Below are 62205 nucleotides of genomic sequence, written 5' to 3'. Positions count from 1 at the left end.
CGTAAACCGTAAATCATAAATCGTAAGCCAAAAACCCTAATCCCTAAACTCTAAACCGCAAACACTAAACAATAAATCCTAAACCTTAATCCCTTAACCCAAAACCTTTAATCCTAGACTATAAACCTTAAAGCAGAAACCATAAACCCTAATCCGTAATCCTTTAACCCTTAACCCTAAACCCAAAACCCTAATCCCTAAACACTAATTCCTAATCCCTAAACACTAATCCCTAAACCCTAAACCCTTAACCCTAAACCCTAAACCCTAAACCATAAACCCTAAACCCTAAACCCCAAACCCTACACCCTACACCCTACACCCTACACCCTACACCCTACACCCTAAACCCTAAACCTTAAACCCTAAACCATAAACTCTAAACCCTAAATCCTAAACCCTAAACCCTAAACTGTAATCCCTAATCCCTAAACCCTAAACCCTAAACCCTAAACCCTTAACCCTTAACCCTAAACCCTAATCCATAATCCCTAAACCCTAAACCTTAATCCCTAAACCCTAATCCCTAAACCCTAATATGTAAACCCTAAACCCTAACCTCTAAATCCTAAACCGTAAAGCCGAAACCCTAAACCCTAATCCTTATTCCCTAAACCCTTAACCCTAAACCCTTAACCCTAAACTCTTAACCCTTAACCCTAAACCCTAAACCCTTAACCTTAAACCGTAAACCGTAAATCATAAATCCTAAGCCAAAAACCCTGATCCCTAAACTCTAAACCGCAAACACTAAACCATAAATCCTAAACCCTAATCCCTTAACGCAAAACCTTTAACCCTAAACCGTAAACCTTAAACCAGAAACCATAAACCCTAATCCGTAATCCTTTAATCCTAACCCAAAACCCTAAACCATAAACTTAAACTCTAAACCCTAAACCATAAACCATAAACCTCAAACCCTAAACCCTAAACCCTAACACAAACCCTAAACCGTAAACCCTAAACCCTAATCCCTTAACCCAAAACCCTTAACCCAAAACCATAAATCCTAAACCCTAAACCATAAACCATAAACCCTAAACCCTAAACCCTAAATCGTATACCCTAAACCGTATACCCTAAACCACAAACTGTAAACCCTTAACCCAAAACCCTAAACCCAAAACCCTAAACCCTAAACCATAAAGCCTAAACCCTAAACTCTAATACCATATCCTTAATCCCTAAACCTTTAACCCTTAACCTTAAACCCTAAACCCTAAACCATAAACCATAAACCATCAATCATAAACCATAAACCCTAAACCGTAAACGCTAAACCTTAATCCCTTAACCTAAAACCCTAAACCCTAAACCGTAAACCATAAACCATAAACCATAAACCCTAATCACTAATCCGTTAACCCTAAACCCTTAACCCAAAACCCTAAACCACAAACCCTAAACCTTAAACCATAAACCTTAAACTCTAAACCCCAAAACATAAACCCTAAACCTTAAACTCTAAACCCTAAACTACAAACCCTAAACCGTAAACCCTAAACCCTAATCCCTTAACGCAAAACCCTTAACCCAAAACCATAAACCCAAAAGCCTAAACCACAAACCATAAACCCTAAACCCTAAACTCTAAACCCTAACCTATACTCTAACCTAAACCCTAAACCCCAAACCCTAACCCTAAACCCTAACCCTAAACTCTAAACCCTAAACCCTAACCCTAACCCTAACCTAAACACTGTACCCTAAATCTTAAACATTAAACCATAAACCCTGAACCCTAGCCTTAAACTCTAACCCCTAACCCATAACCCATAACCCCAAACCCCAAACCCCTAACCCTAAACCCTAATTCTAAAAACTAAACCCTAAACCCTAACCTTAAAACTAACTTCAACCCTAATCCATAAACCCTTAATCCTAAACCATAAACCCTAAATCCAAACTCTAAACACCCTAAACTCTAAACCCTAATCCCTAAACCCTAAAATACTAACCCTAAACCCTAATCCTCAACCCTAAAATACTAACCCTAAACCCTAAAATACTAACCCTAAACCCTAAAATAGAAACACTAACCCTAAACCTTAACACGAAACCCTAACCCTAAACCCTAACCCTAATCCTAACCCCAAACCATAGAACACTTACCCTAAACCCTAACCCTAACCTTAACCCTAAACCTTAAACCCTAACCCTAAACTCTAAACCCTAACCCTGAACTCTAAACCCTAACCCTACACTTTAAACCCTAAACCCTAAACCCCAAACCCTAAACCCCAAATCATAAACCCTAAACCCTAACCCCAACTCTAGCCCTAAACCCTAAACCATACACCCTTACCCAAACCATAAACCCTAATTGTAACCCTAAACACTAAACCCTAACATAAACCTCAACCCTAAACCCCAAACACTAACCCTAAACCCTAAACCCTACATTCTAACCCTAACCCTAACTTTAACCCTAAACCTTAAACATTATACCCTTAACTCTAACCTTAACCATAACCCTTTATAATTCTAACCCTAATTTTAAACTCTAACCTTAAACCTTAAACCCAAAAACCCTAAACTCTAACCCTAAACCCTAATCCTAAATCCTAATCATAAACCTTAAACCCTAAACTCTAAACCCTAAACCCTTAACCCTAAATCTTAAACTCTAAAACCTAAACCCTAACCTAAACTCTAACTCTAACCCTAAATCCTAAACCCTAAAATCTAAACCCTAACCCTAAACCCTAACTCTAACCATAAATCCTAAATCCTAACCCTAAACCATAAATCCTAAACTCTAAACCCCTCTATGATTATACCAAAAAATTCAATTGTTGATTGTGTGAAACTATATCACTTTTGATGACTAAGGTTGCCATACAGTATACCTTTTTCTATATAAGTGTTGACATTGCACAACGCTAGCTCCCTGATAACATGGAATAAAGGGTGGTTAAAAGTTTTGTTTCTATTATGTGGTGCTAGGAACTTACTGTGTTTCATTACTTACCTTGCAGGCACTGATATACTTAATTTAACAGCTGTTGCACAACCAGCCAAGTTTCATGCATTGTCTGGTTTCTTTTTTTTCTACAATAGGCTAAATTTGAGCCCAAGAACCAACTTAACAATGGTTTGGGAGTCAGCCAAACAAATATGTTTACATGTATGGTCTGGTTTTAGCATTGATTCTAATAATCCAGATTATGCTGGACAATTTTGTTTCCAAGTGGCTTATATGGCATCATTGATTGACTATGGTCTCTGTTTTGGGATGTTGAAATGGTATTTGGCCCAGGTGACATTTCGTGGACTTTAGGAGCTACATTAATTGAAGAGAAATTTTTGTGGTTAAACAGTACAAGCTACGAAGCCCATGTTATTATTTCAACTTTAAGGAATTTCAAGGTAACGTCTTCTCTTACTGTACTATTACTCGTATTACTTTCATTGATTGTTTATTGTAGTCAAATTAAGCTACCAATGCCAAGCAGACGGGATTCTGCTCCTGGCTCACCTTTGCCATCCTATACTCCCTGTAAGACGTCGATCTAACTAATAATATTTCGGCATTTTTTGTCAGTCTTTGCATAATTCAGTTTTAAAGAATGACATGACGTTGAAAAATGTATCAGTAATAAATAATGCATCTGATTTAGCAATTGATACTGGCATAGTTAATTAACCATTAACTAACTATAATTAACTAACCATAACTAACCAACCATAATTAACTAATCATAATTAACTAATCTAGTTAACTAATAGTAGGTGAGTGTGAAAGGTTTGGACATTCTCCTTCTATATAATATCAGACATTCTCCTTCTATATAATATCAGACCTTCTCCTGCTTCTTGTTCTTCTTTTTTTACCTTTTCTGTAAACAAATATCAGCCTTCATTTGTGTTATCTCTTTTCATGTTATCTGCATCTTTGGACGTGTGAAAGGTTAGTCATCTGTATGTACTTTTCCTTCTTTGTCCATTTTTTCGCTTTCTATGTTCATCTTTTTCTCCTTTTTGGAGCTCATCTCTCAACCTTTGGCTTTCTTCGTCTATTTTGACTTATTCCTTCCATTTACATGTATAGAACTGAGAAACTTGACTTCTCCTACTTTGTTTAATCCAATTCTGTTTTTGTTTATACAGATATCAATGGTTAAAGATTTGGTGAACATTGAGTTTATCAAGTTACGCATTTTATATAACCCAACTTAAGATTTTATTTCGTGTGTGTATCTTGTGTATCTTTGTGGGTTTGGCTTCAAGTTTGTATTTTTATCTCATTAAACTGATTCTTCAACTATTTCCATCATGTATTAGACGACAAAGAATTTTGACAAGATCAAGGATATTGATGGAACAAGAGAAACGTTGACTCTAGTGAGAATTATTGATTTATGGTTTTTTGAATCATGGGATTCCAAACTACATATGGAGATGATTCTTACATATCAAAATGTAATCTAAAGTATCAAATGACTTAAATTTTGGTTAATGTATATCAAATCTTCATTATATATATACATAACATGATAAATGTTATGATGGACAGGATGATGATACCTGCAATGATTGAGAAGGAAGATATGGGTTTGGGAGGACAAGAGGCTCAAATAAAGGATATCATTGATGGAAAGTACTCTGTTGATTTGTTTGATTGATAAAAAAGTATATTGTTGATTTCTTCAAAAGCATATATGTTCTCTTGATAGATATATTTGTTTATAATTATTTGCTGATGTAATTTATAATTTTCTACTTTTTAGATGTCATTGGTGTGATGGACAATAGGTTGGTAATATTATGTAAGTTGTTTATATTTTACATTGCACCTTTAAGAAATTATGTTTATTATGTAATTAAGTTTTTTTTTGTCATTTCCTTCATTAAGTTGTGTTGTAATCTGCTGCACTTTGAGGAATTTGTGTCGTGTAAAATTCATGACTTCTTAAAATTATTTTTGAAATTGTAATAAGTATTTCTTGACCAGGTTAAATGTATGTAACCGTTATATAATATATATTGATTTTTGTATCTAAATGTTCCACGCACTGGTAATTGAATAATTACTTAAGGAAATTTACAAATTAAAGAAACAGAGTTTTAGTAATTTTAATTTTATTTCAGTTAAAGGCTGAAATAAATAATATTTTATTTAGTTTCGTAGATTATCAAATATTAATTTTTTATAGACAATATTTATAGAATTTATAATTATCTAATTCGTCAGTGTAAATATTTGTACATTTTTGAGCAAAAAATATTATTGTGATTAAGATTTTTAACACGGTTATTATCCGATGGAATGAATTATCATATAAAAAAGTTAATGTTTGTATAACCTTATATTTTCATTAATAATTAATCGATCATAGTTATCTAATATTTATATAAAATAAATAATAATTAATGTGGTTTTATTTTTTTTATGGGATATTCTCTCTTGATAGCTGGTACTACTAGTAAGAAGCATCTTTCTTAAAATACGGTTCATGTTAAAGTATATATGTTTTTAGGAATAACTACTTTGAATTGGAATCTTAATATTTAAACAACGAATAAAACTATTCGAGCCATACTTGACTACTACAAATAATAAAATTATTCTTATCTACTTTTAACATCTTTTCACTCCCGAGGACTCTTCTAGTTTTTTGTCCACTCATTTTTTGTCAACACCTGCGAAATCCCCTAACCTATCGTATATTCGTATCCTTTTATCTTTCCTTTTCTTCGCAGCTTTCTGCAATTGCTTCTTAGGGTTTGTCCGAGGCAACGTATTTTCAACTGTATGCGGTACATTTTCGTTTCCACTTCCAATTCTAATTGATCCGCGATTGATCACGGGAAAAGAAGGAAACAACACGTATTTTGCTGTGGGATTTGATATGCATTGTTTTTTATTAAATGGGGCGGTGTAAAATATGTTTTTATTGCGAAAGTCTATTTTGTACAATAGTTTGTTTGTATATATTTTTTATTAGATAATAAACATAAACATTGAGTAATTTTTGACCGAGACAGATAGTATCATTATTTTTTTATTTTGAGAAATATAATGATCAAATGCCTTTTTATGGTGATTGTGCCTGTGAACCTCGTTTGGACCGTTTTCTCAGTTTTTGAAGATGTTGCGCATGTGTGATTTTTGGGAGTAACTTGTCTGTGATAGCATTGTTGAGGAGCGCTCGTTATTGAAAGTCTGTGTTGCTCTTGTTACCTCTGCTTTTGGATCTCTCGTTTGCTGATAAGATAACTACTATGGAATTCGATAATAATATATGAAAGGAGAAGGTGTGGTATAGCCGTGGAGCAACCTAAAGCTTCACCCACCCTTAACGTGATAGTAAGGAACAGCACGGAATTGATAGACATGCGTACTCTATACCCAACCGTCGCTGCTCCTCTTTCTCTTTCAAACTTTTCCCTTAGGACCAATTTCCTTGTTCGATGCAGTAACCTTCACTCGCAAGCGCAACTCGACACGCGCAAGGTGACCACTTCTTTCTCAATCTTCCATTTACAGCATTCCACACTTTCTTCTCTTTAAGGGCACAATAACAGTTTAATGCTCGGTCAATTTCAAATGCATAATTTTTAGTTTAGCGCATATCTTTTCATGTTCATTACTATCTTAATTAAAAAAGAAAATTGCAGTTAGTTCTTTCAGTGAAGGAAAAGCTTGAAAAAGAACACCATAGCCTCCCTGTTGGAAGAAATGGAAGGGATGACGAAGATATGATACTGTGGTTTCTCAAAGATCGCAAGTTTTCTGTTGAAGATGCTATTTCCAAGTTGACTAAAGCGATTGTATCCTTCTCATGATTGTATCAATGTCCAATTTTATTCATAAGGCATCACCACCGTTGTTTGAGGAGTGGGGAGATAAGCGAATTTGACAAATTTTATTTTCTACTTGCATGTGTAATTTGATCTGTCCGAAAATGAACCTTGTTGACGTGTTCAATGTGGACTGTAAACTTGGGTTTTGCTCTGATGTCTTTTGACCATGGTGTGCTTTCAGCAATTAAGGTCCAAGTTCTTGAGTTTGGCTAACGCTCCAGCCAGGTTGACACGCCATGGCGATGGATGTATACCTGTAAAAGACGCTCATACTTTCCGGTCATTAAGGAACCTACTGTGTCAATAAGCAATCCTTTGTCAACACCCACCAGGGTGAAATCCAAGTCAAAAGGTCACCTCGAACATGTCAATTAGATCCATTTTCGATATATCTGAACTAATCTTGTTCGTATTAATGGGATTAATTTTCTTTCAAATTTATGCCTACTACTCATCTTGTTGCTTTGCTTTCTACTCTATAAGAAATGGCGTCAAGATTTTGAGGTGTCTAAATTGACCGATGAAACTGTTAAAGATGCTGCTCAAACTGGAAAAGGATATGTACACGACTTTCTAGATATTAATGATAGACCTGTGCTTGTGGTGGTTGGATCAAAGCATATTCCTATGGTAAGAGTACAAGTGGTAGTTGTTAGTATTTTATTGTGCTTATTGCTTTATATTTCTTTTTATTTTTATATTCCATGAAATGAAACCGATTCGAGAAAATGTTAATACTGGCATGAAGCGAAAATTTGATTTGCGGTGAAAGATATGTTTCAATTTTCTGAGGATAATAATTAAGAGTTTGACTTTGGTACTCTGATTTGCATTTGAACACCTATTTAGTTTAGAACGCTAATGACCATAGAGACAGGGACTGATTTTGCAAATTCTCTGGAATGTGGGAAATGAGTAAAACAAACACACTCCCTAACCTCAACAACTTCCCCGCCATGCTTCCCCTCTTTCTGCTTCTAGCACCTCATCACTTGCAATTGATACTTCTACTCTGTATCATAGATGTTAAATTTGGGGAATTAATGTGATTGCCTAATTTGGTACAAATTTCTGGTTGTAAGTATATGCAGCTTGATGTCACTGGAATAACTGAGGTCAACTTTTGTCAATTATCTCACTTTCTGCATTACATATTACATACTGTACTTTATTTTTTTATATATACCTCAGATATAACCTGCAGCCTCGTGACCTTTGGATAACTATTTGTTACAATGTGGACAAATAATTATGTCACAGGCACTGGACCCTGCAGATGATGAAAGGCTGTGCGTTTTCTTAATTGAGAAGGCATTGAGTAAGCTTCCAACTGGGAAAGAAAAACTACTTGGAATAGTTGATCTCAGAGGCTTCAGAACAGAAAATGCTGATCTTAAATTCTTGACTTTCTTGGTAATAGTTTTTAATATCTGCCAAACATAATTCAGTTAAGAAGTCTGAATCATCATCAACTAATGTAGTTTGAACTGTAGGGCCTCACTAGAAAGAAATTGTGCAAAGAGCAGCACAACAGCTAATATATTTCTTTATTTTTTGCAGTTTGATGTATTTTATTATTACTATCCGAAGCGGTTGGATCAAGTACTATTTGTGGATGCACCTTTTGTTTTTAAGCCAATTTGGCAGCTAGCCAAGCCCTTGTTAAAATCATATGCTTCCCTGGTAAGTGTTTCTTGTCTTGTATGCCTGTTTTTAATATGAAAAGAGTTGTTTTTCCCTTTATGTTTAAGGGTTGAGTGCTTGAGATGCCTTGAATTTTCTGAAGGGTTACCCCGTAGTATAACCTGACCCTATGTGTTACTCAAAATTTGAGGGGGAAAAAAACGAGTTATCTGGTGGAAACTGTGGGCTTGGACCAATAGGGTTTGTGGTGGACCTTACTCATTTTTTTGAATTTCTTTGGAATGTGAACTGATTTACTGGGTCCTAAGATAACATAAAAATTAATGTTGTTCATTGTAATTTGATCTAGTGGTTGTAGCTGACCATGCATTTCACCTTCTGAACGAGGTTGAGGGCTCGTGTCTTAGACCCTTCCCTTTAGGTTCAGTCAGTTCCGTGTGATTTTCGCCAGGGGTGTAGTGACAAAGTGGTAGGTGATTGGATAGAGTTGCTGGATTAGCGACCAGGAACATTGCCTCCCGAGAATAATGAGAGAAAAGAGATGAATGATACTTTCTGTTCATTCGTCATAATTCATTACGGCGGGTTATATATAAGGGAAAATAACCAAAAGCATAACAAAAAGTAAAGCAATGCAATAGCAAATGCGTAACAGAAAATAGAGGAATGTAATAACAAACATAACAATAGCCCATAGCGGATTGACACCACAGCACTAAATATCTTGGCCAGATTTGAGGAATCTTCAGTGCATATAGGTATCCCAATCTAAGGGATGTTTATTGCTGTGTTGAGGCTTGATATCCTCCTCAGTAATAGGTACTGGGCTGCTGCGGTTCATAGCACATCCAGGAGTTCCCTCGTTTCTTTGGGATTACGATCGTGTAATTGACTTTAGGTTGTGATTAAGTCAACTAGCTGAATGTAATTGGGCTTACGTGATATGGGATGTAAGATTCTTGGCTCATATTTTTAAGTTGAACAAACCATAATGATTAATTTCAGCACTATTTGGCGTTAGATATCAACTCTTTGTGCTGCTCCATCTTCATTTTCATCTAATTCTTCTGCTGTCTCCCCCCCCCCCCCCCTTTTATTTTACAGGTAAGATTTTGCTCTGCAGAAACTGTTAGGAAGGAATATTTTACAGAAGAAACTTTGCCACCAAACTTCAGAGATTGAAAATTGGATGGAATAAAAAATTGCAGCAAAAGTTGCAAACACATTCGTATTAAGCGCGTTTATCTTGGGACTTAGAAGGAGCAACAGCAACACAACATTTATTTCGTCAAAAACTTAGAAGAGCTAAAGGAAGGAATTTGATAAAAGCAGTGCTGATATAGGCACCCTTAATGTTAAAAGCTTAAAGGAGCTAAAGAAAGGAATGTAAGGAAAACAGTGCTGATATAGGCACCATATCCTATTTCGCTTCCGTGATATGTAGGAATGAGACCCCAAAAAAAAAAAAAATCGTTTTCAGTTAATTACTTCCGTTTTGGAATTTTGTCATATGTTCTGACTAATTTCTGTTGTACAAGCGGTACAAACGTGTGTTTTAAATGCATATCAATTTTTTTTTGGGTCATTTCAATACTTCTAAATATTGGACGTAACCCGTCATCCGATGGTATAATTGTGTAGTATAATATTGAGTCCGAAAGAAATAAAAGAGAGGGGAAAGACATCTAATTTAAAAGTCTCTCTTTTCCATTTTCCTGTCAATAATTTATAGATTTTTTAGAGGAATTACTCGCAAAACTTCTAAAATTGGCCAATTAAGAAAATATCTCACTTAAATAAAATTACATTTATGCTTTACTGATCAGACATTATAAACAACGATACTAGCAATGCATTTAAATAGTATTGGATATAAAATTGTCCAAATCATACAATATCGAGGATTGAGAAGAGGAATTACCTTAATATTAAAAGGCAGATAAAGAAGCTCTTGATCACAATAAGATCAATAATAAAGGGAGGAAATCTTGACAATACTCACTACTGTGTGCTAGGAAAACAATCTCGAAGTGCCTTCCCTACGCGCCTAATGCTTTGAGTTTGAGGAAAGTGGTCCACTGAACTGGTTTATGATTTGTTTCTCCAAAGACAAGATGCCGAGGTAACTTTTTCCCGTAGGTGAGGAAGGTTCCACCAATAGCTACAGCTTTCAGCTTTAGATGAGATTGTTAGTAGATAATGATAGTTATTTTCCTGATTTTTAGGAGTTAGTTCACATTTTTTTATTTTCCATTACTGCGTGAGTTTTTATCATGGTTGTTAATATATGTCTATTTAAGGGCTTATTTACTAATCAATAAACAAGCAAGAGAGTTCCTCTCAATTATTCTCTATTTTTCATCAAATTCATATCACTTTTACTGTAATACCAGAGCTCGATTATTCATAAGAGAGAGTGACATAGAGAATAAAACTGTAGCTTTATCCCGAGTTGCAGCAGCAAACTTGGAAGGGAACTGCAGTAGCACATGTCAATGAGTTTAGATAATTTTGTGCAACCAGTTATTCCTCGTTTTATATTCTCTATTTTTCATAAAGTTAATGTCACTTTTACATTCACTACCGCTGTTGCTTGTCATCACTGAAATTCAAACCTGCTGAAGAACTAAATTCTCCATCTAGACGCTGCATATTGGTAGAAGCCAGTGAAAAAACAAAGGTTTTAGCTGAATTGTTGAACTAAGCTAAACATACGTGGTTCCCAACTACCAAAACTAACAAACTAAATCATAGTTCGAATGTTCCAAAAATTTAGTACAAATAAAGAAACCAAATATGGAAGAAATATTTTAAAAATTAGAATTACTTAAAGTACAAACGAACACTAATTTTATTATATAAAATTCTATCACGTATAACAATTGACAAAGAGACTACTTTTGTAACTGTTTTTCTGAATAGAAATCATTCTTATATCTTACTTTAGAGTATACTTTAGAATCATAACACATTAATTCTAATATATAACTCTTTATATATTTCACTGTTCAATTCCACTATCATCAGAAAATCCATATGTAACAAAATAAACTATTTTTCAATAACCAACTTCTTAAGTATACTCGCTAAAACACGAAACGTATACACTTAATATTGTATAATAGTACATCTTTTCAGCTAGTTTTCTTTACAAGCTGTGTAGCTGTTTCTTGTCTTTTATTTGCCTAGTTTTTCACCCTTTCTTATCCAAACCCTGGCGCTGAAGACAAATAATTCTGATTGATATTGAAATCTGCAACTCGGTATACAATCACTAGAAATCAGAATCAGAAGAAGAACAAAACAATTGTCACAAAAGTCAACGGCTAAGAGCCTTGATAAAATGACAGAAGAGTTATATTGAGAAAAGGAGGAAGGAAATAGCAAGAGAGAAGGGGAAAGGAAAGGAGAATGAAGAAGGGAATAACACTACTAACCATAACAGTGATCGCGATATGTTTGGCTACGGTTAGCAGTGCGCCGGAGTCCCCACCGTACACTGTGGTACACTCGCAGTCCGATTTCGAGATCAGGCTCTATGGAACCTCCGTTTGGATGTCTGCTCCCGCTCTCGACATTTCCTTCGAGAAAGCCTCCTGGGACGGTTTTCACAGGTAATTCTTCTTATCCCTCACAATAACTAACTAACTAACTAATTAACCCGATTATACCATCTCCTAGGTTGTTCCAGTTTACTGAAGGCGCCAATCTCAATTTCTCACGAATCCCAATGACCGTTCCCGTCTTGACCACCACCGTCCCCGGAGCCGGTCCCCTCCAGTCCCAAGGCTACTACGTTAGTTTATACTTACCCGTTAAGTTCCAAGGAAACCCACCACTGCCGCTTCCAGAACTCAATATCAGGCCCTATGAATTCACCACCCACTGCGTTGCGGTTAGAAAGTTCTCTGGATTCGCCAATGATGAGAGGATTGTCAAGGAGGCGGAAAAGCTTGCCACCAGCCTCAGTCGCTCTCCCTGGGCGCAGTCCAAGACTCGCCGTGGTTACTCGATCGCGCAGTACAATACTCCCATCCGAATTGTGAATCGCAAAAATGAGGTCTGGGTGGACATTGATGCTCCTCAATTAGGCTGTGAATCGGTTGGGATTTCCACGTATTGATAGAAGGAGTATGGAAGAATGGTTCGGTACTTGTGAAAGTGTTCTTGCCTGCTTCTTGTACAGGTCTGTCTATGTTCATATTGTTTAACTGTCATGAAATATAGACTTGTGTTGTTTCTTGAAATAATAGGATCGCGTGAGATTTTTCACACTATCATGTCTATGGAAAACAGATAGACTTCCTTGCACTGTGTCAGTTATGTTATGATGGGATCTGTAGAAGAAAAATGTCACTTTCTTTTCTCTTTCAACTAATCAATTGTTAAACTTAGTGACAGTGATTATTGGAGGAGTGTCGGAAAAGATGAGAAATTGGGGTAATAGCTTATGAGCACTAGCTACCTATTAAATGATTGGTGGTTATCATATCCCATCAGTATAAGGAATAGATTCTTTAAAGATAAGAATTAGTTAGAGTAGTCCTTTGAGAAATAGGAAGATCGTGGACCAAAGGTAAGAAGCAAGAGATAACATGCAAACACTTCACCTTTTAAGTATAAGACCATAACCGAGTCTGACATTATAAACAGACAACAAGCTAAAGGGAACAATGACTCAACATTAATGCTTTTACTTAGATCTTGCAAATATAAGAGACTTTGATCAGAACACAAGTGATTGTTTGTTCTAGATGCATTATTTTTGTCTTGCTAGCAAATTGAATGTTTTAAGTTGTGGTTGTGATTGTTTTGGCAATTCAGTTTGCAATCATGCAATGTGTTTCACAGTTTTAAACCTTGTCTGTTGTCAAGCAAAGTTATGTGAGAACCACAAATGAAAGGAGATACTCTGTAATTATTAGAACATAAAGGGACAATCTTGGTTGAGTTTGTTTAGGATTTTAGCTTAGAGAACATTGGAAATTCATAACGTTTTTATTTTTACACTTTATAAACTAACTTGAATCAAGACTTGCTATATAACTAATTCTAGTCATTGAAAACAAGTTAGGTTGCATGGATTGATTTTTCTACTTGTTTTTTTATCTTCCACACTGTCACTTTTAGCTTAGAAATTCAATGCTGTCAAACTGGTGCTATCTAAAGAAATTAATTTAGACCAAGAAGTTGGTTTGGGTTGAGGCATTAAGATTAACATATCGAGTCACAACTTTTCATGATCCATTTTAAGGACTTTTTCCTAAACTTCAGCCCAGGGTCTGCAACCAGCCATTGTGGAGGCACTTTCTGTATCATATGCATTTGTCAAGTTGTCTAAAATAAGTATAGCAGTGTCTGCAAGGTTACTAGCAGACATTACATAAACAGAACCTGTAACAACCATTCCTTCTTCATGTTTTAGACTGATACACCTCTACCATAAAAAAAGTGCACTCTGTATCTTAATCTTAATCATCAGAGGTAATATAGTCACACTTACAGATACCAACATTTCAGAGATTTACATTTGTTTGGTATCGAATTTTCAAAGATAGAGGATTCAAGTATTCATTCTGATGACTTTAGAAGGAACAGTTTTGGGCCACGGATTAGAAGATGAAAGTAACATAAAGCCACCAAACCAAACTGCTCATTTCTTTGTTCAGTGATTGCTTGCTTCATCTAACATTTTCTGTGCTGAAATTGCTATTGTATTTTTCAATTAAAACGTAAGAAATTATTAAAAGCACAATGGAAACAAAAATGAACTAACTGGGCAAATTAAAACTTAAACTTAAGAGAAAAGTCAAATTTAAAATATTAGTTCATTAGGTCAAAACTTAAATAATACGTCAAGTGATTAATCTTACTCAATGTAAAATTCTTAATAGGGACAGTTTATTGCTCAAAAACCAGAACAAGTACTTATTTCCAGTGTTGTTAGAAGGCTCCAGAACCTCTTTTACTCCAGTTTTATTGCAATATGAATGCGACAATGTTTGTAAGTTCGCTTTTTTACGCTACCTACGTATGACACTCGGAGTGCAATATGACATTTTCATTTTATTTTAAACTGAGATTGTTACGACAAAAAAAAAAAAAAACAGGTTATAAATGGTTCATAGACTAAATACGCAAGATTTTATTTCAAAATAAATCACACTTTTAAATGTGTTCAAATTTTCCAGTCTTTTTTTTTTTTTTGGAAAATCAATGTTCCAAAGTAATATTTTTGATAAAATAGATATAAAATCTATCAGTATCAAAGGTGAGGTGGTTCTCTCCAATTTGAGAAAAATAAATATTATACCCTTTTTTTTTATGTCATTGACGTGTTCTCCCGAATAATATATATCTTTCCTTTCTCTTTATTGTTTTTCATTTTCCCAACAATCGATTAAACAATTATCTACTCATTTCCTTTTATTTGTCTTTCTTTCTTGAACCAAACAAAACATTAATCATATACAAATAAAATGTGTTCAAAATTTCCTGTATAATTGGTGAATGTCCAAAGTCTTAAAAATAAGAAAAAAAAATGAATTAATTGAGCTCAGATGGAGGCGACTCCTAAATTTCTTTTGCTTATGTGATAAGACAGATAAACAAATGAACAAAGAAAATTAATAAATCAGGTAAATTTTAATTCAGATTTCGATAAATTAGACAAAAATATTTCCTGAACATATAACGTGTTGAAAATTTATTTAAAAATAATATTTATCTATGATCTATTTTCCAACAAAATTATTAAAATTATTCATTCACAACTTTTTCATGAATATTTGGTCAATATAAAAAGAAAAACAACATTACTTCAAGTTCTACAATTATTAGTGTCAGACATTTCAATTTTCTCTTAGATATATTCATAAAATTAAATTATTTACATCCATCCATTGTAGCATCAGCCACTTTCACGAGAAAAAGTGACTATCTAGTTAATAAACTTTATTATAAACTAGTAATCAATAAAAGTGGTTATGTGTTTATTATCTTTATTAGTCTTTTTTTATTGTTATAGAGAATTATATTAATTTAAAAGACGATAAATTTAATAAATAATCATTGAAGATAAATAGTAAAATAATTATTTTAATTTTAAAAATAATTTAATTAAGTAAAAGATCACTAAAAAGATAAAAGTTAAAAGATAGTTATTTTAGTTTACAAATTTTAAAATATAATTATTTGAGGAGTAAAATTGAAAAAAAATCGTGTATAAAAAAAAATTCTTCTTTAATAATATAGATCATAAAAGATATATATTCCTATTAGTTTTACATTTTATAATTTTATTATTTTTTATTTTCAAAGGTATAATTTTACAATGGCAGATAATATATTTGTAAAATCTTAAAATATATATTTTTTAAATTAAAAATTAAGATTTAATTATGAAAGTTTGTTGAATTATTGTTGTTTCATTATCTTGGATTTTAAAAATATAACAGAAAAGTATTCTTTTAGTTATTAAATAAATTGAATATATATATATATATATATATATATATAATAAACTATTGATAAACCCTTGAATTAAAGGCGCATACTAACTCGGGCGCTAATATAAGTGTGCAAAATGATTTATGAATGATAATTGAATTTAGGTTTGGTTGAATCTTTAATTTATTTGATAATATATTTTATGTGGTGTATGTGTTTATGTGAAAGGATATATATTAAAGAAAAAATAGGTGTTGGTATTTTGGCTTGTTTTGCTCTTCAAATGGCCTTGGAACACTTTTTCTAGAGACACTACAAAAATGAAGAAGAAATGTGCAAGAAGATAATTACTTACGGAAATTTACAAATCAAAGAAAAAGATTTTAGTCATTTTAATTTTATTTCAATTAATGGCTTAAATTAACAATATTTTATTTTAGTTTCATAGATTATCAAAGTTATATTATTAATTTTTTTATAGACATAATATTTATAGAGTTTATAACTATACAACGTTGTTAGTGTAAATTTTGTATATTCTTGACTAATACAAAAATATTGTGATTAAGATTTTTAAGACGATTATTATCCGATTGAATGAAGTATCATATAAAAAAAATTAATGTTTGTGTAAGCTTATATCTAATATTTATATAAAATAAATACCAATTAATGAAACGATTGATGTGGTTTTATTTTATTTTTTTATGGTATATTCTCACTTGATAACTGGTACTACTAGTTAGAAGCATCTTTCTTAAAGTACGGTTCATGTTAAACTATACATTTTTTTAGTAATATCTACTTTGAATTGGAATCTTAATATTTAAATAACACATTACACATCTGACTAAAACGATTCAAGCCATACTTGACTACTACAAATAATAAAATTATTCTTATCCACTTTTAACATCTTTTCACTCCCCAGGACTCTTCTAGTTTTTTGTCCACTCATTTTTTTAATAAAAATAAAATCAAAGACAAAAAGTAAACCCCCTAAAATAACCCTTTAAATGGTCTGTTTTGTAAATGAAATCTTATTTCTAATCCAAATTAATTTATATACTTTTGTAAAAGTGGGTATATTTTACTCGTTCCACTTTTGTATTTTGCAACAAACTCTATTATTTGCGAGCAGAAAATATTTTCACTAAGCCATAATTAGTAACATACGTAAACAGCTAAAGAAACCGCTAATTTATCATTGGATTATTTTTACACCATCGCATGTTATTTTTTAGTAAGCACAAAAATCAATTTAAGTTTTTCTGAAATTAAAATCAATTTTGAATTTAAACTATCTTTTTTTTTAACATAAGTTCTATATTATACGAAATAAAATATTATTTTACTGTTGTTTTTTTCGATAAATTATGTATACTCTTTGATCTACATGAAAGATAAAGATAATTAATTAATTAATGTAATTTGTAGGTTGGGCCTACACCTATATGAATAAACAATTTTCTCACGGATGGTAAGGTAACTCAACTGTTACGTCTTTCAGCTCTCTCTTTCTCTCTCTCATTTTCTCATTTTCGTTCTCGTTCACTCGTGTACCCTTCTCCCTCTCCGATCCGAAACCCCATCGCCTCTAACTCTCTCAGATCTCTCTTTCTCAACCTCACTCAACACTTTCCGCGAAATTCCCCTAACCTATTGAACGTATATTCGTCTCCTTTTGTCTTTCCTTTTCTTCGCAGCTTTCTGCAATTGCTTCGCTAGGGTTTCTCCGAGGCAACGGATTTTCCACTGTATGCGGTACACTTTCGTTTCCACTCCCAACTCTAATTCATCCGCGATTGATTAAGGGGAAAGGAAGGAATAAACACGTATTTTCTGGGGGATTAGAACTGGCATTTTTGCAACTGTAACTTTAACTGCTGTGGGATTTGATATGCATTGTTTTTTTTTCTTCTATTGCGGGATATTAAATGTGGCGGTGTAAAATATGTTTTTATCGCGAAAGTGTATTTTGTACAATCCTTTGTTTGTATATATTTTTTATTTTGAGGAATATAATGATCAAATGCCTTTTTATGGCGATTTTGCCTGTGAACCTCGTTTGGACCGTTTTCTCAGTTTTTGAAGATGTTGCGCATGTGTGATTTTTGGGCGTAACTTGTCTGTGATAGCATTGTTACGGAGCGCTCGTTGTTGAAAGTTTGTGTTGCTCGTTACCTCTGCTTTTGGATCTCTGGTTTGCTGATAAGATAACTACTATGGAATTGACGCATGATTTGTTGTGGTGGAATTGAATTGTTAATGGGCTTTTGGAATGTTATCTGATAGACTTGGTATGGACACATGGTTGTGAGCTGTGATTGTAAAAAAGGATTATACCTATGTTTGTGAAGTGGGTGCTATAAACAAATAGTGAGTGATCATGATCAGAAGGAAAAGCTGTTTTGTATAGGTTGATTCATTGCATGAAGATCAGGTCCTTTTTTTAGTTGTTTCAACTTTGAATATAGCAGCGTGATATTAATTGCACTGGTGGAGAATATGATTCGAAACCCTTAATACAGCATTTCTACACGAGGTGGATGGGCTAACTGCAAACATGGATATTATTTCATTTGATTGGCCGATTGAGTAAAATGAAAAGTTATAGTTGTTTATTGGAAATTTGGTTGTTGATACACATGTATTTTGCTGCTATTTTGATGGCAAAAAGAATCGACGGGTCCTTTAAACCGTTCCTTGTGTTTTAGAAGAGTCTGAATTTCATGCGAGTTGAGAATCTTACCTAAAACCACCAGTAGTTGACCTGTGCATTGTTAACATTTTTTATTCATTGGCTCAGCTCCATTTGGAGACAGGTGAGAATTGGTAATAAATGGAGAAAATAATAAGATAGCAATGTGTTAAGCTGCCATTGAAAATTAGAATTTGAATGACCTTGGTAACTGCCTGAAATGCTTGTATTAGAATGATGTTATTGATGAACGGCATCCTAAAATTAGAACTACAATCTAATTGACTACGGAAGAGGCTGTTGTGAATTTGCTGCTGCTAGTTCAGACATTTTAATGTTACTAGTTGATATAGCTCCCGTGATTCCCTTATAATTTATGAAAGAGTACATCTACTAAATGTTCACTGGTTTAATGTTTGCATTATAATTTATAATACATCTTAAATTCTGATTATGTATGAAATCATTACAATATGCCTTTTTATTAATTGAATCATGTTTCTCTGTCTCTCTTAAGCAGGCCTTTTAATTAGGATTGGATGACCGTGTGGCGGCAACTAGACTATGACTTCAAGCATGTTGAGTGGGGAACGGAGGTATATTTAAATTTGAGTGCTTTTGAAGTCACTTAAGTGAACTTGTGGTGAGAAGTTTGGGCAGTACGCAGGTCCTGTGGTGTCATAAGGGTTTCGGAAGTAAATTGAATGAATTTTTTCCCCTTAAGATATGGCAATGTGGTTCCCTTGTTAAGTTGATTGAACACTAAGACCAGAAACCAGCATACCTAACTGCTCACTTGCGGACTCAGTATAAAAATATCCCTTGTACCATTTCACTACCTTTTGTAATAAAGTATACGGAATTCAGACATGTTTCTTTTAGCATTCTGCACAAACCCAGTAGTTGTTCTAAGTCTCATCATGCCTTGCTATTTTACTTAGGCCATATGCCAGTATCTTATCCATCATATATTTCCCCTCAATGTGCACATGAATTATAAATATATTAGCTTATTAAGTGATAAAAAAATTGACATTGATGATATGATAATGCTGTTGCAGATGGGCCTCCTCTTCCAGAAGAGGTGGTATGACTGTTTTAGGGAAAGTTGCAGTTCCAAAACCTATCAACTTACCCAGTCAGAGGTATTTATGTTCTGGCTGAACACTTTTAACTTTTCAGTTAACTAACTCTGATTGGGTGCCTTCTGAAAAATTTACCTCTTAATTTTCTGAAGGTTAGAAAATCATGGTCTGGACCCAAACGTGGAGATTGTTCCCAAGTGAGTATATATTCTATAAACCCAAATGCTAGGACTTTTTCTGATGCCTTCTTTCTTGTAGTTTTAGATTATGGTTGCTTGTCTGATCTTTTATTAGGGGTACACTCAGCTGGGGTAGTAGATCATCATCTTCTACATCTAATGCATGGGGTTCTTCTTCTCTGTCCCCCAAAACTGATGGTGGTGCTAGTTCGCCCAGTCACCTCAGTGCCCGTCCATCATCTGGTGGAAGTGGCACACGACCTTCTACTGCTGGCAGTGATAGGGTTCTTGAGCCTACTGCTAATTCATGGGGGACGAATTCTCGGCCTTCATCGGCATCTGGGATACTGTCAAAAACTCAGTCTTCATTGACATCATTGCGTCCTCGGAGTGCAGAAACTAGACCTGGCAGCTCTCAGCTATCCCGATTTGCTGAACCCTTGACTGAAAATTCAGGTGCCTGGAATGCTGCTAGGACTACAGAAAAACTGGTAGGCTTCTGCTTAAAACTTGAGTACCAGTATTATTTACTTTAGAAGTATTTTTAAATGTATTCATTGTTTGTGATTATTTACAAATTTAATCTAGTGATCAAGATGTCCGGTCTTATACTGATTGTCACTGGAATTTTACATTGATAAAAGACATTCCATTTCCTACCAACATTTTGTTGGTTTGGGGATGGTCCACACCTTGTTGTGGAGAATAGTTCTGTGATTAATTTTCCTGTTAAGACCTGTTTGTATATATTCCAAACATCACGTATATACATTATAATTTGGAATACAATCAAACTATGTGTCTTTTCCTTGTATTCTTAGGTCCAACTGTCAATGTATGCTTTTGTTTCTCATAGATTGCTATCCCTACCGCTGATATTAGTTTTGTGCAATTGTACAAATGCAGGGTGTTACACAACCCAAGAATGAAGAATTTTCTCTAAGCTCTGGAGACTTTCCAACCCTTGGTTCTGATAAAGATAAGTCTGTTCTGAATTCTGAGCTGCAAGGTATCATCATTCAATCATACTCTCCTATAACTATTCCGGTGATTGCTTTATTAATTAGAGTATATGTTCTTTTATGGAGTTTAGTTTTGCATTTTCTTAAATTCAGAACACATTTAGTATTTACTGGTTACCTAATTTCAATAAAATGGTTTTAACTTAATTTCTACGACTTTTTATGCTTATGTTGTAAAGCGATATCAATTATTCCCCTTAAAGTTTTTAATGTGTGTGATTATTTAGCTGTGCACTTGTCCTCTGGTTTTGTAATCAAATTTCCTTTATACTATATTCCTTTGTAAGTGTAATTTGGGAATGGTTGGAAGATGATTCACTTATATTTTATGAATACATATTATTTTATGTCCACTATGTTCTTGTCAGAATAGTCTATATTATCTTTTGAACAAAGTTGTTTTGTGTTGTATCTATATGTAGCCTAGTATCCTAGGGGTTTCTTGTTTTCTCTTTCCTTAAGCTTATGTTGTAAGCTTCTCATTCTTACACACACACACACACATATATATATTTCGAGTATACACCTGGTTGAAACTGTGCACACCTTATTACTTGGTGCAAATATACCTGCATATCTCTTGGGTGATGCCATTCTAATTACTTATTTTCTTATCAATAGAATGCTTTCTTCGTCCGTTGATATTAAAGTTACTTATTCCATTATGTTTCCAAATGAACCTTAATTTCAAGTTACTATCAATCAGAGCCATCAAAAATGTCTTCCTAGGATATTCTCATCTCCGAAAAGGGTATTGTTGTTTTCCTTCTAAAACACAAAAGTACTAAATGTTTACAATTGTCACTATTTTTTGAAAGGGACATATTTCTTATCTTTGTCCCTTCACGAAGTCGACTCTATCCATCAAGTCTCACCCATTTCAGTAGTTGAACCCTACATCAAATCCACCTGAATGATAATTGATGCTTTCATCACTTACCAACGTAGGCCACAAGTAAGTGGTCCCATATTGCATGGTGAGTCCTGTTCAAGTCCTTTGCCATCATCACTCAATATTTTTACTACTGATAATATAGATTCCAGTTGGCCCATTGCTTTCCAAAAACGTACTCATTCCCTCATCCTATTTACAATTTGTTAACCTATCATAGGGCAGTCCCTTCCTAGTTTTCATTTGTTTTCTGTGTCTCATACCCACCATTCCAAAAAATGTGATTGAGGCACTTGATCATCCTAGATGGCGATAAACTAGATTGCTGATTTGTAGGCTCTTGAACATGGGACATAGTTCCTCTACCACTTGGGCAGAAAACAATTGGTTGTATATGGGTGTATGGCTTTAAAGTTGGGTCAAATGGTGAGGTTGATTAAGAATATACTTAGATATGTGATCTAGGTTACAATGATATCCCGAATGACAATTGTACATCGCCTTGCTGTGGCAGCTCTTTACCATTGGCCTCTTCATCGGTTGGATATTAAGAATACATTTTTTATGGTGATTTGGTGGAACCTTTACATGGGGAAACCTACTAGTTTTGTTGATAGAGGGGAGTTAGGATTGGTTTGTAAATTATAATGGTCCCTTTGATCTCAAGCAATCTCAATGTGCTTGGTTTAGATAGTGCAATCGTGTTATTCAGATCATTGGGATGAAACCTAGGGAAGTAAATAATTTAGTCTTTTATTGTCATACATGACTTGGAAGACATGTATATCTAGTTATTACTGGAAATGATACCTCCAAAATTATTCAGCTAAAGCATCATTTGTGCAAACACTTTCAAACCCAAGATCTTGGAAATCTAGACAACTTCCTAGGCATTGAAGTGTCTCAATCAAAAGAAGGTAACTGTGTTGGATATCTTGAAAGAAATAAGAATGATTGATTGTAAACTGGTTGATAATTCTGTGGATCCAAATAAGAAATTAACAAAGTGAGCCCTCTTCATATCCTTAGAGGTACAAGATCCTTTAGGGAAACTTATTTATCTTACTATTTCTAATCCTAACCTATCTTTTGCAGTTTATTTGGTGAGTCGGTTTATGTGGGCTCCTTGCATTGATCATACCATTCTCAGTATCTCAAAATAGGTCTAGGACAGGGTCTACTGTATGAAGATAAAGGAAGTACCCAAGTATGGATATTTTGTCGTTGATTGGGCTGGGTTTATTTTAGACAAATGTTTCACTATTGGATTGGATATTGTGTTTTTATTGGAGAAAGCATGATTTCTTGAAAAAGCAAGAAACACCACTTAGATGCCCAATGTATAAAAAGATTGGTATGGAGACCCAAACATAAAGATTGAGCACGAGTACCCAAAACACAAAAACATAATGAGAGCTTGGAACAGAGAAATATGCAAACGATAGATTGAAAATGGACTTTAGGAGTAAAGGTTGATCAGAGATGCAATGCATGATGATGAGATGTATGCATGATATGATTCCATTAGGGTAAATATTATTTCTTGGAAAAGCAAGAAACACTGTAGTCTCTCTGTCAAGCGCAAAAACTAAATATAGGGAATGGCAACATTCATTTGTGAACTTGTGTTGATAAAACAATATTTGTAGGTACTAAAGTTTTGTGAAATTTAACAATGAGAATGTACTTATGATAATCAGGCAGCTATGCGCATTGCTTCCATCCCTCTGTCATGAGATGATAAAACACAAAAATTGTTGTCCAATGAAATTTGCTCGAATTTTTTGGCTCCTATAATCAACTTGCAGCCATTTTGATAAAATCCTTGAGAGGATTGGGTTCAATTTATATGTTCCAAGCTTAGAACATATAATCTGTATGCTCTAGCTTGAGGGGAATGTTAGAATAGTTTATATTATCTTCTGATAACAAAGAAGGTTTTTTTGTGTGTTGTATCTGCATGTTAGAATGGTATCCTAGGGGTTTCTTTTTTCTCTTTCCTTGAGCATAAGTGGTAAGCTTATCATCCTTATCTATATCTGTATGGGTGTGTGTGTGTGTGTATGAACATCAACAAAACAGTGAGATCTAATATAAGATCTCTTGAAACACCTTTTCTCTTTAAGGGTGTTAAAATGAGTGATTTGTGCAAGTTTTGAGTGAGGAGTTAATCCTTTACAGTCATATGGCCACATTGGCTTTGAAGTTGGTTGAGTGAGATTGTAGTAATTTTATTGTTAATTGTTGAATAGTTATACTGCAATATAGTGCTGTTAGTTTGTTACTTTGAAATATACAATATAGAAACTACATTTGTATCTTGAGGTACACTACCAATCTTTCCAATGATTTTTTTAATAATTTTTTTTTATCAACCAATGGCAGACCAAAATTCTCAAGCTCACCCTGACTCCTCTTCTGAACTCAGGAAAGAGATAAATGATACTCCTGGTATTGGTATGTATTCATGCTCTTGCCTTTTAAACTAATGTTGGTTCAATTTTATTTCTGCCATTTTCTGATGCTAGGTTTTTGTTCTTTGTCTGATGCTAGGTTTTTGTTCTTTGTCTGATGCTCTTTTTTTGTTTTCAGAAGATGATCATGTAAATGCAAATATTAAGGGTGAAAGTGTAAATTCTTGGAGGAGAGATTATCAGGTTTATAACGAGGAAGGTGTGAGGCCGCCAGGCATAGAGAAATGGCAGGGAAACTCCCAGCTTTATCCTAATGCTGGTATTCCTCCTCAACACTATGAAGCTTGGCATGGTCCTCCAGTAAATAACCCTCAGGGCTGTGTTTGGTTCAGGGGTCCTCCCAGTGGTCCCCCATTTGGAAATCCTGTTACTCCAAGTGGCTTTCCAATGGAACCATTTCCATATTACCGTCCACATATGCCCCCTGCTGGTCTTGCAAACCCTCCCCCAGTTCCCCCCCCTGGAGCTGGACCACGAGGGCACCATAAGAATGGAGATGTCTACAGGCCTCATATAGCCGATGCCTTTATTCGCCCAGGCATTCCTATGAGACCTGGGTTTTATCCCGGTTCAATGGCTTATGAGGGATATTACAGTCCTCCAATGGGCTATTGCAATGCAAACGAGCGAGATGTTCCTTTCATGGGAATGCCTTCTGGACCTCCTGTCTTTAATAGGTACTCAAATCAAAATCCTCCTGAACCTGGCAATGCACATGGTAGGTCTGCTGGATATGGTAATACTGGGAAGCAATTGACTTCAGAGCAAGTGGAATCTGGCCATCCTCCTGATACTGCTGGACCATACAGAGTCCTTCTTAAGCAGCAGCCCGAATCAGATGGGAAAAACAAATCAACAAATTTTGAGGATTCAGAGAAAACCAATGCATTATATGCTGATGGTCGGGGCCAACCTAGAATGACTGTTTGGGAGAATGAGCCAAGATCAAACTACAGAAAGAATGAAGATATGGATCTGAGGACGATTAACCGTGGTGAAGTTTCCTCTCAGACTTCAGAAAATCAAGTATCTAGTTCTTCTGTCATTAAGGGCAAATCTCCTGAAAGTTCAGGAAACACAAAACTTGATGATAATTCAGCGAGGAAATTGGAGGCTGTTGCCTCAGATATGCTAGAAATCTCCCCTAAACCATCTGCTCCAAAAGATGCCAGTCTAATTCAAAAGATCGAGGGTTTAAATGCAAAGGCTAGGGATAATTCATCTGCTAGATTTAGAGAGGAGCAAAGGAGTAAATTTCATACCAGTAATGCTGTGATAGACCATGTGGAAAATACTGTTGGTGCTGATGTGTTTCCAGCACGTAGTAATGCCACAGAAATCATAAATCCTGCCCATCATGAAATGGGTGCTCCTGGTGCAGGAAAGAATTTTGAATCCTTGTCTTCCAGTGGAACTGCCACATCCAGGTTTGGCAAAAACTTCTACTAGGTGTCTATTACTGTAATCATGGTTCATTTATATTGGTTAAAAAGTATTGAAGTGCTTATTCACAGGCAATCTGCTCATGGAATGCAAGGTAGAGGTGATCATCGTAACAAAGGAAGATCAAACAATCTAGATGCTGATGGTTGGCGAAAGAAATCTGTGGTTGAAGATTCTTTAGCCTCATCAGGTGTACAGTTGGAAGCATCTCATGTTCTTGTGGGTGACCATCAAATATCTGTTCAGACCTATGACAGGTCCGGATCCTATAACCAAGCAAGGCACTTTGGAGAATCTGTTCAAACCTGGTCTGATTCTGGTGACAGCCATGCACAGGTAATTTGGGTACCTTTTCTGTGCTTGTTAGCTTAACTCTCGGCATTTAGTACTTACATGATACACTTTGAAACACATCAGCGTGCCAAAATGAAAGAGTTAGCCAAGCAACGGACTAGACAACTGCAGGAGGAAGAGGAGGAACGGACAAGAAAGCAAAAGGCAAAAGCTCTTGCTAAGTTGGATGAGTTAAACAAGCGATCTCAAGCAGGAGATGGACCAACTCAGAAAGAGTATATTACAAATCCTCAAATGCAGGAAGAAGAGGAATGGGCAAGAAAGCAAAAGGCTAATGCTTTTGCAAAGTTGGATGAGTTAAACAAGCAATCTCAAGCAGGTGATGGCTCATCTCAGAAAGAGTATGTTACAAATCCTGCCATCCATAATAAGCCAGAGGAGTTGCAACCTTCTGAGTCAAAAACTACAGCTGTCAATTCTGCTGTAAATTGTAATGCCTTGTGTCAGGTAAATGAACCCAGCATTAGTAGAGCGGAAAAATCACCAGTCTTGCTTGTCGAACCAACTGTTGAGACACTTAAAAGTTCTGTCCAAGAGCCTATTCTGAAGCAGAATCAAGTTGTGGCCCTGCATCATGATATTAATAATGCTGATGCTACCAATCCCTTGCATGCTCATAACAATGTTGCCTCAAAGCAGAAGCGAATGAGCTATAAACAGAAGCAAAATCTTCCTTTTGAGAAAACATCAAGTGACAAAATTGTCTCTACCACCTCAACTGCCCTGAAAGTTGAGAATGAGGCAAGGATTGATGTTTCTCTCTCTTCTGGTGGTGTTACAAACGAAATTGGTGCAGCCTGTGGCTCTGACTTCAATTCAGCTGCTGTGGTTGAGTCTTCAGCAAACCCAAAAAAGAAGAATATTAGGAATAGTAAAAACAAACAGAAACATGAAGAAAGTTCAACTCAGGCTGTACTACCAATACCAAAAGAAACCAATCTTTCCAAAAGCTCGGTTGAAGGTGACAAGTCCAAGGCTTCTGACTTTGAGTTAGAACAGGGTGTACTTCAACCGGTGCCCCTATCTAAAGATCCAAATCCGTTTCCAGAGCAACACAGATATTCATCAAATGAAGAATCCCATGGCAGACAGAATAGCCAGTGGAAATCACAGCATTCTCGTAGGTTGCCAAGAAATATGCAGACCAATAGACCAGCAGAGAAATCCCATGGGACTGATGCTGTGATGTGGGCACCCGTTAAACCACAGAACAAGAGTGAGATCATGGATGAATTAGTGGATAAAAGTAAAACTGAGGCAGTTAATCCTGTAAAGAATGAGGAGCAGGTGCATAATTCAAAAAATAAGAGGGCAGAAATGGAGAGATATATTCCAAAACCTGTTGCAAAAGAAATGGCTCAGCAAGGAAATATTGTACAGGTAGCTTCGTCAAGCAATCAGTCTCTTACTAATGATAGCATTGGGAGAGTTGATTCCGGGTCACAGGGCCCTCAAGTCATTCAGCATACTAATACAGTTGTTGGAAAAGTGGGTTCTGGTATGGACTCTAAAATTAGAGATGGCAGGCATACTAAGCAGGGAAAAGCACATGGGTCGTGGCGGCAACGAAATATAACTGAATCAACTAATGTGCATGATGAACTGGACCATGATTCAAACTCTGAACCAAATGTTCAGAAACCAACAGAGCATTATCATGGTCACAAGTCTGAAGTAAGCTCTGTGAAAGGAGGGCAAACCAAACACTTCAGTGACACTGGTGAAATCGATGGTTCTAACAATTCTAACTCTAATGATTCAGCTGCTTGGGCTTCAGCTCCTGTTAAAGATCATGCTGCAACAGGCAGAGGGAGGCGGGCCCCTTTCAGAGGACACAAGGGCGCAGGAGGGAACCGTGAAGTTGATAACAAAAGAAATTCTTGGGAGGCAGACAAAGTTGAAACCCTTATTTCATCTTCTGAACATGGTCAACCCGATATTGGGATGGCTTCTAAAGAAAATCGAGGTGTGGGTGAACGTTTGATGTCTCAGTGGCAACCTAAATCTCAAGCATCTAGTAATCACAGAGGAAATATATCAAGTGACCAGACTGTTAGCTCGGTAGTTGTTGGAGGTAACAAAACGGATCCCACCCACGACGGGGAATCTCTTCCATTGAGCCGTGGCAAGAGTTCCAATGCTCACGTCTCACAGCCTTTCTATGATCAACCAATCTCTGAGAAAAGCAAGGCTGGGGAAGCTCCCCATTTTATTAACCAAGAGGGTAAGAAAGAGAGAAGACATGCTCCATCAAAAAGGCAACACTACTCCCCGAATCTAGCTTCTGTTACCTCAATTGAGCAGGCTCCAACAGGTCCAGATCTTTTGCAGGACCAACGCCCATCGTCTGGGTCTGGAAAAAATGTGAACCAAAATCGGTTTCGAAGAGGACATGAATCACATGGAAATTTGAAGCTACCAACCCAGGATAATCGTCATTATAATCAACCTACAAACCGGGAAAGGCAGGGCCCGAGCACGCATCACGAGTATCACGCTCTTGGCACATATGATGATGGAAAATCGGACAACTTTGAAAGACCTAAAAATGGTAGCCATGGTGAAAGAAGATTCAGGGAAAGAGGTCCAACTCATTCACGCCGAGGTGGTGGTAACTCTTATGGACGCCAGGGTGGTTTTGAATCTTATGATTAGACATGCTGAGTTAGTCAGTTGTGGAGATACTTTCGTAAGGCAGTCTTTTTTTGTCATCCTTCAGAAGCCACACTCCCCATCAACTGTGCTTCTATATTAAGCCGAGCTTTCAGGTACATGAGTGTAGGTTTCAGATATCTTTTGTTATGTAGTCACATCATTTATGTACTGATGTCGGTATGTGTTCCGCAGGGCTAGGAGCGATGAAGATGGTGTCCCCGTTTTTGTGGGGGGCTGGGGGCATAAAAGGGTTTCGTGGATAGAGTTCCCTGTGGTTGATTGTTATTTTTCTAGTGTATCTGATTGAAAATTAGTAATTTGATGGCATTTTGTTTCTTAATCCAAGTATGGAATACTTGACACATGTTTCATCGTGTCTATTGCTAGGGATAACTAGGATACCAAAGAGAGAACGTGTGTTCTGCGGTGCCCTTTTCCTCTTATTTTGGCTGGAAAATATAATGATATATGCTCACGCGTTTGCGCAATCTGAGTAAATATAAATTTTAATTGGGATATAATGTCTGCTCACTAATTCAGCGAAGGAGAAAGCTACCGAATACTATTCACACTGTTTTTCTGTTTTACTCTCCTTGTGTGCGTTCGAGGGATTGGGATTTTGGAAAGCTAATGGATCATTTGGTGCAATATTGTTAAAAAAAAAACACCACAATTCATATTTTTTTATATTAAGTTTATAAACACATAATTTGTCTTCTAAACACATTAAGTTTATGAATTCTAAATCAACTTTAAAATCTTACTTCGAATATAATATGCATTTTATATAATTCTTTGGTACTTCTAATTACAAAATCAAGTTAAGAAGAAAAACATCAGTAAGAATTGTTCAATTTAATTTTATTAATTTATGCGCTTCTGTTTTGAATATTGGAATTAAAATTGGTTTTAAAAAAATATTTTTATTTGAACTTAGATTTTTCAATGAATTTAAAAAAAAATTGTTTGAAATTTTTATAATATAATTTAATCATACGAATATTGTACGATACAATTTTGTCCAGATTAAATTCTAGAATACAAATTATTTGAGTTTATACCTTAAAAGTACACAATTTCTTTTTATTGAATTTTAGAAAATAATATACCTTGTGGCATTATTTATATCTATCTTGGTTAATCCAAATGGGTATAAGAGATAAAATTTGGTTGAGTTGAATATAATATCGAATTAACTCGATTAAATTTATTAGATTGAGTTGAGTGAGTTTGATTTTTTTTTTTTTTTTATTTATAGCAGCGTAACTTAATTATAATAAACTTCAATTGAGTAATTCGAAAAACCATTTATTAAAAAATACCTTAAAATGAATCTTTCTAGTGTTTCTTTAATAAATTATAAGTTGATTTACATAAATAATATCATACGATAAATATAAAATTATTGGATACAATATTTTTAATCACGGCCGGATTTGGTTCGATTCATTAATTTTAAACTTCATAAACTCTAATAAGACTGTATTAAATAAATTTAAACATAAATATAAAAATGTAACTCAGTTGGGTTGTTCAATTAACTATTCATTGGCTATACTTTTTTTTTTTATCAAGACAAATTAACTAGAATATAAATTTATGGACAATTAAAATTTTAAAATTTATTGATAATTCAAATTTATTGACAAAAGATGTAAAATTTAGTCAATGATTTTTTTTTAATGATTGAAAATTTATATTTAACTTTTAAAACTTACTCATGTTTTTATTATGATTAGTCTAACTTTTATTTATGGTTAATTTAGGGCCATCGTGGTTAATAGGTCATTTTATACTATTCTAGGAGTGCAAGGCTTTGTTTCCTGCATAAAGTTTTCAGACTTTTTTTAGAACAATAATATCTTCAGAAAAAATGGAGGAGTGTCTTCCGAAAAAAATATTTTCTAAATTAATTTAATACATTTCAGAAAATAAAATCTGAAAAAATTGTTTGTAGGGGGAAATTTGATGATTTGCAGTAAAAAGAAAAGACGGAATTATTCTTTAAAGGCTTGTAAAAATTTATATTGTTGTTCCAAGTCTCTGTTTGGACATATGAAGGAATAATTGGAATTGTTTGCTACGAAAAAAGATGTTTCTCATTTATTTTAATGTCGGTCAAGAGAATAAAAAGAAAAACATTTGCTACAATGAGACTTTAAAAGTTTATACTAAGAAGGATGTTTTTTATGTGTATGACTTGTCATTTTAAGAGTAGTATAATTATTAAATAGCTTCCAAATAGCATAGGTTTTGTTGCTTGCTCAGGAGTAACGTTTAAAGAAGCATATAGGTTTACTGATCAAACTCTCATGCAAGATAATCTTTCTTCATCTTCTAGGAATTCAAATACTCCTCAGTCCAGAAATAACAATCCTCGTCAAACAGTTATGACAATCACTCACACTAGTATCACTTGTTTCCGTACTTCTTCCATGCATAAACCTCTTATCTTAAATCATCTTTTGCATGTTCCTGCCATCACAAAAGATTTTTGACTTTTCCAGGTTTGCCAAGAACAATAATGTGTTTGTTAAAAATTTAATCTATAATAATTCAAATCCATATTACTTTAATTTTTTAAATTAATTTTTATTAAAATTAAATCCACAATTTTAGAATTTAGATTCAATCCATTAGATTTGTATATTTTTTTGAACTTTGAAAATATAAAATAAAGATGTATCCAACCAATCAAAGGCGGATGATGTCAATATCGAGTCAAATCTGCCTAGGTCTAAGGTCAAGTAAAGTCAGTCCGAGACAAAAGTCGGACTGAGTCAAGTCGAACTGAAAGGTCAAACTAAGCCAACTTGAACTGAATGGTCTAGTTAAAAAGTCCAAACATACGAGTTGAGTCAGGATTAAGATCGAGTTGATCCGAATTGATCTCGAATTAAAAGTCAAGCCAAGTTGGGTCTAGCCAAAAATCTGAATTAAGTTGAAAGTCATGTCGACTAAACTTTTCTCAAATTGACATAAGTTTTTCTAAATTTAGGTTGAGCCGAGTCGATTTGACAATAGACCTGATAGTCAGATATATTAGATTAATCTCATTTGATTTAATTTAAGTAAATTAAATACAAATTTAATCAAATTTAGATTAAATTTGAATAAAATTTAAATTTAGTTTATCTAATTAATATGCTTATGAATTATAAATCAAATCTATTTTATTGAATTTAGACCAAATTTTGAAAAATAAAATTCATGTTCACCCTTGTAGATGGGATAACTAATTAATAATAGTTTGTGTGACTGTTATAATCTGAAGTGACTTGTATCATCATATGTATCTTTGATTAATGGAATATCTTAGTAACTTATCTTCGGAAAGAATTTGATATAGTTTGAGTGCTTGAATGCATCATTCTATAATTTATGTATTGTTCTGCTTTGGTTGTTTATTACACACTCAGTCTACTGATTATAAGAAAGAATTTAAGATGTTTATTCAACCTTCTTCTAGAATGTGTTGTTCCAACAGTAGCCTTAAAAACTTCAAGTTGACTTGTCTTTAACATCTTAGTATGACTTGAAGCATTTCTCTAATAATTCAAATAAGAAATTAAAAGCACTTTAATCTTATTGATAAATAGTGTCAATAAACAAATCATTAGAGTTTTAAAGATTTCATCAAACGTTGTTCCCATATAATGATAAATGTGTCAAATTGATTTCTGAAAGTGTGTGATATTATCACTTCAATCTCCACAAGGATGTGAATCTAAATTTACATGATAAAATAACAAAAATATCAACTTTAACATCAATTTAGTATGTATGACATACCCCTCACATACTAAAAACATGTCAGATAGATTTAGAAGTGTCACTTATAAAAAAGTTAACTTTAATAAAACTCTTTTAATAATATGAATAAATTAACTAACTTTTTTTTTTCAAAAATAATTCCAAATAAAATCATGATACATATGGAACTTTAACATTTTAATTATATTAACATTTAAAATTCATCAATTATTTCTTATCACATAAAAAATTATTAATAATAAAATGACAATATTACAAATGAATTAGTCATATATTTATCCTTTTCTTTTATTTAAAAAATAAATATATAATAAAATGAAATGGAATTCATCAATATTTCATTGTCTGGAATCTGCAAGGTTTCGTGGTGGTGATGCATGGTTATGTTGATGCATGGTGAAGGAAGAGACCAGCAAGAGTTGTGGAATAGATTCTATATATGTGTTGAAGCTGGAATCGATTCTAATATGTATGAGATTGGTTACGATGTTCCTGGAATCCGTTTCATACATTTTAAGTTTAACTCAACTTTATAAAACTGACATGTAATGTGAGATTTGTATTCACTTATATATTATAATTGAGTAGTCCGATAATGATTTGGATAAAAAAAAAATATAGATCTTGATAGGATAAATTTCAATCATGATTTTAATACTATAATAAAAAGTAAATTTTAAATTTAACTCAACTTTATAAAATCTGTAATATAAGATTTCCATCCATTTATATATACTCATGAAGAATTTCATAGGAGGTGGTGGTGAAGTGGTGGTTCGTGAAGGTGGACATGTGTTGGTATAGGTTGATTTGCTCTTATTTTCCCCAACCTACTCTCGTGGTGTTGTGTGTCGGGGACGGTGGTACTTGGAGCCTTTTGCTTCACCGTTCAAAAGGAATAATGAATTTTAGTGAAATTGAATAGGTATGCATCAAAGTGTCTGTTTTGGTAATACATAATACAAACATACTCTATTTCATTGATCAACAGAAATTATATTTCAGAGTTAATGAACTCTTTCAGCTTCTTCATCCTTTTTCTCTCAAAAGTAAATAAATAATTTTTTAATTTCATTCATTAAAATATTTGTATAAAATAAATTTAACTTATCTAAATATAATTTTATATTGCTTTTGATATTAAAAATAATTTGATAACTTTTTTGTTTATTAATTTTTTTTTAAATTTATTTATTTTCACTTTCAAATTTTATAAGAAAAACAATACAGACATTGTTTTCAAGTCCACTTAAATTTATCTATTTATACTTCATTAAATTTATCTTCACAAAGTGGACACACATCCTTCTTAGTAATGTTTTAACTAAATTATATGTATCTATAACAATTTATATGATTATTCACTTTTTGTTATTTTAATATATAGTTCTAGTTATACTAGTTTTAAGAACATATCTTTTATTGTTTTTTATTTATTTATTTTTCTAAATTTGTATTTGTCCACCAAATCGAGTGCATTTTTTTACATTTAATCTCTATGTAATGAGGATTTGAATGAACATTTGCAAAATCTTTTAAAATTTCATTTGATGAAAAATAGTGATGAAAGGTTTATGGGAGAAAATAAAATTTTACAAAAAAGCTTATCCAACAAAATAAACCTTTTTTATTTTTATCCAAAATAAACTTTGGCTAATGGCAATTGACATCTGATGAACTTCTACGGAATGAAAGATAAGCACATCGTCTTGTTCATCCATTGTTAATAGCGTTGTCGTTGGGGTTTAGGGCTTCCAGATTTCCGATTTCCGATCTCCGATTCCGTTCATTTCTTCACTTCTTCACACCTTTCTCCTTCAATATTATATTCATAATTCTCTATTTCCATTCCTACAAGTAATTCCTGAATCATTTCTTTGCGCTAATTCGTACTCGTTTTGTTTCCGTAACGTTGATTTCTCTTGCTTTCTATTTATGATTTGTTTATCTGAAACCCTTCGAAGCACCGAGGTCGGTGTCGCTGACATTTTGAGTTGTTGCATTCTAAAATTCATTGTTAGTTATATGACAATTTGTATGCTAGATGAAGACATTCAACTTCAGTCAGAAATTGAACTGTCAATGTGCTATACATTACTTACCGAATTTTGTTAAAGTTGATTGTGGGTCACTCCTTGATTTCCTTGTTTTGTTTTTGGCAATAGGTCCTGCCAGTAGATAATTTGGTGGTTAAAGGCTTATGGCTTTTGTTGCTCATCAACAGCAGGTATTTACGTATCAAATTGACCTCCTATTGGATTGATTTTACGGCCAACTTTTACTGATCGCTGTCATCAAGATTTTAGCTTTCTATGGATAAAAGTGAAGCCAATAGTAATATCAATGACAATGGGACTAGTCTTTTGTTAAATTTATTTGATGTATAAAACACATTTCTCAGCAAACATTAAAGTAAAAATGTATCAAATACATAAACAACTTAAATGTTATCATGAAACTAACTTTAAATGTCAAATAAACTTAACAAAACTGGGTTAAAATGACTAAATATACTCATTTTTTAAATTGGAGGATTAAATTGGACTAAAGCTTTGAAGAATGACTAATTTTAATTTTCACTAAAAGTTAAGGGACCAAAAACATATTTAATATTAGGATAAGTTTATATTGTTATGATGATCTCAAAGTTGATTGACAATGCTATTTTTATTTTGTATAGTCAATAGAGTAGTATACTGTCCCAATGATATTTTCTTGCAACAACACTTGAATTAAATTTAGTAATTTGGCCATCGGAGAGTTGTCAACATTTATTAGTTCTCCTTAAGGTTGAATTTTATCTGAAGATGAAGCTATACGAACATCTCTATTTCTCTCAAATTGTTCTGTGATTTTAGAGGTCTGCTGGTATTTGGTAAACCTGGTTTCAAAATTTCCAAAGCTTTGTTTGCTAAGAAGAAATCTACTTCAATTTTGCCTAAATTCTTTTTCTTGGTCAATACAAACACACTAAGTTCAATATGCTTTTCGTACAGCGTAAGTGGTGTTCTGTTTTTATAGTTCAAATTTTCCTTGTTAAGATTTCAAATATAAGGATATACAAATATGAATAATTTGTTTGTCTTTCCTCAGGGCTTGTTTGTTGCATTTCCCTCAAGGCAGTTGTTATGGAGCAAAAGGCTAAAGCTGAAGCAATGTTTATCAAAATGTCACTTGATTGGAAGAGCTGATTGGCATTGCATACTAAGGTGGAGAGTTTGTTGTGCCACTCTTACGTATCCAAGTATAATATGTAACTAGAACAATATCTCACACACTCAAAGAATAATAAAAGAATGGAATAGAACGAATTGATATCTTTTATTGATGGTAATATCTGGGTAAACACAAGTAAACAATAACTGGTAGCATAACCTCCTTCAGTCATCCAATAATTGGGAGCATAACCTCCATCAATTATCCTGGAACATGACTTCCTTTACAAAACTCACAAATCAAAAGCATATCCTTACCCCTAGATTCTAGCCTTATTTATACTATAGTATTTCCCGCCCATCTCTTACTAAATATCTCTCTAGAATATATCTATATTTAATGTAAATATCCCCCTCTATAATCCCCTAATATTTATCATTAATTATAAATATTATATATTGTATATTTCTTTGGACTGTATATTTATTTACTATAGTTATCTTGTACTAAATAATATCCTAAGAGATGACTTTGATTACTCTAATTAACTTCTCCAGAATATCTTTTCAGAATATCTTCCTTATTACTCTAATTATCTTCCCGCCCATCCTAATTGTTGTGGCCGTTAGGATGCTTCCTTGCTGCTTCCAACCGTTCGGCCTGGTCGTCCCCACTTGTCTAGCATTTGGTCAACTCGCTCCCCTTGTCAACTGTTCGGTCAGCTTGCTCCCTAGCCTTCCATTGTTTGGCCTGCTTGCCCCCTTTTGTCAACCATTCGGTAAACTTGCTCCCCAGCCTTCCACCGTTCGGTCTGCTTGCTTCCCTTTGTAAACCGTTCGGTCAACTTGCCCTCATACTCCACTGTTTGGTCTCCTTCTCTCTCTCCTATACCTTCTTCTCCTTCTCATATGCTTTCCAACCCTTATGATTACCTCCCTCCTTATACCCTAACAACCTCTGTGATGAAGATTTTGGTCTCTTATATAGGTCACTGTTTTTGATTACTTAAAATGTGTGGAACATATTTACATAATGATAGAAGTATCTTAGAATATATCATGAGGTGGATATGTAACAAGATTTAATAAAGTCAATTTGACATTCTACTTTAAGGACCTCCTTGAAAAAGAGTTAAAAAGCTTTCTAGTCATGATTGATTAGTTATATTTATATTGTTTTTAACATGATAACATTGCCATCTGCCCATAGTTTTGTACACAGAATTTGAGGTTGATACTATGAAACGAAATACTATTTGGGGAGGGAGAGACTGATTATTGCATGTGCATAATTTTTGCAATAATGATTTATTTAACTGCTTACATGTTTTCACTTTCTGGTTGTAATACCAAATTTTCAGTCAGATGTCCTAGGATTCTTTTACATACTGGTTAGAAAATTTCAGCAAAATACCTGCATTAAAATGCAGATAAAGGATTTCTTATTTCCAGTGTAGGGCCTCCTCACATTTGCGGAACCAAGCTCAGACCTTTGAAGATTTCAGGCTTCAAAGGCAGTGCCAAAGGTGATGATTCAGTAACCAGTGGTAATGGGTCGAAGGTTCCCAACCCCAAGACCACCGTTAGACTGGATAAGAGAGGCGAAATCAAATCAGAATCTCCAAATGCAAACAATGTTCCACTCTCTTGTGCTTCTGAAGCAAATGAGAACCTTGCAGTATCATCTGGTATTCATAAACTTCTCCAAAAATGGCTTACAATGTTACAAACACTACCGCCAAATCAAGGGGAGCAGGAAATCTTGGGAGAACCACCTCCGGATGTCTTACCAAATTCTTTACAAGGGACGCAAAAGACCATAAAAGGTCAGAGTTTGAAGGCAGCATGGTCGTATTTTCTAGCCCAGGATGCAACAATAAAGGTTCCTTTCTTAATATTGTAAGTATGACAGTTTTTCCATCCCTGATCTTAAAGTTTTTTGCCTCTCCCTACACCACGTTTTTGCCTCTCCCTACAGCATGGTCGTATCATATGCATTGCTGTTAGGTAATTACATGTTTAATTTAATGAGGTGTCTAATTGGACTTTTAGTTTGTAACAAATTCTAGGTTATAAGAATTTATAGAGAAAGGGAAACTGGGTGGTGATGACTCCCGAAGTCGATTTAGGAAGCATTGCCTTGATAGTAATTTGAAGCACAGAAAGCTTGCTTAAAAAAGGAAGTGCTGTTTTTAGTGCTGTTTTGCTTTTTTTCTGAGGAGGCTCATGGAACACTCGGAAGTCTGACATATAACAAAACTGCAAAAAAACAATTTGCTTTTAGACAGATTATTTGTATGCGAAGAGAGTACATCTATTCAGGGACCTACATTTTCTCCCTTAATATATATATTCAGCGTATTTAACAATTTGCAGTGCACAATAATGCTTGATGATGCTCTCTGATTCCACATTTCTGTGCAGTGCTCCTTTCTACTTGGCTGTTAATGTAGTTTATGGGGCAGAGGTGTCGAAGGAGTTAACTCCTTTATGGGTTTTGGGGCCACTCATTGTGGCTCTCTACATCATGTTGTGGCGGTGGCTATGTGCACTCTATGTCTTCAGCTTCAAGCAGACCATCAAAGTAATTAAGAATTCGCCCTCGTACTTCCTGTTGGCCTACAACTATGTCTTTTGTGGCAAGCTCAAAGAAGACATGGAGGCTCATATTTTGCAGCCTATATTGAGCATAACAAATACTGATTATAAACAGCTGGGTAGAAAAAAGTTGAAAGAATTGTCAGAATGGATAGTAGAGAAGTATCTTGATTTTGTGGAATCAATATGGCCCTACTATTGTCGGACAATCAGATTTTTGAAGAGGGCTAATCTTATTTAAAGTTAGTGGGTGAAGTGGGGGAAGTTGGTTGTGATTTCAAGTGAGAGCTGGCCAATCCCTTTTTATACCGGGGTCTTGGTGTTTTGAGTTGAGCGAGACTTAGGTTGTGTATTAGGTTAGGTTACGAGGTTATTTATTAGATTGCTTCTGTTCGTAATTGCTCATTGGAGGGGTTCTTTTTAAACCTTAACACCCCACCATTGTTTTCATGTGCAAGTTGTATTATTTAGTTTCCTTGCCAAGATGGCTACTAGAACAAGGAGTCTTATTTAAGAATAGTTTTCACAATAATTGATTTTAAAATTATTGAACTTTTATTTTAAATTTATCATTTAAAAATTAATGTTGAAACATACTTCATTTTTTTTTCTCAATATTTACAGGAGTCTCATTTTTAAAATAGAAAAATAATTAGGTTGAAAACAATAATTTTTTTATAAAAGGTCAAACCTAGGCTAAATAATAAATTGAGTCCTTGAATGTGTATGATGGTGTTGATTGTTTGATTCCTGAAAGAATTTTTGTATTAGTTCTTCTGTTGAAAAGTTAGACCATCCTTGAGCTACGTGATTACATTTTCTATCCCCTTATTTTCATTAATATGAACCTTTAGACCTCTATGTTTTCTCATTACCACAATTCCATTTTGATTGAGTGGTTGTAGAAAATAATAGCATCTAGCTACATTGAAATTTAGAATATTTGTTTTTTATTACTTTTATATTATTAGTATATATTAATTGAAAGTCATTTAAAATTGTAGACTTAATTAAATTTCAAGTTTACTATAAATTTGAAAACTTTCAATTAAATTTTTATATTTTATTGAATACTAATTATATTCTTTTAATTGAGTTTTTGTCATTTTTTTTTTTGTTAAATGAGTAATATAACTGTTAAACTAATGAAATTGTTATCTTGTTCAGTCGTCTTAATTAGTTATCATTACATATAATTTTACAATTTTGTTGTGTCTTATTTTTTTTTTAATTTTCATTTCAATCAACTTTTTAGATGATTTGAAGTTTAAATTAATTTAGTTGTCATTAACATAAATTTTATACTTTTAACCGAAATTTTTGTATATTTAATTCTTAATAGTAATCTTATATGTAAAATGTGTCAATTTTAATTATGTGTACGTAAATTTGTTTTTCAAATGATCTCAAATATTGGGCTCGGCAAGAAATTGCATGAATTCAGATTTTGATATCAATTCATTACATTGATCTCATGTTATGATACCTACAATTCTAACCAAGAGCAAGACGGATGATTGATAGATAACTTATATCATGTGGTATTACACTCTATACCACATGCTAACTTTATTAATCAATCAATATAACTTATATTGATAACAAATGCTAATTTTGTCCTTAAGAACAAATTAAGGAATTGAAAATGAGTTTTTTATTTATTTGAAAATGCTTAACAATGCCTATTTATTAACTTATGATTTCCAAAAAGGAAACTCTTTTTCATTATTTAAGGGATGTGCTGATTGGTTGGTAAGACCCTATATATGGACATAACACTAATAAATCTCACAATAAATTATGGATAAGAATTAACAAGTAATACAATTAAAAGTGAATCCTTATTTTCTATAATTAGGAAAAATAGTTTCATTTATTATTGATATAGAAAATCAAGAAGAATTATTAATCTGATATTTTACACTATTATAACACCTTAATTTATAAAAAAAATTATACGTAAAATACATTTCAATCTCAAAAGTTTAATTAAAAGTTAATAATATTTTTTTTCATAAATCCAAACAAAGGTTAATAAGATTACAATATATTTTAATTTTTGAATAAGTAGAAATAAAATTTATTAAATAAAAAACGGAAAGACTTGCGGAGGAAGTAACATTTGCAAAGACTAGTACCACTGTGTAAATGAAGTTCTCTGATATTTGAAACAAATCAAATTCTAACAGCAGCAAACCCTCTCCTCTCGGTAATGGCCACTACAATCACTTCCTTCTTTACTTCTTCTCCCTCTTCTTTCCAACACAACGCAAATCTCAAGGTACCTAACTTTCTCTGTCATTTTTCAGCAATCTTTAGTTTTCACTGTTTCAAGAATAAAGATTAAGCGGTAAAAGATCCAAGAATGTCTATAGAAACTTTATTTTCCCAAAATTGGCGAGTAATAATATGTAAACCGAATTTTGTTGCTAAATGTATTTATATATTTTTCTTTTTCTTTGAGAGTAAAGTCTATAAGTATGGCACCATCTACTACTGTGTCTATAGAAGTGTTGTTTTGTTTCTTCTTCCCCTTACACTGTTTCGTTTCCTTGCATATTCAGTTGAGGTTATCGCTCGGCCGGCAAAGAGACGCTCACCGGACAATATATGATAAAGGTAGCTTGGTTGCTTGTTTGTTGGGCTTATTTGTGAGTTTTCTGTTTTTTATTATTTTCTGACTTAACAACCTATTATTAATTCTTCATTGTTTAAAGAAATAGTGATTTTTATATGATTAGTTCCAATTGGATTACGTAAATAAAGAAGTTTGGTTTCTTCTGATTTCTGGAGGTGACCGCTGTTAACACTCTTCTGTTTGTGATGGTCAGACAAATCCTTTCAGTATATACACGGAGTACCAAAGTTGAGAGGAAGGCACCAGAAACAGCATGCTGTTGCTGGTTCTTGGAGTCAGCCACATATTAGTGGGCGCGAAAAATCTGTTTTGGTGCCAGAAAAGCATGATTCTATTTCTGAAAACACCTTTCCTGTTAACAAATCATGCTTTCATTTACCCCAAAATGGTGGAAAGCTAGGACTAGTCCGATTTTGTGACCTTAGCAGAGATAACGAAGTCATTTCATCAAATTCAGAGAGGAGTCAGAACAGAGCATCATGGATTTTGGGCCCTGCTATCTTAGTTGCTTCTTTCATTATTCCTCCAATCTTTTTGCCTGAAGTAGTGCTTAACATTTTTGGAGACTGGCCATTAAAAAGTGAGTAACTAACTTTTCTTTAAAAGAAATTCTACTGTGATGTGTTACTTTTCATGCAATATATACGATTTAGCATATGCAATGTGTAGTTTATTTCTTGCATTGATGTGCTGTTCAAAGTAACATGTCCCTGATGAATGGAAAATTTGCCAGTCAGAATTTTTTATTGGGGTGGGGTAAGGAACTGGTACTGTTAAACATTCTGGATATTCATATCTGGGGTATGAGCCTTGTTAATAGAGTGACTTGGAACCAGTTATTCTTTCATGATTAGGAAAAAACAGTTTGAAAGAATCTTCGAACAATTGGAGAGAAATGAAAAATTGAAGTGAAAGAATATTTTACTTTCTTGAAAATGAAATTCCCTATTATAATTCATATGAATTCCATAGGTCTATAATTGCTTTGTTTAATATTTATTCAAACGTAATATTGTTTGAATAATCAACTTGCAAACGTTATTAAGTGTACTAGTGTGTGTGTATATATATATATATATATATATATATATATATATATATATATATATATATTGTTTGATAGTTTATTAATAGTTTTAAAACTGTTAAAACTGACAAACAATAACTTCCAAACTCGTACATCTAAGATTTGAGATGAGGTTATGTTTGATTGGATAATTTTTTCATGTAAATAAAATATGAAGAAAAAGATAAACGAGTTTTTAGAATTTTTCTTATTTTATTTCTTAAAAGGTTATTTTTAACTAATGTATAAGTTAGTTTTCATTTAAAAGAGATTTCTTTTATTTTTGTTTCTTATTTTTTTCTAGAAGTGTTTTAGAGAACATTACCAAATATTGATTTGATCCATCCTTGTTCCAATGTTGGCAGCTTTGGGTTGAATATCCGCAAACACTGGAGTGTCTCATTATTTTCTTCGACTGTTGCTGCTTTATTATCCTTTCTTTGTTCCTTTTTTAATTTAGTGCTTAAGTCTAAACTTCTTTGATTCTTCGTCTCCAGTTTTCCTCCTATTATTCTTCACAGAAGCTATTTTCTACAGTGGAGTTGCGGTTTTTCTTCTTCTACTGGACTCTTTAATGAGACGCAGACAACCAAATCATTCTGCAAACAGAAGTGTTACTTTGACCCCGGGATATCAAATCTCTTCCGATGTTACCATGTTGCTTAGTACAACAATTCCAATAGCCACAATGATTTTGTCCTGGGAATGGGCTTTCCCTCTCGTCCCCACGACTTTTGTTCCATTCCTGGTTGGTATAGCTGTTCAATTCACATTTGAGCAGCTCGCAAGATATTGGAACTCATCATCATGGGCTGCTATTTCAGTGATCTTTCATGTAAGAGCAATCCAATACCCTCTTCATTAACCGCTTCCTGCGTTTTTTATAGTAGGATTATTTCAGTTTGTTAAAGTTTAAATTACCCCAGTCCTCTCTTTCAAATACTCTTATTCTTTCTTCTAGGTTGGTGATTCATAGTATCACACTCATAAATTATTTAATGCGCAGGCATATAGATTTCACCAAATTCATCGGGCTGGAAATCTGCTAACGTATATCTCACTTAGAGAAGGAAAATCTGAGATTTCCAATAGTTTGGGAACACTTTCAAATGTCCTTCACCTGCTTCTTGTGATTTGCGTTTGGTCTTTCGCAAGCTTCCTGACGAGATTGCTTCTGGAACTAAACAGTGATGCCAAGTTGATCTAAGGTTTGTTAATATCATTTCACAGCTGAAAACAGCTCAACTCATCTTTGGGTGGAATCTTTCTAGAAAAAGAAAATGAAGGGATATCTTAAGTAGTTCTATTTCCGCGGGCATACAAGTTATAACCCTTACAACTAGTTACATATATACTTGCATGTTGGAACCCTTCGTTTAAGTAGAGAATTGAAAACTTCCCGGATTCACAAGCGAAAAGTTTATTGTAGAGTGACCGTATTTTTTTAGTTAGAAGCAGTACGATCAAAAAAAAAAAAAAAAGGCATACATTTAACAAATACATATACAAATAGTATGCTCAATAGACAATAGATAATATAAAGAGGACCTAATTTTTAATGCTTATAAAAAAAGAGTAATTGGAAAATGAAAATTTATAATTAATTTAGCTTTCATTTCCTTTTCATACAACATAATTAAATTTTTGTTAATGATTATTTCATTAAACTTTGCCACATTCCAATTGACTCTACTCCATTTTCTTCCCTAAGTAAAACATAATTTCGATACAATGTTGAGATTACTCCATTTATTTTATTTTTTTGTATTTTGTTTCATTTTCTATTAAACATTTATATTTAACTATACTTTTTATAATTCTCTGTTTACGTTCCTTTTCCCTCGAAAACCTTTACTTGTCGGTAGAAAAATTGTACAGGAGAAACAAATAAAAAAAAAATATGAATGTGAAAATAAAAATAAAAAGGTGTGGGATTTACCAATTTTTCGTAATCTTTTTGTTTGATATCTTACATTTACTAAAGACAAAGTAAATTTACAGTGGTCTAACTATAAATTTAATAGTAGTATGACATACATATAAGACTAAATATTAATAGTAATCTGACAACGAATTGATAACAAGTGATATAATAAATATAATAATAAACAACAAAGGTGACTCTAATACTTCACATGATGCATTGTAGTTTCTCCAAGAAAATTGTGCTTAATATTTTTCAAGGTTTTATTAAAAGTAATCACAACAATAATCATTAATTATGTTTAACAATAGTTCAACATTTTACAATAAAAATATTTTACTTTTTGAATTATTATTATTAAAATACAGTAAACATATTTTTAACCACAATAATAACTAATATCTAAATATTTACCTTTTAAAATAATTAATTATATTATTTATTAATATTATTATTTTTAATACTAAATCACAGTTTATTGTATAAATATTTTTAACTTATCCAAAAAAAAAATATTTTATATTATTTTTAGCATCGAATAATTTCATAATCTTGTTTTTTTATTTATTAAAACTTTATTTTTTTTATCTATCACATAAATCAAATCATTCACAAATTTTATCATCAAATCACTTTATTTTAATTTCTAAATCTTTCAAAAGAAATACAAAAATTTTACTCAAATTTATTTATTCATTCTCTCAAATTTATCTTTAAAAAAAACATACTATCAAGGTTGAGATGCTCCCTTTCAGGTATAGGTTTTGTAAAATTGTTATGCTTAAAGTCATTTTCTTAATACTAATTTTCATATATTTTTATTTATTTCTCTTAAAACAAACACATTTATTTCAAATAATTATTTATTTATCTCTCTTAATCTGCAAGATTACTATATAGTCCCTAAAATAATCATTTAAGAAGAGGATGAGGAAAAATGAGGTCAGTAAACTTATCTGCCTAATACTTATCCAGTTATTTTAGATTCTTAAATTATTGTATGAACTTGTTCTATTGGTCATGGTCTAAGCAGCTTCAACAAATAACTTGGTGCCAAAACTCCATTAAAATATATCAAACCCAACAAAAGTCAACATATTACACTAAAGAGAATGAAGACGTCAACGCTGAGGCAATCTGCACTGTATTCTTCTTAATGTAATTATTTTTTTTTTCTCTACCAAACTAACCTGTGCATGATGAAAAAACTTTGAAAACTTTAAGAATAAAAAAGTGAATTTAAATTATTTAAATAATATTTTGACATTATTCTAAGTACTATTGCAAAGATATATTGGTACTCACTCCAATGCAGAATCTCCATATTTTATATATTCTTTTAAACAACGCGTTGATGTTGTTTTAAATCTTAGTTTATACATTTGGTCTCCTCAATAATGCACCTTCTCCCTTGGCTGCATCTCTTCCCGTAATAAAAAATTTTACATTTTTTGTATTCAAGAGTAGTTAATCTCCCCATGACATTATTCCTTTTCATTCTTGTCAAAATCGACTTTAACTAAGATTAGGTAGCAATTAAAAACAATAAACAACTCTCCATGAATTGCTAGCTATCAATCCAACTCTAAAACTTCAAAACATTCTTTAAAGTGAACGAGTGAGACCATTATTAGAGATTTATATATATATATATATATATATATATAAAGGATAAAGATAATTAAACAACATTTTTTAACAATATTTGAACATCATCATACGTGTCATTGTGTGATTGGTTCATGGTAATGTCATTATGTCATTTGGACCAATAACACAATAACATGTGTGATTGATGTTCAAATATTGTAAAAAAATGTTGTCTATATATTATTACCCTGTATATAAATAAGAAATAAACTTTTAAATTCAATAACAGTCTGAAATGATGTAAATTCTTCAAAACATTTTCTCTGAAACCGTGGTCGGACAACAATTTAATAATGAATAATATAATAAATGTAAAAATAATAAATTTTATTAAAATATATGAAAGAATTATTTTAGGCTGAAAGAAGTTTACGAAAAAGGTAAATGATGACATGCACTATCAAGTAGCGTTAGGAAAGGAAAAAAAGGTAATTATTTGCACGAAGCGTAGGCACCTAAACTTTTTTGTAGTAGTGACCACATAGTGGAAGTATAGAAGCGTGAATAAAAGAGCAGCAGCATCTTCAAAACAACCACTATTGGGTTAGTACCAAAGTAGATTAAAATCTCCATTCACATTAATATTGGGAAAACTCTTTTACAATAAATGCAATATAATACATCATGATTATATATTTAAATAAATTTCTTTGTAAATATTTATAAAATAAAATAAACTTCTCTAAAATGTAAATTTAACTTATGTATTCAAAAATAAATGCTTACATTTTTTTAAAAAAAAAAAACTACCAATTAACTAACACACAAACTAATTTTTATGTTTAAAGAAGATTATTTTTGTTATTTCATATTTTCCTATCCCCTTTGAGAAAGTTTCATACTCATAGTGATGAAATAATTGAAGTTTTTAGTACAATGTAATGTGATGTTTCCTTTTTGAGGGATTGCTTATGCTTGAATCATGGGAAACTGGGCAAAGGCGTGGATGGTATAAAGATAACGCTGAAAGCTAAGTAGTGAGCTGAATATGAAAGATAAGATTTGAGGCAATCAATGTTTGAACCAAAGATTATTGCTTCATTGAATCAATTATCATAATGCAATATGATTTTAGTGTATAAACTATTCAGCATAATACACCAAACCTCACATGGTTTTGGCTTTTATTCTGGACATTGATAGGTGAAAAATTAATGAAGCTGGAATTGACCAAAACTAGCGTGGTTGTTTTCTCTTCCTTGTTTTCTTCTCATATTTAATTTGGAAGTAGGTCGTTTAGGTTGAGAAGAATATATGCTTAACCCTCTTATGAGTTTGATCCTACCATAATAGAAATGCACAATTGGAAGATGACAATGGAGAAACCTAACACATTGTCTTGTGCTTTCACCCCTCGCTAAATTAAGGAAAATCAGATAGAGAAAGCCTAAAACGTGTGAAAGTTACCCTCATTCATTTTTTTCCACGTATCATTATGAAATCTAACTTTCTGATATTTCATCATGCATGCTTGAAAGCTTATGGCCTTTGGTTTTTCTTTTTTTAAGAAAACTTATCAAGGAAAGCTGAAAGTAATCTTATGCTTGAGGGAAATCTTAGCATTTGGATTGTCATAATGTTTTTGTACCAATTTAGTTGACAATTTTTGAAGTTTAAACAACTGGTACTCTTGTAAAGTCAAATCATGCTTAAACTTGTTTATCTTGAACTCAGACGTCTTATAAAAACTAGTTCGAAGGTACTATGAATTTGTCCAGCAGCATTGTGAGCAAAATTTGAGGATTGTAAAAGTGGGCCCACTTGTGCCACTTTTTTCTCGACCATGAGGGGATCTTTTTCTTCGTGTTGTATAATTCTGTTGAACGTACCCCGTTGTATTATCAAGTTCTCTACCTCAAAAGCTACTAAAGAATCTTAAAATATTAAATTTGTTGCCTAGAGAAAAAAGGGCGAAAAGGCACCAAAATCATGGTTAAACTGAAAAGGTAGAAACTAGAAAGATATCACTATATGTTTAAGATATAATATAATCGGTTGAACTTCTTCATTGTACTATTTCAACTTTCTTCTTGAATAAAGTAGGCAGGGCTTACTTTGCTACTATTTAAAACCGTATCTTAACAACCAATTAGCACTTGAACTTGCGTCTTTCTTCATTATTCCTTCGTTTCTCATTCTATCTTTTTCTTCCTATTTTCATTATATACTCATCAAAATTTGAGCTCTTCTTAATTGTTCTTCTCTGTTCTTTTATACAGAATGGACCACCTTTTCCTAGATCATACCTTTTGAATCATTGGTCTTCTGTGTGAACCTTTGAAATGAAACTCATACCTGTAAAACATTCTGCAATGGGTTCCGTTTGGATGTGCCATTTCTTTCTGTTACTGTCCATACTATATACTTCTTTTATTGCAACTATGGCCAATAATGCAACAGATTCCTACTGGCTTATCAGAATTAAATCAGAGTTGGTAGATCCATCGGGAGCACTTGGCAACTGGTCTCCGACAACTCATGTCTGCAACTGGAATGGAATAACATGTGCAGTTGATCAGGAATATGTTATTGGCCTGAATCTGTCTGGTTCAGGAATATCCGGTTCCATTTCAGTTGAGTTCAGACACCTCTCTTTTATTCAAACACTTGATTTGTCTTCAAATTCTCTTTCTGGCTCCATCCCTTCGGAGCTGGGTCAGCTTCAAAATCTAAGAATATTGCAACTATACTCAAATGATCTCTCTGGGAACATTCCTTCAGAGATAGGTAACATGAGGAAGTTGCAAATTCTTAGAATAGGTGACAACATGCTGACTGGTGAAATTCCACCTAGTATTGCCAATATGAGTGAATTGACAGTTTTGGCAATAGGATACTGCCACTTGAATGGAAGCATTCCAGTTGGGATCGGTAAATTGAAACATCTAATATCCCTTGATTTAGAAATGAACAGACTTAGTGGCCCCATACCTGAAGAGATTCAAGGCTGTGAAGAGCTCCAAAACTTTGCAGCATCAAACAACATGCTTGAAGGAGACATACCTTTCTCTATGGGGTCGCTTAAATCATTAAAAATTCTGAACCTGGCCAATAACAGTTTGTCTGGGTCAATTCCTCCTGCTTTGAGTCATCTTTCTAACTTGACATACCTGAATTTGCTTGGAAACAAACTACATGGAGAAATTCCTTCTGTGCTTAATAGTCTGATTCAGATGCAGAAGTTGGACTTGTCCAAAAACAACCTCTCTGGATCAATACCTCTCCTTAATGTAGAATTGCAGAGTCTTGAAACTCTTGTTCTGTCTGATAATGCTCTGACAGGTAGCATTCCAAGTAACTTCTGCCTCAGAGGTTCAAAGCTTCAGCAACTCTTTTTGGCTAGAAACAGGCTCTCTGGCAAGTTTCCTTTGGAGTTGCTCAACTGCCCCTCAATCCAACAGTTGGACCTTTCTGATAACAGTTTTGAAGGAGAACTTCCCGCAAGCCTGGACAAACTGAATAACCTCACAGATCTTGTTCTCAACAACAACAGCTTTGTTGGACCTCTCCCTCCTGAAATTGGAAACATTAGTAGCTTAGAGGGTATTTTCCTATTTGGTAATTTCTTGACAGGTAAAATTCCAATGGAGATTGGAAGGCTGCAGAGATTGAGCACCATTTACCTCTATGACAATCAGATGTCTGGACTCATACCAAGAGAGATAACAAACTGCACAAGCTTAGAGGAAATTGACTTCTTTGGGAATCACTTTACAGGGCCCATTCCAGAGACTATAGGCAAGCTCAAGAAATTAGTTGTTCTGCATCTTAGGCAGAATGACTTGTCTGGTCCGATCCCACCAAGCATGGGGTACTGTAAAAACCTTCAGATATTGGCCTTAGCAGATAACATGTTGTCTGGTTCCATTCCATCTACATTCAGTTACCTCTCGGAACTCACCAAAATTACCCTTTACAACAACTCCTTTGAAGGACCTCTCCCTCATTCACTCTCTTCTCTCAAAAGCCTGAAAATCATCAACTTTTCACACAACAAGTTCAGTGGAAGTTTCTTTCCTCTCACTGGTTCAAATTCTCTAACAATTCTGGACTTGACCAACAACAGCTTCTCAGGTCCCATCCCTTCCACTCTAGCAAATTCTAGAAACCTCAGCCGTCTCAGACTTGGACAAAATTATCTCACTGGAAGCATTCCTTCTGAATTTGACCAACTCACTGAGCTCAATTTTCTTGATTTATCATTCAACAATTTAACAGGAGAGATGCCACCTCAACTCTCAAACTCCAAGAAAATCGAACACATCCTCATGAGTAACAACAGGTTGAGTGGCAAATTACCTGTTTGGTTGGGAAGTTTACAGGAACTTGGTGAGCTAGATCTCTCATACAATAACTTCAGTGGTAGGGTACCTTCTGAGCTTGGTAACTGCTCAAAATTGCTCAAGCTTTCTCTCCATCACAACAATCTGTCCGGTGAAATCCCCCTAGAGCTTGGAAACCTCACTGCTCTCAATGTCTTCAATTTGCAAAGGAACGGATTCTCTGGCCCCATTCCTCCGACAATTCAGCAATGCACAAAGCTGTATGAGCTTAGGCTCTCAGAGAACTTTTTAACAGGTAACATACCAGTTGAGCTAGGAGGGCTTGCTGAGTTGCAAGTGATTTTGGACTTGAGTAAAAATCTCTTCACTGGTGAGATTCCACCATCTCTAGGAAACCTCGTGAAGCTAGAAAGACTCAACCTCTCTTTCAACCAACTTGAAGGGAAAGTTCCTCCTTCACTGGGCAAACTCACAAGCCTGCACGTGTTGAATCTCTCAAACAACCATCTTGAAGGCCAGATTCCTCCAACATTTTCAGGATTCCCACTAAGCTCATTCCTGAACAATCACGGCTTATGTGGCCCACCACTGAGATCATGCTCTGAATCCACGGCACAGGGGAAAATGCAGCTATCAAACACACAAGTGGCAGCAATCATTGTGGCCATTGTGTTTACTTCCACAGTGATATGCTTAGTGATGTTGTACATCATGCTCAGGATCTGGTGCAACTGGAGAAAAGTTTCCATTTCGAGTGCAGAAGGTGGCACTGTTGCCCATAAGGCAAGAAATGGAGAGTATTGGAATATGAATTCATTTGGGTTGATTCCTTCACCAGATAAGCAGAATTCAGCAGCAACTTCCTTCTATAATCTTAAAATGGAGACCATGGAAAATGCACATATGTAACATATTTTTCATTAGTTTGGGTTCCAAGCTTTGAGGAACCATTGTATCTCACACTACTTGCACATCCTCAAATGCTAACATAATTTCATTCAATAGAAATACTTCTTCTCTTCATTCAAAAGCATCATCCTACCGCATTATCTGCCACCGGGAATTCTTTAAGAACGAGTATATCATTCCTAAAATTAGCAATATTATTTTATTTAAATAAATATAAAATTAAGTTGAAAATTATTATAAGTATTAAATTCATTTTATTAAAACACGTGATATATATTTTTTATAATGATTATAATAAAAAATTGGTTAAATTAAAAAATAATTAAAATGAAATAAATGATAAAATTGATCAAATAATTGTTTTAATTTTAAAAAAACTTGTATTTAAAAGATAAATTTAGAAAACAAATCACAAAGAAGAATGTGATTTATGCACAGGTATAGATATAAATAAGATAATATAATAAAATACATATGGTGTTTATGTTTTAGTAAGATATGCAAAACCAATTTAAATTCTTTTGAATATACAAAAAAAAAAATAGTTTTATTGAAAGGAGAAATATAGTATCGGTTACGATTTTTAGGATTTGTTTAGATATCAAATACATAAGTAAGATATATGTTTTATGAAAGAATTTGTTATTTTATTTTGTTAGTCTATAATTAGAATAAATAAAATATCAAATATTCATAATAATGTGATCATCTTTTGAAATATTATTATGGGTTTTTACTTTATTTGATTTATACTGGCTAGGTTAAATCTATTTTGTGTCATCTAGTGTATTTTGATTTCTTTTAATTCTTGATTAACTAAGCTTCATTTTATTTATTATATTAATCTTATTTGGTGTAACTGAATAGAGATAATAATGTCTTCTGTTTCGACACCATGTTTTATCCAACATAATATATATATATATATATATATATATATATATATATATATATATATATATATATATATATTACAACCTAACAAAATATTTATAATATTTCAATCTTAATTTTTTAAATTTAAACAATAACTAAATATATTTTTATTTTTATATAAAAGATATTTTAAATTAAAAGAAAAATTACTAAAAAAATAATTTTGAATAAAAAATACTAAGTAAATATATTCTTGACAAATGTTCACGCCCATCATGGAAAAAAGACATTTTGACCATTAGATAAGTTACTTCTAAAATCAAAGGCATAGATTGTTATATATGCCATGGTACTTTGTGATTTGTATTTTAAGAAAGAAAAAAAAATCAAATATTATAATGCAATGACGTGGATAATATTTTAAATTATTTCGTGAGTCAGTTATGTCAAGGAGTGGTTTGCTTCAATGAGATTTTGCAAAATTTTAGAAGAACAATGCATAATAATCGAGCACGAGTACTCTCTAATGCACGTGTTACAATTTAGTTTTGACAGATACAAATGTATTTCTTTGTAAATTTTATTTAATGTAATATATCACTAATCCAGATAAATAATTTTACGTTGACGTTAATTTTAAGATGTGATGGTAATATTGTACCACGATACAATTAATACAATATTCTTTTAATTCATAATTTATTTTGTGATAAGTAATTTTAAAACAGGAGTAAGAATTCTATTTGGTTAATTTTTGAAAATACAAGCAAATTTGTTAGTAAGAAAATAAATAAAAACAAAATAAAGATAAAAGAAAAAAAATGAATGGAAATTTGTTGTAATAAATAAGATGATGTCGACATTCACTACTTAAAACGAAATGTTATGTCAAATCTTCATTGACATCTACTCTTATAATATCTTAACCGTTAATTTTAATGAATTTGATGTCATCATGTTGATGAATTTGAAAGAACCCGAGAAAGAAAATTCATATTTGTCCAAGTTCATAAATTTGGTTTAGTTGAGAAATAATATAAATGGAAGAGAGTAAAGAAAAATATAGTTAATGTAATGTATAATTTTCAAAACAAGCACCCTCGAAATACTTAAGCTATCCTAAGAGAGTTGTGACCTTCGATAAACTTCATATATCACAAATCCTGTTAAAATATAAATTATTGTTTCTCATTAGGAAGATGGGTTTTAAAATCCCAAATTAATTAAAATTATGATTAATTCAAAATACAAAATTCAATCAAGCTTAACACATACTCTAAGTAATCTCACCAAATTGAAAAAGAAAAAGCAATGTATTTACCACTTAATTATATATGAAAGACGCATTAGGAAGAAGAAGGTATGAAAAGATAAGATGCAGAGGACTAGATCATACATCTTATTTATGTTTTTCCAATTTACTAAATTTATGTATGTTGAATGTAGGGGACATTGGAATTAAATGAACACTGTATTTAAGGAGAGATTATGAGACATAAACTAAGGAAACAAAGCGAGGAAGCACAATATTCAAATAACTAAGGTCCATACACAATTCATGTCAATAATCCATCAAAAAATAGCATATCCAGTTTTTTTCTATAATTTATTTTGACAATAGAAGAGGATCAATATGAGAAAACAGTTCCTCAATTCATGACAACTGTAATACATCAACAACTTGCAAGGACACAGCACAGCCACGTTTACTCTTCCCTACCCTTGAAGTCCTGCTTCATGTACACAATTATATAATACAAGTTGCTTCATGACCATAATCTACATTTTGTTCCTTGCGTCTTATGTTGAGCAAAATCCACTCATGTTCTCCTTTGCTTTCCAACCTTGCTCATCAGAATTTTACACATTCAAATTATAATTCACTATACTCAGTTTTCTCTTATCCCCATTCAGGTCACTCTTTAGGATCATCGTAAAATTTCAAGTGAATCTACCTAGGCTCAGGCGCCCCCATATTTAATTGGATATTTGAATCAGGGCTGCCAGCAATGAACTTGTCAGAATGAGAAGAGGAATTCCGTTGTACTGTTAAATCATCATTTGGAATTAGTGAACTGGTGGTGCTGTGAAAGGAGGACCTTGCACTTGCAAGCCCAATTGAGGATACAGTGCGGTCATTTTGACTTAGCCCACTGAAATTGAGGAAAGGTTGTTGCTTTGGAGAGGGAATAGTGTAGTCTTTCTTGGTTAGCATCTGAACTACTTCAGACATAGATGGTCTGAGAGTAACAGTTGATTGTGTACAAAGAAGGCCAGCTTGGAGCGTATTTGATGCTTCTTCTACCGTGAGTTTACCTTGCAGAACTGGATCAACGGATGCTGTTATATTATTTGCCTTGTAATTCTTCCACACCTGAACAAGAGATAAAATGAACATGCTACTGCCTGCTAATGAAACTCACTGATACCAATACCAATAAGTTACGGTTTGAGTGAGGGATAGTTAATCTTACGCTGTGGAGAAGTGAAGTTGACCCCGCTATGTGATCACTGTTCTTCTTACCACAAACAATTTCAACAATTAGGACACCAAAAGCATAGATGTCTGCCTTCTCTGTCAATTGTCCATTGGAAACATATTCAGGAGCCGTATATCCCCTGACAAAACCAGTTGACTTTAATACGCCACCAGACCAATAGTGTAACACAAGTGAATTTTTTTATTGGAAGACATTAAAACTTTGTCCATTCTAGTTCGTATTTTTAAGAGGTTAAGATTCCACAGAAACGTTTTCTTCATAAAGGATTTGCAATTTTGATCATCGCATAGTCTGGATATGAACTATCAATGTAACTATTTAAGAGCTATGCAAGTAATTTCAGAATCCTCATGTTTTTACATAAATTGAAATGACAGAACTTTTCTACTTACAGTGTCTTCGAATTTCCTGCATTACGATGAGATTCGTTTCCAGTAACAATGTGAGAAAGACCAAAATCCGCTATTTTTGGATTCATATTCTCATCAAATAGAATGTTGCTGGACTTTATGTCTCTGTGAATAATCTTTGTTCCAGAGCCTTCATGAAGGTATGCTAGGCCCTCAGCTATCCCACATATGATTTGAAACCGTTTTTCCCAGTTCAGAGCATCTTCTGAGCCCTTACCTGCAAATTACAAGGGATCTATTCTCAATTTTCAAAATAAGCACATAGAAAGATAGAAAAGGAGAATAAGATAATTTGTATGTGTTCCCTCAATTTCCCCTTCAAAGCTAAACTAAAATTGTGCAAGTCAGTAATCAATAACAAAGCTTAAACGCCAAGTCACCAATGAAAATAGTGATTTTCCTTTATAGCAAATTGTAACGAATTGTAAGAACTGACAACAAAGTTCCTATGGACCAACCAAATGTGGTCCATTAAGAATACACAAGATAGTTAAATACATATGAGCAAATGTCTCTCTAACTAGTAAAACGAAGACACTCAAATCATGCTCTGTAAATAATTGAGAAAAAACACCAACTTGGACTAGAATTGCTCAAAGTGCACAACTCACCGAAAAGGACTTGATCAAGACTTCCATTGGGCACAAATTCATAAACCAACAGGCTTTCAGGGCCTTCGATGCTGCACCCCAAAAGCTTCACCACATTCTTGTGTTGAATTCCACTAATCAAATTGACCTCATTGAAGAACCCCTCTGTCCATTGCCGTTTATTAAAAGATAATCGTTTAACAGCAACAGTCTTCCCAGTGGGGAGGGTTCCTTTGAACACGGAAGCAGCTCCACCTTGGCCTAATTTGTTTGCGGGATCAAAATGATCTGTGGCGTTCTCGAGCAAATCGTACCTAAAACTGAAGCCTGCTACGAAGGCAAAATCAGGTGCCAAACCACCACTGTCGCTTACTGTATCAGAATTAGCACATAAGAGAATAGAAAAATACTACAGAAAAAATATAACCACTGTGGCATTAAACGAACAAACATTACCTTTTCTACGTGACGACATTCTATGACAGCACATACATGCAGCAAGGACGATGAGTGAAATCCCTACTATCACCGATAATACAAATGCAACGATCGTCCAGACACCAGGCCCTTCTTCTGAAAACATTTCAAGTTAAAAGTAATTCAATTATAAATGAAATAGGAATATCAATGTCCTGTCTTGACTAGCCTGGTGTTGGGATGTATGAATTAAAGCATGGAATTTATAGCTACACCGCATAATGTTATTATAAAAGTTAACAAAATAAACAACTGTATATACACACACATTTGGTACGCGTTTACATATATCATTCATAAAACTCAAGGAATATTGGAGGTGATAACATTCTTGCTTCAAGTAATTAAACTTATTATTAATCAAATTCAAGATCGCAAATTAAGATATTATGAAGCGTATCAATTGAACATTCTTAATGGAACTTATTTTATTTTGGATGAACACAGAACATCTGTTGACCTGAAATAAAATGACCAATCTCTTAAATCACCATAAGATTCATTTAGAGAATTTATTGGAATTGTTTAACTTATTTTTGCAATACCTATCATTCTCCCAGGTGTAGTTTTGTTATACTAACTCCCTATTTCAACCTTCTCTTTTCTTCCTTCACTACTGACCGAAGAAGGAACCTTGTTTGAAATACCTTGTAGGTTTCCACTTTTGCACTCTGCTTCTCCTTTTCTGGTCAGCAGTGTCTTTTGAACCTGTATACTCTTTTTTTGAGGTCTCTCACAAATGTTTCAAAGAAGTTTATGGGAAAAACTACCTTAGTCTACATCTGTTGAGCTTTGTTTTCATGTCCAAAGTTTTTATGATCACTTGGAATAATATGATGGTAAAATATCATCAGACAAAAGGATTTCCAACTTGTGCTTATTGTGGTAATTTGTGGAACCTAGTATATATGGAATTCTCAAAGCATTCAAAACTTGTAACTCTTTGGATGAGGCTAGGTGTATTTTTGTAAATGGTATTCAACGCTTTTATGATTTTCTCCATAAACTAACGTCCTTAAACAAATAAATCACGGTCATTACTTCTTTTATTGTTGAAGTCCGATGAATTGTTGAAGAGTTGAAAATGTTGCTAGATGTTGATCCACTGAAAGACATTAAGAAGTTGAAAAATTCTATATGGTTATGATCCATCATGCCGTCAACTTAGATTTTGATCGTGTTCAGGATCAAATCTTGATTGATCAATAAGTTACATCAATGAAAAGCCTAATAACATGACTAATTGATGCTCCCATCCATACTAGCATAAATATGTTCATGATTATGCTAAATCATATGCCTGTGTCAACTTGTGAAATTGTGAAAGGGAAGGTTGTGGCAAAATGGTGCAGCAGAAATGAAAAATAAATACTTAGCTGAAATTGTCTGTACCTTATTGGCTAGTTCTAGTGTGTCACTTCATCGTTGGGGTGATTTTATTCTTATCGTTTGCTTTCTTATAAATATATAATGTCTTTTTCCTTTTTTGAAAATCATATTCCTTATACTATTTTTTTTTTCTACATCCCTCTGTCTTTGGTTTTGTGTGCTTTGTTCATTATGTGTCCTCAGAGTTGAACCCGAAAGACCCGTCAAACATGTTTTCTTGTAATATTATCGTCTCCAAAAAGGTATCGATATTATTCTTCACAAACTGAGAAGTACTTGTCTACAAGTGTCAACCTTTTTTAAGAGAGTCCTTTCTTTCCTATAAGATGATAGTTCTATCCAACAATTTGTACCTTTCCCATTATTTTAACCATTCTCATTCCTCACTCATGATACTCCAAATCAAACCACTCCTCACAGAACCATCATCATCCCCTGTGATCACCTAAAATTGCAGAACACAAAAGATTGGTTTCATATTACATGGTAAGTCCATTCTTCAAGTCCCTCACCACCACCTACCCACACCATGACTTCTGATAATGAAGGATCTAGTTATCATATTACTCTTCAAAAAAGTACCTGCTCTACCTATAATCATTTTCCAAGTTATCAAAGGTTATCTCCTTCGGTTTTCTCCTATCTTATGTATGCCCCTTATAACTATTCCTAAAATTTGAAGAAAGTACTTGATATCTTGAATGATTGAAATGCATAGTCTTAACCAGAATCACGCATGAGAGTTGGTTCCTTTTCTACCTAAGAAGAAGACAGTTTGGTATAAATGTGTTTAAGCTGTCGAAATAAGTCAAATGGTAAAGTTGATCGCCTTAAAGCATAATTAGTCATCGAAGGATACACATGGATCATTTAGAGCACTTGCAATTTATGTATTGTAAGCTCGGTGCATGTAAAGGGGTTTGCTTGGGGAAATGTTGGACTATTGTTTGTACTATAATTGATAGACAAAATGATCTGGAACAAAGTTAATTTAAACTATTGTTTCTTGATTATCAGTGACCTCGTATATATGGGTCATACATGATTTTTTTGAAATAATTATAAACGAAGTAAATGAATAAAATCCTTAGTGCGTGTTACCTGTAGAAGTAGGAGAATCCTTGATGTTAGGCGGTGGTGAAACGTCATTGTAGAATTTGTGCCTTGAATACCGCAAAATGCAACCAGTGAATAGACTCTTACCCTCACCACTCGGCACACATTCCTGCACTTTCTTTGCCGCTTCGGTCAAGCATATCTTGCACCTCCCTTTGTTCAGCGTCGACCAGCACTGCGCCAGGGCGAAAACCCCATCCCCTCCGTCCACCGCGAACCCGCGTTCCACTGCCTCCTCCGTCACGTTCGACACCGTCGCCGCCACCCGTCTGGCCGTGTCATTCCCCACAGTTGGGCTCACGCAGATGCCGATGTCATGAGTGGGGTCCACGCTCTCACGGATAAAGGAGTAGTCATCGTATCGGAGGAAGCAGCCCTCGAGGTAGATTCTGCCAGCTGCCTTGGGCACGCACCGTGACAACACCAGCCTCGCTTGGCTGAAACACATGTAGCAGTCTGCTGGCCTCAGGTCGCGCCGGCATTGGGCCAATGCGTACATGGGAGGCCCAGAACCCAGCAGCGTCTGCGCTCCCCACCCTCGCTCTTTAACCTGAAACGACACCATGTCCATTATGGCCATGAAGTTGGACGCAGAAGACTCAGGGTTCTCATAATCCCCGCACGTGAGACCCGTTTCGCGTATACCCGTGCCGGAGCAGCCCGCACGTGGGATTAACAACGACGACGACAGCAACATTAAGCATACCCAGGTAATAAGGTTTTCAGGAACGTTAAAAAATTGCACCATTTTTTTCTTCTAATTAACAATTGCTCTGCTCTTCCTTTTGTTTGAAAATAGTGAGAATTAAACAAGTAATGATATGGTATTTGGCTTTGATGCCTCGTTATGATTCCTCCTTTGTTGCTCTGTAGACATGTCTTTGTCGTGGGGTTCCGCCTTGAAGGTAGACAGGGAGAGGGTATTCCCGATCTTGGTGTAGATAGTCTTCTTGATTAATTTCGTCACAGGCATGATCCCTTCAGGTTTATGAGTTTTGCAGCGAGGTAAAAAGATTATATAAGAAGAGAGAAAAAAACGTTGTGCATGCGGAGATTGTGATAATCGAAAGGAGAAATGAACTGGCTTCGTTTTATGTTTTTCCTTATTTAGGGTTTGCATGACGTAGAAAATAGAGTGGAATAACACCTTCGACATGGTATTCGCTGGCCCTTTTCTCTATCCAGTACATATCTTCTTCAAGCAGCACCACCTCCAAAACTAGTCCTTACAGACTGTACTCCACCCATTAAAAGTGCGTCATGTCAATTTTATAGAGTTTTATTGTTTGGAAGTTTGTTAGGCAAAACCCTTTTATAATCTACTGTTGGATTTAATTTAAAGTAATTGAGGTGTTTTGGTTTCATCAGTTATGTACTTTCGTTACTTGCAGCGGAGATGTATATAAATAGATCTTTATGAATAGAAAAGTGATCAAATCCTTCACTTTCAAGTATGCTGCATAGCCTAGTAGATATATAATATTATTTCATTAGACCACTTTTACACTACAAAAGTATTCTTATAGAATATTATTCTTACAGTTTAATCAGAATACATAATCTTTAAATAACCCTTAAAAATTTTACTGCAGTAATTGTTGTGAATATATGGTTGTTAATGTTGAAAAAAATATGTTTTTTTATCGAGACTTAAGATTGTATTTTTAGATACTTGTGTTCTAATGTAAGTCTTGAGATGATCGTTGATACCAAATACTAAGTGTTGAAAACTATAATGGCGTATATACAATTTAAAACTATATGACAAGTCAAAGAATCAGCGATATATGCATCTTTAAAAAAGATAGACACTTATCCGTGAAAAAAAAAATGTTTTAACAACTCATTTTTGTCGGTACTCGTTGAAAACAGAGTGTGTGCGTGTTCAAAGTAACTTCCTTACTCTGATTTAATGGTAATGAAATAAGGTGTGCATAATGAAATTTGCAACGTGTATATACTGAGTGTGAAAAGGAATTGTCTCAGTTAAATTTTGAAGCATGTAAAGATCTGGCGACATAATATTTCATGCATCTTAGAGTGAATCAGATTCAGAAGGAGCATCATTAGCAAACTTCAACTAATTGTTTTAGTAAAATAGCATTACCCTGCATCCTGCGCTTTTGAATAATGTTTGAGTAAGCCTCTAGATGGGGAACACGGAATACAAATCAAAACTCGCTCTCACTCTCATTGTATGACCACCATTGTCTTCAGCAAAAAAAATGGCATTTACATATGGAACACGTGACCCATTTCACGATGACAGTCTCACACACTATACATATCCTACTTTTGAAATCTGATTGCTCGTCATCCACAATACCACATACGTCAATAGTCCTGTACACAAAGTTTAGAGAACTTAAGTTATACTGTAATTTTTCTTTTTATTTTCGAAAACAGAGTTTTAGTGCCAGTACCTGCTAATACTTGATCATGTGTTGCTCCTGACGGTAAGCCAACTGTAAAATTTACAGAAAGAGTATGAAAAACCATTAAGCATTATTTTATCTTTTTTTGTTTGAAAGAAATGATGATTAATTAAGGAAAAAGTTGGTAAATGGAGGAACCTGAATCACAATTGGAGGTGGAGTTGAAGTCCCCGCACATACAGACCTGTCTAATCCCATCGGAACCGTAGCCACAGGTGCCACCAGTGGCTTCACAGGCGCCACAGAACTCATCATTCCCCTGAAGGGAGTACCTAATACGGATCCCGTAGGACCACCCGCCTGGCCCATCAACCTTAAGCGGAGCGACGCTATAAGCACTGCTATACCCTTCACACTGAAGCTTGGTGAGGTTAATCTCCCTAATAGCCTGATAGGGAACGGCACAGCACTCAAGTGGGCCGGAGCCGAAGAAGGAGGCGGGGCCAGATCTCTTGTGGCCCATCATCTCCCAGGCGGGGCAGGAGAGGTACTCCTCGCAGCCCATTCCGGAGACGTTGCGGCAGGGGAGGTGTTTTCCGGGGAAGCCCTGGAAGAGGGGGGAGCGAGGGGAGCAGGCGATGAGCATGAAGACGTTGTCGGCGGCGGGGTTCATGTAAGGAGCCCGCCAGGGTTCGACGGAGAAGCCGTTGCCTCGGGATCCGAGGACGAGGTTGTGGCAGGTAGACATGTGAGGCTCGTGAAGCGTGAGGGCCTGGTAGGCGTAGTCGATTTCGAGGACCCTGTAGGAGCCGGAGCTGACGTGGAACATGAGAACCTCGTTCATGCAGAAAAGAAGATCGCGGAAGCCAGGGTGGCCGCAACCGTATTGGAGTGCGAAGGGGTAGTCTATGGTTATGTTGCCGCAGTATGAACGACATGTGTTGGGGTGGCACCAACTTAGAGGGATTGTATATGCTGCCCAGAGAAACCACACTCCAAACACCAATGAACCCATGTTTCTCAATACTACTAGAGCACTCACTTCAATAGTATCTTGCTTCATCAGTTGCATGATGATTATGAGCAAGCTTTATTTTGGTGTTGGGGAATCTAGATGAATTGTGTGGGGGTTTTCCTTCGCTTTATGTTGGGGTAGGGACCACGGATATTGTTGTTTTTATGGTGGCTTTTCCATTTCTCCCTACCTTTGCTTTGCTTTCCCTGCTTCCTCTACAATATATACTCATTTCTTTACAATCCAATATCTTTATAAGGTTACTTGTACTACAAACTATACAAAGAAAACAAAAGTTTATATGGTTGGGATGGTTTATAAATAACTCCATCCTTAATTCATCACAGATATAATCTCCTAATCTCCTAACAGCTTCTCCCTTCTGTGTTTGAGATTCCAAATTAAAATTAACAAAAAAAAATAAAGACTAAAGCATATGGCTACAGATTGAACTTAGTAGAAAGATAAAGAGCCCTGATCAATTGAAGCTCTCTAAATTGTCTACTCCCATTCTATAGTGCTGTCAAAGGATATTTTCTAATACTCCTCCAACATCTGCATTTACAAATGACTTTAAAAATGAATGAAGTAAATTATTCATGTAGATCAAAAGGATTTATTAAAATTTAATATATATTTAGAGAAAAATATAATAATAAATTTATAAGATGTAAGATGTGATAAAAAAAAATAAGTGCATAATAAATGTTGCGGGTATGGAGTTTGGATCAATATCAAACATACTCTTTCA

The 62205-nt window shown here is 34.0% G+C and overlaps 9 protein-coding genes across 22 annotated transcripts in view; 7 read left to right on the top strand and 2 right to left on the bottom strand.

Moving 5' to 3' along the window:
- The window catches only part of LOC106753322 (probable apyrase 7), a 16621-nt gene extending 11820 nt beyond the window's left edge, over positions 1-4801 (top strand). Inside the window, exons 8-12 of one of the 8 annotated variants that reach the window (XM_022777457.1) lie at positions 2982-3130; positions 3263-3372; positions 4114-4154; positions 4288-4425; positions 4520-4777. Coding sequence is in view for 2 of the 8 variants with exons in the window: in XM_022777461.1 (XP_022633182.1) it covers positions 2982-2988 (7 nt within the window). In the remaining 6 variants the exon portion in view is untranslated. Of the gene's footprint in view, positions 1-2981; positions 3131-3262; positions 4426-4519 lie in introns of all 8 variants that reach the window. The other 7 variants (XM_022777455.1, XM_022777456.1, XM_022777454.1 and 4 more) reach the window with 7 other exon arrangements.
- Positions 4802-5579: 778 nt separating this feature from the next.
- Positions 5580-10039, top strand: LOC106753325 (CRAL-TRIO domain-containing protein C3H8.02). Of its 3 annotated transcripts, none has more exons than XM_014635125.2 (7): positions 5580-5756; positions 6087-6460; positions 6625-6777; positions 7294-7440; positions 8071-8223; positions 8371-8493; positions 9559-10039. In XM_014635125.2, exons 2-7 carry the CDS (start codon positions 6341-6343, stop codon positions 9634-9636), a joined length of 774 nt encoding a protein of 257 aa, XP_014490611.1. In that variant the 5' UTR covers positions 5580-5756; positions 6087-6340; the 3' UTR covers positions 9637-10039. The 3 variants fall into 3 exon arrangements, with proteins under 3 accessions (XP_014490611.1, XP_014490610.1, XP_022633189.1); XM_014635124.2 differs by having other exon boundaries at positions 5580-5763; XM_022777468.1 differs by having other exon boundaries at positions 5580-6460.
- Positions 10040-11596: 1557 nt separating this feature from the next.
- On the top strand, positions 11597-12861 carry LOC106753300 (heme-binding protein 2-like). The gene is made up of 2 exons (XM_014635095.2): positions 11597-12068; positions 12136-12861. The coding sequence occupies exons 1-2, from the start codon at positions 11866-11868 to the stop codon at positions 12575-12577; spliced, it is 645 nt and encodes a 214-aa protein (XP_014490581.1). The 5' UTR covers positions 11597-11865; the 3' UTR covers positions 12578-12861.
- A 4513-nt stretch (positions 12862-17374) lies between these two features.
- On the top strand, positions 17375-29224 carry LOC106753314 (protein MODIFIER OF SNC1 1). 3 transcript variants are annotated; one of them, XM_022777467.1, is made up of 11 exons: positions 17375-17660; positions 19125-19200; positions 19666-19749; positions 19842-19886; positions 19984-20359; positions 20775-20877; positions 24168-24239; positions 24375-25683; positions 25771-26035; positions 26117-28821; positions 28901-29224. In XM_022777467.1, the coding sequence occupies exons 2-10, from the start codon at positions 19169-19171 to the stop codon at positions 28706-28708; spliced, it is 4878 nt and encodes a 1625-aa protein (XP_022633188.1). In that variant the 5' UTR covers positions 17375-17660; positions 19125-19168; the 3' UTR covers positions 28709-28821; positions 28901-29224. The 3 variants fall into 3 exon arrangements, with proteins under 3 accessions (XP_022633188.1, XP_014490597.1, XP_014490596.1); XM_014635111.2 differs by having other exon boundaries at positions 17375-17667; positions 24378-25683; XM_014635110.2 differs by having other exon boundaries at positions 17375-17667.
- Positions 29225-34122: 4898 nt separating this feature from the next.
- LOC106753279 lies at positions 34123-38767 on the top strand. Its single transcript, XM_014635073.2, has 5 exons — positions 34123-34339; positions 34648-34709; positions 35576-35691; positions 37090-37536; positions 38062-38767. Exons 2-5 carry the CDS (start codon positions 34683-34685, stop codon positions 38474-38476), a joined length of 1005 nt encoding a protein of 334 aa, XP_014490559.1. The 5' UTR covers positions 34123-34339; positions 34648-34682; the 3' UTR covers positions 38477-38767.
- A 1521-nt stretch (positions 38768-40288) lies between these two features.
- On the top strand, positions 40289-43342 carry LOC106753282. Its single transcript, XM_022777470.1, has 5 exons — positions 40289-40516; positions 40800-40854; positions 41067-41453; positions 42437-42774; positions 42946-43342. Exons 1-5 carry the CDS (start codon positions 40448-40450, stop codon positions 43144-43146), a joined length of 1050 nt encoding a protein of 349 aa, XP_022633191.1. The 5' UTR covers positions 40289-40447; the 3' UTR covers positions 43147-43342.
- Positions 43343-47511: 4169 nt separating this feature from the next.
- LOC106753304 (LRR receptor-like serine/threonine-protein kinase GSO1) lies at positions 47512-50784 on the top strand. Its single transcript, XM_014635100.2, has one exon. The coding sequence runs from the start codon at positions 47796-47798 to the stop codon at positions 50703-50705; it is 2910 nt and encodes a 969-aa protein (XP_014490586.1). The 5' UTR covers positions 47512-47795; the 3' UTR covers positions 50706-50784.
- A 2298-nt stretch (positions 50785-53082) lies between these two features.
- Positions 53083-59223, bottom strand: LOC106753281 (cysteine-rich receptor-like protein kinase 1). 3 transcript variants are annotated; one of them, XM_022777477.1, is made up of 7 exons: positions 59212-59223; positions 58050-58614; positions 55539-55655; positions 55104-55454; positions 54475-54709; positions 54056-54200; positions 53083-53955 (listed from the first exon to the last, which is right to left on the bottom strand). In XM_022777477.1, the coding sequence occupies exons 1-7, from the start codon at positions 59218-59220 to the stop codon at positions 53533-53535; spliced, it is 1845 nt and encodes a 614-aa protein (XP_022633198.1). In that variant the 5' UTR covers positions 59221-59223; the 3' UTR covers positions 53083-53532. The 3 variants fall into 3 exon arrangements, with proteins under 3 accessions (XP_022633198.1, XP_014490561.2, XP_022633197.1); XM_014635075.2 differs by lacking the exon at positions 59212-59223 and having other exon boundaries at positions 58050-58942; XM_022777476.1 differs by lacking the exon at positions 59212-59223 and having other exon boundaries at positions 55104-55409; positions 58050-58938.
- A 928-nt stretch (positions 59224-60151) lies between these two features.
- Positions 60152-61653, bottom strand: LOC106753310. Its single transcript, XM_014635106.2, has 3 exons — positions 60638-61653; positions 60488-60529; positions 60152-60407 (listed from the first exon to the last, which is right to left on the bottom strand). Exons 1-3 carry the CDS (start codon positions 61509-61511, stop codon positions 60343-60345), a joined length of 981 nt encoding a protein of 326 aa, XP_014490592.2. The 5' UTR covers positions 61512-61653; the 3' UTR covers positions 60152-60342.
- Between the last annotated feature and the right edge of the window lie 552 nt (positions 61654-62205).

The sequence above is a fragment of the Vigna radiata genome, unplaced genomic scaffold, assembly GCF_000741045.1.
Source record: "Vigna radiata var. radiata cultivar VC1973A unplaced genomic scaffold, Vradiata_ver6 scaffold_223, whole genome shotgun sequence".
Lineage (NCBI taxonomy): Eukaryota > Viridiplantae > Streptophyta > Magnoliopsida > Fabales > Fabaceae > Vigna > Vigna radiata.
Note: the sequence above shows the minus strand (reverse complement) of the source record. Positions and strands in the feature narration are given on the sequence as shown.

Coding starts and splice junctions, on each gene's coding strand:
- LOC106753279 (XM_014635073.2), top strand. CDS start 34,683: ATGGCTTTTGTTGCTCATCAACAGCAG. Junction 35,692..37,089: donor GATTGGCATTGCATACTAAG/GTGGAGAGTTTG, acceptor TCTTATTTCCAG/TGTAGGGCCTCCTCACATTT. Junction 37,537..38,061: donor AAGGTTCCTTTCTTAATATT/GTAAGTATGACA, acceptor ATTTCTGTGCAG/TGCTCCTTTCTACTTGGCTG.
- LOC106753325 (XM_014635125.2), top strand. CDS start 6,341: ATGCGTACTCTATACCCAACCGTCGCTGCTCCTCTTTCTCTTTCAAAC. Junction 6,461..6,624: donor CGCAACTCGACACGCGCAAG/GTGACCACTTCT, acceptor AGAAAATTGCAG/TTAGTTCTTTCAGTGAAGGA. Junction 8,494..9,558: donor TAAAATCATATGCTTCCCTG/GTAAGTGTTTCT, acceptor TTTATTTTACAG/GTAAGATTTTGCTCTGCAGA.
- LOC106753282 (XM_022777470.1), top strand. CDS start 40,448: ATGGCCACTACAATCACTTCCTTCTTTACTTCTTCTCCCTCTTCTTTC. Junction 40,855..41,066: donor CCGGACAATATATGATAAAG/GTAGCTTGGTTG, acceptor TGTGATGGTCAG/ACAAATCCTTTCAGTATATA. Junction 41,454..42,436: donor TGGAGACTGGCCATTAAAAA/GTGAGTAACTAA, acceptor CTTCGTCTCCAG/TTTTCCTCCTATTATTCTTC.
- LOC106753304 (XM_014635100.2), top strand. CDS start 47,796: ATGAAACTCATACCTGTAAAACATTCTGCAATGGGTTCCGTTTGGATG.
- LOC106753314 (XM_022777467.1), top strand. CDS start 19,169: ATGACTTCAAGCATGTTGAGTGGGGAACGGAG. Junction 19,887..19,983: donor AACGTGGAGATTGTTCCCAA/GTGAGTATATAT, acceptor ATCTTTTATTAG/GGGTACACTCAGCTGGGGTA. Junction 20,878..24,167: donor TCTGAATTCTGAGCTGCAAG/GTATCATCATTC, acceptor AACCAATGGCAG/ACCAAAATTCTCAAGCTCAC.
- LOC106753281 (XM_014635075.2), bottom strand. CDS start 58,812: ATGGTGCAATTTTTTAACGTTCCTGAAAACCTTATTACCTGGGTATGC. Junction 54,710..55,103: donor TCTTGATCAAGTCCTTTTCG/GTGAGTTGTGCA, acceptor TGTAATTTGCAG/GTAAGGGCTCAGAAGATGCT. Junction 54,201..54,474: donor GCAGGAAATTCGAAGACACT/GTAAGTAGAAAA, acceptor TGGTTTTGTCAG/GGGATATACGGCTCCTGAAT.
- LOC106753310 (XM_014635106.2), bottom strand. CDS start 61,511: ATGCAACTGATGAAGCAAGATACTATTGAAGTGAGTGCTCTAGTAGTA. Junction 60,530..60,637: donor CACCTCCAATTGTGATTCAG/GTTCCTCCATTT, acceptor TAAATTTTACAG/TTGGCTTACCGTCAGGAGCA. Junction 60,408..60,487: donor ACATGATCAAGTATTAGCAG/GTACTGGCACTA, acceptor CTTTGTGTACAG/GACTATTGACGTATGTGGTA.
- LOC106753300 (XM_014635095.2), top strand. CDS start 11,866: ATGAAGAAGGGAATAACACTACTAACCATAACAGTGATCGCGATATGT. Junction 12,069..12,135: donor TCCTGGGACGGTTTTCACAG/GTAATTCTTCTT, acceptor ACCATCTCCTAG/GTTGTTCCAGTTTACTGAAG.